Below are 72089 nucleotides of genomic sequence, written 5' to 3'. Positions count from 1 at the left end.
GCTTTCGAGACTGCACAGGTCTCTTCATCAGAATGCACAATGTAAGTAATTTCTGAACTACCTGTACATAAAGGTTACCTTCCCTGCGGCTAAGGAGCCAAGATCTACAGGATGAGGATCGTCTGCACAGGTCAGGCTGCCATTAGCAGCGTTTCGCTGATTTCATGCCATTGCCATCAGAAATACTCCCTCAGGGGTGACACACTGATCCTAAATACCGGAGAAGCATTTCTCTTATTTCCTGCAAAGTTTCTTGAAAGTTGTGCGAACGCCCTCAATGATGATGTTGATCAGATGGAAAATTCTGCAGGAAAATGTTAGAAATGTAAGTGAAGTTGTAGGTGCATTGGTCACTTGTCTCCTGGGATAATTAGTAGTAAATGATTGTTCATAACACTAGTGTTTGTGCCACTCCTGATAACACGGCCTCTGTGCATGGAAATATTTTTCGATTAGCCATGAAAGGTCTCACTCCTATAAAGCGCCAGTCTTCAGTATTTCCCGTTCCTTGCGTCTGCAGGGATCACATTGTGTCTTAGGATTGATCCATGCTTGGATACATTGTTGCTCTCATTCTCCTCTTGTAAATAGTTTCTACTACAGGGAAAATCATAAAAAGAAAGCACTGGAGCCGCCTCATCCCTCCAGGCTCGGCTTCCTTTGTACAGGTTTCTTGCGGTGTTCAGCTCCATATTTATGGCAGCCATGTACAAACAGCAGGGAAAGAGATTTACAAGCCCAGCGCTCGCCACATGAACATCGATGGATTTGCTGCTATTGGTTCGGTGCTTTTATTGCCTCCGATACACGAATTTGTCCCTTTTTTTTAATATTTCTGTGCCCAGCTATTCCCGTCATTGGAAGTTTACGTAAAACTCTTTGTAAAGTTTTCGTAAAATGTAGAAATACCTCTGTATGAATGCGGTAGGAGGTAACGTGGGAGTATTTGTGTCCCGGCGGAGAGGCAGGTAATCTGGATGATTAGGAGGTGACCGGATTAGAGCCGCATTGTCTGTCTGTCGTAATGTCCAGGTGTACACAGATACAGTTACAGACCCAGACAGAGGGTGGGATACACTGAAGGCGGGCAATGGACCAGACCAGACAAAAGGCCGATCCGAGCAAGAAGGGAAGAAACTGAAAAGAAAAAGGGAAATTAATTCCACAAAATATGGATATAGAAAATATAATTTAGCAAAATACTTAATAATGTAATTGCTACTAAATAGCATCACATTATTATCCCGCGATTCCCTATTTTCCATTTAATTTTAATAAATTAAATTAACTCATTTAGAAACTGATGGCAGCAGTCTGAAAAAAGTTGGCCTAAGGCCGCGTTCACCATTGTATCGCATCTCTTTTTTTTTTTACAACAGTCTGTAAACATCTCACAAGTACTGTTCCACCACTAAACATCATACGCTTTGTACAGATCATATATTCCCCATTTTCCTACATACAGTGCAGAGTTGACATTTCCTTACATAGTTTGACACCACCTGGTGTTTATAGTGATACCAATGTGTAACTCCACCTAATGAACGGAGTACTTTGTGGACACATGTTCTGTCCATCCACCAAATGAGCTGACTGCTAGAGGACACACGCACATGCTCAGTGACCTCCTCTTACTGAGCTGAGTGGTGGAGGACACACATGCTCAGTGACCTCCTCTTACTGAGCTGACTGCTAGAGGACACACACACATGCTCAGTGACCTCCTCTTACTGAGCTGAGTGGTGGAGGACACACATGTTAATTGACCTCCTCTTACTGAGCTGACTGCTAGAGGACACACACACATGCTCAGTGACCTCCTCTTACTGAGCTGAGTGGTGGAGAACACACATGCTCAGTGACCTCCTCTTACTGAGCTGACTGCTAGAGGACACACACACATGCTCAGTGACCTCCTCTTACTGAGCTGAGTGGTGGAGGACACACATGCTCAGTGACCTCCTCTTACTGAGCTGAGTGGTGGAGAACACACATGCTCAGTGACCTCCTCTTACTGAGCTGACTGCTAGAGGACACACACACATGCTCAGTGACCTCCTCTTACTGAGCTGAGTGGTGGAGAACACACATGCTCAGTGACCTCCTCTTACTGAGCTGACTGCTAGAGGACACACACACATGCTCAGTGACCTCCTCTTACTGAGCTGAGTGCTGGAGGACACACATGCTCAGTGACCTCCTCTTACTGAGCTGACTGCTAGAGGACACACACATGCTCAGTGACCTCCTCTTACTGAGCTGAGTGGTGGAGGACACACATGCTCAGTGACCTCCTCTTACTGAGCTGAGTGCTAGAGGACACACACACATGCTCAGTGACCTCCTCTTACTGAGCTGAGTGCTGGAGGACACACATGGTTAATCATCTTCACCTCATGAGCCATGTGCTGGAGGACACACACGCTCAGTCACCTTCACTTAATGATAGAGTGCTGGAGGACACAAACGCTCATTTACTCTCCATAGATTTCTGCATAGCGATCTGCTGTTCACCACAGGACAGCCAATTTAATAATTTTTTGCCTACATCATCAGTATCTGGTGACTGCCTGTCTCCTCCATCATCAGTATCTGGTGACCACCCGTCGCCTCCATCATCAGTATCTGGTGACCGCCCGTCTCCTCCATCATCAGTATCTGGTGACCGCCCGTCTCCTCCATCATCAGTATCTGGTGACCGCCCGTCTCCTCCATCATCAGTATCTGGTGACCGCCCGTCTCCTCCATCATCAGTATCTGGTGACCGCCCGTCTCCTCCATCATCAGTATCTGGTGACCGCCCGTCTCCTCCATCATCAGTATCTGGTGACCGCCGTCTCCTCCATCATCAGTATCTGGTGACCGCCCGTCTCCTCCATCATCAGTATCTGGTGACCGCCCGTCTCCTCCATCATCAGTATCTGGTGACCGCCCGTCTCCTCCATCATCAGTATCTGGTGACCGCCCGTCTCCTCCATCATCAGTATCTGGTGACCGCCCGTCTCCTCCATCATCAGTATCTGGTGACCGCCCGTCTCCTCCATCATCAGTATCTGGTGACCGCCCGTCGCCTCCATCATCAGTATCTGGTGACCGCCCGTCTCCTCCATCATCAGTATCTGGTGACCGCCCGTCTCCTCCATCATCAGTATCTGGTGACCGCCCGTCTCCTCCATCATCAGTATCTGGTGACCGCCCGTCTCCTCCATCATCAGTATCTGGTGACCGCCCGTCTCCTCCATCATCAGTATCTGGTGACCGCCCGTCTCCTCCATCATCAGTATCTGGTGACCGCCCGTCTCCTCCATCATCAGTATCTGGTGACCGCCCGTCTCCTCCATCATCAGTATCTGGTGACCGCCCGTCTCCTCCATCATCAGTATCTGGTGACCGCCCGTCTCCTCCATCATCAGTATCTGGTGACCGCCCGTCTCCTCCATCATGAGTATCTGGTGACCGCCCGTCTCCTCCATCATCAGTATCTGGTGACCACCCGTCTCCTCCATCATCAGTATCTGGTGACCACCCGTCTCCTCCATCATCAGTATCTGGTGACCACCCGTCTCCTCCGTCATCAGTATCTGCTGACCACCCGTCGCCTCCATCATCAGTATCTGGTGACCACCCGTCGCCTCCATCATCAGTATCTGGTGACCGCCCGTCTCCTCCATCATCAGTATCTGGTGACCACCCGTCTCCTCCATCATCAGTATCTGGTGACCGCCCGTCGCCTCCATCATCAGTATCTGGTGACCACCCATCGCCTCCATCATCAGTATCTGGTGACTGCCTGTCGCCTCCATCATCAGTATCTGCTGACCACCCGTCGCCTCCATCATCAGTATCTGGTGACCGCCCGTCGCCTCCATCATCAGTATCTGGTGACCGCCCGTCTCCTCCATCATCAGTATCTGGTGACCACCTGTCTCCTCCATCATCAGTATCTGGTGACCGCCCGTCGCCTCCATCATCAGTATCTGGTGACCAACCACCCGTCGCCTCCATCATCAGTATCTGGTGACCGCCCGTCTCCTCCATCATCAGTATCTGGTGACCACCTGTCTCCTCCATCATCAGTATCTGGTGACCGCCCGTCGCCTCCATCATCAGTATCTGGTGACTGCCTGTCACCTCCATCATCAGTATCTGGTGACCACCTGTCGCCTCCATCTTCAGTATCTGGTGACCGCCCGTCGCCTCCATCATCAGTATCTGGTGACTGCCTGTCGCCTCCATCATCAGTATCTGGTGACCACCTGTCGCCTCCATCTTCAGTATCTGGTGACCGTCTGTCGCCTCCATCTTCAGTATCTGGTGACCGTCTGTCGCCTCCATCATCAGTATCTGGTGACCACCTGTCGCCTCCATCATCAGTATCTGGTGACCGCCCGTCGCCTCCATCATCAGTATCTGGTGACTGCCTGTCGCCTCCATCATCAGTATCTGGTGACCGTCTGTCGCCTCCATCTTCAGTATCTGGTGACCGTCTGTCGCCTCCATCTTCAGTATCTGGTGACCGTCTGTCGCCTCCATCATCAGTATCTGGTGACCACCTGTCGCCTCCATCATCAGTATCTGGTGACCACCCGTCGCCTCCATCATCAGTATCTGGTGACTGCCTGTCGCCTCCATCATCAGTATCTGGTGACCACCTGTCGCCTCCATCTTCAGTATCTGGTGACCGTCTGTCACCTCCATCATGAGTATCTGGTGACCGCCCATCGCCTCCATCATCAGTATCTGGTGACCGCCCGTCGCCTCCATCATCAGTATCTGGTGACCGCCCATCCCCTCCATCACTTTTTCTCGTCACTTGTACACAGGTTATGGAGGATTTCGGCAGGAGGTTGTGCCAAACACCTTGGAGACCTGACCCCAGATCTTCTGTGTATGAGGCTTGTGCGGGCCCTTCTGTCTCTTCATGTGATCTCCGACAGGCGGGATGATGTGAGATCAGGGATCTGGGGCCGGATCATTACCCCCAGGACTCCTCGCTCTTATGGAAGTACCGTACGGCCTTATTTTTTTATAGGACGATTGTAACTTTATTGTAATTGTTATTATTGAAATGTAAATATTTGCCGCTTTAGATCCTTACTTCCTTTCTTCGATCTGCATTGATTTACAGGCCAGGCTTGTCGATTGCTGCGTCATGTGCCGGGGGCTTCTACCTACATGACTGGGCTGGTTACCTGTAGATTTTGGCTCTGACCATTAGTTATTGTGACTCCTCCACTGTAATCAGACCTCTCGAGGCCGATCCTTGTATCTCTGCGCTGTTGAGGACGTCAGTAATTAGTGTATCATATTCTAAAGCGTGAAACCCACAACACCTGTAATAACTTGTACATCTCCATATAAACCACTTATACCAAAGCATGGCACACAATGCACTGCAGGGCCGGGAATCTGTCTCACTCCTCTGGGTACAAAACATGTTTGTCTTCTTATAAAGTCATTATCTCACCTGCAAGAACCGTGTGTTTACCAGTAACCAAGGAGGACGGACGCGGCAGACAAGTCCGTTCCTGAGATCAGCCCCAATAATCAGGATAGATAAGCGCCAGCATATTCCACAGCACCTTAAATCAGAAAGATTAAGTACAGTTTCAATCAACATTTTCCAACCCCTACTGCAAATTTGGTTTAGTAGTACACTGTGTGCAGAATTATTAGGCAAGTTGTATTTTAGAGGATTATTTTTATTATTGATCAACAACTATGTTCTCAATCAACCCCAAAGACTCATAAATATCAAAGCTTAATATATTTGGAAGTTGGAGTGTTTTTTTTTTTAGATTTGGCTATCTTAGGAGGATATCTGTTTGTGCAGGTAACTATTACTGTGCAGAATTATTAGGCAACTTAATAAAAAAACAAATATATTCCAATCTCACTTGTTTATTTTCACCAGGTAAACCAATATAACTGCACAAAATTTAGAAATAAACATTTCCGACATGCAAAAACAAAACCCCCCAAAATGAGTGACCAATATAGCCCCCTTCCTTCCTTTATGATGACACTCAGCCGCCTCCATCCATAGATTCTGTCAGTTGTTTGATCTGTTTACGACCAACATTGGTGCAGCAGCCACCACGGCCTCCAGACACTGCTCCGAGAGGTGGACTGTTCTCCCTCCCTGTAGATCTCACATTTTATGAGGGACCACAGGTTCTCTATGGGGTTCAGATCAGGAGAACAAGGGGGCCATGTCATTATTTGTTCTTTGAGACCTTTACTGGCCAGCCACGCTATGGAGTAGTTGGAGACATGTGATGGAGCATTGTCCTGCATGAAAATCAGGTTTTTCTTGAACGATACCGACTTCTTCCTGTACCACTGCTTGAAGAAGTCTTCCAGAAACTGGCAGTAGGTCTGGGAGTTGAGCTTCACTCCATCCTCAACCCGAGAAGGTGCCACAAGTCCATCTTTGATGGTCCCAGCCCATACCAGTCCTCACCTCCACCTTGCTGGCGTCTGAGTCGGAGTGGAGCTCTCTGCCCTTTACTGATCCGGCCTCTGGCCCGTCCATCCGGCCCATCAAGAGTCACTCTCATTTCATCAGTCTTCAGATATTCCTTGGCCCAGTCTTGACGTTTTATCTTCTGTTTCTCGTTTTTCAGCCTTTCTTACCTTGGCCATGTCCCTGAGTATCGCACACCTTGTGCTTTTTGTGACTCCAGTAACGTTGCAGATCTGAAATATGGAAAAACTGGTGGCAAATGGCATCTTGGCAGCTTCACGCTTGATTTTCCTCAATTCATGGGCAGGTATTTTGCGCTTTTTTTGCCCAACACGCTTCTGGCGACCCTGTTGGCTATTTGCCATGAAACACTTGATTGTTCGGTGATCTCGCTTCAAAAGTTCGGCAATTTCAGCACTGCTGCATCCCTCTGCAAGACATCTCACAATTTTGGACTTTTCAGAGCCCGTCAAATCTTCTGACCCATTTTGCCAAAGGAAAGAAAGTTGCCTAATAATTAAGCACACCTTATATAGGTGATGTAATTAGACAACACCCCTCCTCATTACAGAGATGCACATCACCGGATTTACTGAATTGGTAGTTGGCTCTCAGCCTGAACAGCTTGGAGTAGGACAACAAGTATAAAAAGTATCATGGGATCAAAATACAACTTGCCGAATAATTCTGCACACAGTTTAAAATTTCCAAACTTTTTTTTTTTTTAATTATAAGCCAGTGAAACAAGATAAATATTATTATTAAAAAACAACAACAATGTAACTATCTGAGCTATTACCAGTGATTTATCCAAATTCAGCCCCAAGTATCACGGACTGCTGCAGTCTCAATTATTCACCCCCTTCAGGACCAGCATCGTCGGCACTTAGTAGAGCTCCTCTGGCTGTTATAACCTGCTGCAATCATGATACATCACCAGACGTCGGCTTGTGGCGTTCCTGAGGAATCAAATACTAACAGAGAGACCCCTAATCACAAGCTTACAAAGTACGAGGAAATAGGGGTGACCCAAAAGTGTGTAGTGTGCAAGGAGTGTGGGGTATACGGTGGAATAAGGGGGATCAGCTTCTCAGGGGTCAGGACAGTAAAGTGATAGGTCTGCTGATAAAGATGCATTTTTAGGATATTCATGAAGGGGTGGATGTTGTGAATTAATTGTCTGGCGTGATGCATTTCAGAGAATTGAGAAAAGTCCTGGAGATGGGAGAGCGAGCTTCGGATTAGGTGCATTGATTGGCGCAGAGACTCACAGACCCGCATCCCTACCTAGTGCAACAGCAGAGGACGTGTCACTTTACCATTCAGGGCTGTAGGAAAGCTGGATTATAACTCCAGCATAGGCCATGTTGATCATTCTCCTATATGGCATTGTCCTAATATACTTTTTTCATGTTACATTTGTTGTGGCCGTGTAATTGCAGCACGTTGGTTAATAGACTGTTCTCAGACCTCAGTCTTATGCTGTAAAATGACAGCTCTGGGCTTGTAGGTCACGACCGCCTCGTTACAATTCCCTTTAATGTGAATGAGACAGCAGTATAAATCCCGGCCGCCAGGTTCTGTACCTTTAATAAGAAGCTGAGAGGTTGGAGATGAAGACAATGGAGTAACTACTCCTGGAGACTGAATGTGGACCCTAAGCGGAGACCCCCCTATGATAAGTAAGTGACCTTGTGTCACTTTTCCTGCCACTGCGCCAAGAATTAGACTGTATGATATGAAGAGAGACCCCCAGACTGTGCAAGGAGCTTAGAGGCAGGAACATAAGGGGCGTCTGTCCAGGGCACCAATCGGAAACAATGATAGTGAAATTAGAGCAAAACAAAGACTAAAATTAACTATGAAAATATCTATAGCCATCAATATATGCAGATAAAACTAGGGGTTTTCTTATGTGTTTCTTTTTTGTCTTGTGGAAGTCACTGATGTTTTTGCACCAAATTCATAAAAATGGCTCAGGCGGTTCTTGAATGTTACGCCAAATCAAAAATGCTCTTTATTTTTTGTCTTTAACCTATTTTGTGTTTTATTTTCCTTTTTTAGTGTAATGAAAACACGTTTTGCTAAAATGTAACAAAAATTGCAACAAAATTCCAAGCGTAGAGAAAATGACCCCGGGATGGAGGGGGATTGGAGAACATTTGTATAAGTATTGCAACTTTTTGAAATGTTGCAAATGATGAATCAGTCAAACACACCTAGAGACACTAAACTCCCCCATAAAAAGAAAACAAAAACAGACGAATACATAAAGTGACTGAAAAAGGCGCAAATGGAAAGATGTATATAGTGCAAACAAAAAAGGGGCAAAACACCAAAAACTCAATAGAAGCCGATCTATCTCAAATAAGGAATCAGCCAAAATGAACTAACATTCGGTCCATTTCCTGCCAAGATGAGAGTGAATTGAGAAGAGTCAGTCTGCAGAGTACCGCATTGTACACTGCCCTCCTGCCTTATCCAATCCCACCACCACTGTAGTCATCATTTTGTTCCATGTCAATGGATCTATGACCAGGATTAGGATAAGATTAAAGCTCCTCTGTTGTGAGAGAGGGGAAATTGTATACTATGCCTAGCATCCAGCTGGAAAGGACATGGGGGAGGCGCATTCAGAGCCGACAGCCTATCAGAACTGCTAGGTCCCTCCCCACATTGCTTTTGTCCTTTTCAGCTTGATGACAACCCTCCAACGCTTGACCCTTTACTATAGGGGCTCTTGGTGCCCGCTATTTTAACCCTTTACAGACATTTTATAGATAATGTGGGCGACAGCCTAAACTAAGTATCATACCGCTGCTGCCGCCTCCCCAGTCAGCGTCTTTCTCTCCGTGCTCGCTCCCGGCCTCTGCTTCTCGTGCGCGCGCGCATACCAGGTTCAGTGCTGCGCGTGTGCACTTCTGATCTTCTGTCGGTCCTCCTCTTCGTCCCCTCTATGGTCCTGGAGGACTAGTACCCGGAGGTCGGTTCTCCTTATTGTCCTCTATGGTTCTGGAGGTCTGTTACCTGGAAGTGCTACCCTGCCTACAGGTATTTAACCCCTTACCGGCATCGGACGTACTATACCGTCCGATGCCGGCTCCCCTGCTTTGATGCAGGGCTCCGCGGTGAGCCCGCACCAAAGCCGGGACATGTCAGCTGTTTTGAACAGCTGACATGTGCCCGTAATAGGTGCGGGCAGAATCGCGATCTGCCCCCACCTATTAACTAGTTAAATGCCGCTGTCAAACGCAGACAGCGGCATTTAACTACCGCTTCCGGCCGGGCGGCCGGAAATGACGTCATCGCCGACCCCCGTCACATGATCTGGGGTCGGCGATGCGTCTGGATGGTAACCATAGAGGTCCTAGAGACCTCTATGGTTACTGATCGCCCGTCGCTGTGAGCGCCACCCTGTGGTCGGCGCTCACAGCACACGTGCAATTCTGCTACATAGCAGCGATCAGCAGATCGCTGCTATGTAGCAGAGGCGATCGAGTTGTGCCTGCTTCTAGCCTCCCATGGAGGCTATTGAAGCATGGCAAAAGTTAAAAAAAAAAGTTAAAAAAAATGTGAAAAAAACAAAAAAAAACATAAAAGTTTAAATCACCCCCCTTTCGCCCCAATCAAAATAAATCAATAAAAAAATATCAAATCTACGCATATTTGGTATCGCCGCGCTCAGAATCGCCCGATCTATCAATTAAAAAAAAGTATTAACCTGATCGCTAAACATCGTAACGGGAAAAAAATTCGAAACGCCAGAATTACGTTTTTTTGGTCGCCGCGACATTGCATTAAAATGCAATAACGGGCGATCAAAAGAACGTATCTGCACCGAAATGCTATCATTAAAAACATCATCTCGGCACGCAAAAAATAAGCCCTCAACCGACCCCAGATCATGAAAAGTGGAGACGCTACGAGTATCGGAAAATGGCGCAATTTTTTTTTTTTTTTTTTTTTTAGCAAAGTTTGGAATTTTTGTTTACCACTTAGATAAAAAATAACATAGACATGTTTGGTGTCTATGAACTCGTACTGACCTGGAGAATCATAATGGCAGGTCATTTTTAGCATTTAGTGAACCTAGCAAAAAAGGCAAACAAAAAACAAGTGTGGGATTACACTTTTTTTGCAATTTCACCGCACTTGGAATTTTTTTCCCGTTTTCTGGTACACAACATGCTAAAACCAATGATGTCGTTCAAAAGTACAAGTCGTCCCGCAAAAAATAAGCCCTCACATGGCCAAATTGACAGAAAAATAAAAAAGTTATGGCTCTGGGAAGGAGGGGAGCGAAAAACGAACACGGAAAAACGAAAAATCCCCCGGTCATGAAGGAGTTAAACTGCTTCCTGCCGTCCCTCTGTGCCTAGTTTTCATTTGTTCCTCAGGTGTTTCCTGGCCCCTTAGTCTCTGCGAAGTTCGTTTTCCCTCTGACTTTGGGTTTATCCTGTCTTTCCTGTGTCCTGCTAGCCTCTGCGTTTCCTCAGTTCTTCCGCCAGTCCCTGTACTGCTGCAGTTTACCCATCAGTCCTGTGTCTCTGCAGTACTCTCTATAGGACTGCACTCGGGTGTCATCTGAGTGCAGCCTGATTCTTATAGCTTAACACTGTGGTCCTACTATCTCCGCCTCTTCTTGGTCTTCTCCCGTCCTGGTCCTCCAGCTTCCGTGGCGATAGTCCCTCACGGGCCTGCCCCTAACTCTCCCTGTATAGGGGGCGGTCCATCTGGTCAGCTCGTCCGTGAGGGGTTTGTCTTCGCGGTCTAGAGGGTCCACTCTCCGTTTTCCCTCTTTGAATCATCACACTCACAATAGGACTGCACTTGGGTGTCATCTGAGTGCAGCCTGATTCTTACAGCATAACACTAAGATGTTAGAATAAATCTAAACCTCTGTATATACTGTACAAGCCCCAACTCCTCCAAGCAATGACTTCCAGGGAAGAACATATATTATGACGTTACTTTTCGACGGTTAGTCCTTTTTATTTGCGGTTGTGGAAGGCCGGTGCCAGTCATTGGTCATTGGACAGGACAGTGAATCGGTGAGTAACTTTCCTGGCTCATGTCTCTAACTTGTGACAACAGAGCAGCTAATGTCTTGAGATGCAGAAATATCACATGGTGGCGGCACCTGCATTTATGGGGAGAGCAGCGTTCCACAGTCACGGTTGTTGCCTTATTGCTCTTGTGGATACAGTGGATGGGCACAGGGACCCGCAGTGGATGGGCACAGGGACTCGCAGTGGATGGGCACAGGGACCCGCAGTGGATGGGCACAGGGACCCGCAGTGGATGGGCACAGGGACCCGCAGTGGATGGGCACAGGGACCCGCAGTGGCCTGGACTGGTGATGCTCCTTAGTGACAGCTTTCTCTGCTGGGACGATGCTGTCACCTGGTGGACATAGGTGGATCTATCATCTCCTGAGCAAATGCCAGATATCATCAATACATCGGGGTCTCCATGTATCATTCAGCCCCTCTATAACCTAGAGTACGGGGAGGATCATGTCTTGGTCTAATAGACGGTGCAGCAGGATATCAGTCATAGACTTAAAATGTAAAATACGAGAATCTCTGTCCTTCTGACAAACCAGAATCTGACGGAAACTTGCAAAGTGGAGACAAATGGACACATAACAATCAAGCCGAAGCATCCAAACATATGTGGCTCTGTTCAGATCTACATTCTTATTTTCCATTATCCTGTACCATCCTATCGGTAGAAATGACGGCTATATTATTATATGCAATGTGTTTACTGAGTGACACAAGTCTCCTTAGAAATAAATGGGACATTGCATCATTCCTTTCATACAAATATTCCGAAAGGCTGACATTAGTTATTATAATTTACAATGTTTTAGCATTGTTATTTTACATGTCCTTCTTGGTGCTGAGGACATGCTCAGGCCAGAATCAGTCTCCTTCCCCTGCTGACAGCTGACTATATAGACCACTCTTACTTCCCCAGGAGAAGGAGTGTTCTCACCTCTATGGTCATGTATTGCAGACATTCTGCTCCTTGCCTAACGAGCAGCTAACGAGCGATTTCTATTTGCGGTCAGCTATGCAGACGCCAGGGGAGAGTGGCCGAGTGTGTGTCCTGTGGCATCTGGCTGCCTAGATGGACTTGGCCACGGGCAGCACGGTGGCTCAGTGGTTTGCACTGTACTGTATTATATATAGGGCAGCAGGTGGCTCAGTGGTTAGCACAGTACTGTTTTTAGGGCAGCAGGTGGCTCAGTGGTTAGCATTGTATTCAATATGAAGAGTGGTAAAAACAAGAATATACATAGAGGTATAAAGATTAATTTAAGGGGGACCACAGAGAAGATGTAAGGTAACAGCAGTAGCAACAGCTATACATAATAAACACAATAATCCTTTTAATACTACCATTTACAGCTCTGGCAAAAATTAAGCGACCACAGCAAAATGTTCAGTTTGTCTGATTTTCCTCTTTATATTTTTGAATATTAAAACGTAAATTGTTCTTTTATTCTATAAACTACTGACAACATGTCTCCGAAGTTCCCAGCAATACATTTTGTATTTTCTGAAAATGAGAAATGGTCAAAATAACAAAAAAAATGCATGGCTTGCAGACCTCAAATAATGAAATAAACAAGTTCATAATCATTTAGAAACAACAATACTAATGTTTTCACTCAGGAAGACATTTTAAAAACCTGACCTGCACATCCAAACATAGACTAAGTGTGAACAGGTGCTGAACCTAGAGTCGCCAACTCATATATAGTTAAGTAAATAAGGCAGCACACTGCAGCGCTAAAACATGCAAACTTGAAATACGAAATTTGAACTGCATTACTGCACTAGAAATATAAAAAAATGAGAGTGTTTAGCGCATAAAAATGGCCAATTTTATGTGTACCTGGTAGCCCCTTTACGGCATCTCTCTTATACCAGGTCCTAAACTTGCCTTACCTCGCTGAGAATAAACATCTCCATCTGAATGGGTACATGTGAAACCTCTTCCTAGACCAAAATTCTCTCTCTGAGGAGGGGTATTGGACCTGCTGTAATTAAAACACCTGTGGCTAGGAGGCGGAGTTGGTCTAGGAAGAGGTTTCACATGTACCCATTCAGATGGAGATGTTTATTCTCAGCGAGGTAAGCCAAGTTTAGGACCTGGTATAAGAGAGATGCAGTTCAAATTTTGTGTTTCAAGTTTGCATGTTCTAGCGCTGCAGTGTGCTGCCTTATTTACTTAACTATATACGAGTTGGCGACTCTAGGTTCAGCACCTGTTCACACTTAGTCTATGTTTGGATGTGACGGTCAGTTTTTGAAATGTATTCTTTAGCCTTCTGATCGTGCACTCCGCCTCCTAGCCACAGGTGTTTTAATTACAGCAGGTCCAATACCCCTCCACAGAGAGAGAGAATTTTAGTCTAGGAAGAGGTTTCACATGTACCCATTCAGATGGAGACGTTTATTCTCAGCGAGGTAAGGCAAGTGTAGGACCTGGTATAAGAGAGATGCCGTAAAGGGGCTACCAGGTACACATAAAATTGGCCATTTTTATGCGCTAAACGCTCTCATTTTTCATATTTCTAGTGCAGTAATGCAGTTCAAATTTGGTGTTTCAAGTTTGCATGTTCTAGCACTGCAATTTCACTCAGGAAAAGTTCAGAAATGAATATGTTGTGGAATAACCATGATTGTTAATTCCAGCTTTCCTGCGTCTTGGCAGCTTTCCACCAGTCTCTCACACGGCTCCTGGGTGACCTTATGCCGCTCCTGGTACAGTAATGTCAGCCGTTCTTCTTAGTGTGATGGCTTGTGACTATCCATCATCCTCCTGATTACATTCCAGAGGTTTTCAATGGGGTTCAGGTCTTGAGATTGGGCGGCCATGACAGGGATGTGATGTGGTGGTCCTTCATCCACACATTGATTGACCTAGCTGTGTGGCATGGAGCATTGTCCTGCTGGAAAAAACAGTCCTTAGAGTTGGGGAACATTGCCTGAATCAACTGGAGCAGAAAAAAAAATGTCCTCCAGGATGGCGCTGCTGGTGCCTGCGCAATAGTAGCTATCAGATCTCTATACACACTGAGAGCTGCACAAGCTCGGTGGGTGCCATTTTCAGATTGATTGTTTTTTTTTTAAACTTGCTCAATAACATCAAGAATACTTATTAACTAGACACTAAACATGAGCTAATGCTGCAGCACAGGGGCCACGGCTAGCGCCTGCCTGCAGAAGTGTTTTTGTTTTTTTCTTCTTCAGTATGTACAGATATTCAGCCCAGATATAACGTCCTCCACAGCTCCCAGCATCATTTTCCCCACAGTCTCTGATATATGATGTCCTCCACATCCCCTCTTGTGATCGCTCCAGTAAACAGCCCCTCATATGTCCCCAATAGCCAGCCCCACACATATCTCCCAATAGCCAGCCGCACACGTCACTCAATAGCCAAGCGCACACATGTCCCCCAATAGCCAGCCCCACACATGTCCCCCAATAGCCAGCACCACACATGTCCCCAATAGCCAGCCCCACACATGTCCCCCAATAGCCAGCCGCACACATGTCCCCCAATAGCTAGCCGCACACATGTCCTCCCATAGCCAGCCCCTCATATGTCCCGACATCCAGCCCCACACATCTCCCAATAGCCAGCCCATATGTCCCCCAATAGCCAGCCCCACACATGTCCCCCAATAGCCAGCCGCAAACGTCCCCCAATAGCCAGCCGCACACACGTCCCCCAATAGCCAGCCCCACACACGTCCCCCAATAGCCAGCCGCACACATGTCCCCCAATAGCCAGCCCCACACATGTCCCCAATAGCCAGCCCCACACAGCCTTAAGGAACTACTCCCGTCCAGGGAAACCTCAGAGATAAACAGGCTGGATTCATGACCAGCGGTGGATTAAGGGTAGCCAGGGACCCAGGCTGTACAGACACTGTGGGCCCCCCGGTCATGTGATGGGGTCATACGACGGGGTCATCATATACCTGAACCAGATTATTCCAGAAAAATAGTTGCTGTGTGAAACTATAACCTGTCAAACATCCATTGATCTAGTCAATTTACCCTTCAGTTATGAAGAAAAGCAAAAAAAACAAAACGACAATACTATCACCATCAGTGCCAGTATTCACAGGAGATCTGTACTTAGTATACAGTGTCCGTGTACAGGTAATACAGTGATCACTGGTGACATTATACACAGGAGCTCTGTATATAGTATACAGTGTATAGTGTCAGTGTATAGGTAACATCTCTAACAGTGACGTCTCTAGGTGAAGTCCTTCATCTTTCATCCAGCACAGACCACCATCACATCATCCAGCCAGGACTCGTCTCTGCAGGAAATAACACAATTATCTCAAGCTTTGCTTGCAGAACACATTACTTAATTTTTCCCAACTTCTACATTACACCACATGAAGAAAAAGAAGCAACATAGTGTCACTCTACACAGTAACAGGACCGCCCCCCCATTTAAAAAAGTGTCCCCAAAAAATAAAATAAATACATCACTGCAGTAATAATATCCCTTAATTAGCCCCTATGGTAGTAATAATAATATCCCCCATCCTTGCCCCGTGTATCTCATTCCTGGCTTCAGCCATATGTTCTCCCATCCTGCCCTCATGAGTATCCATCCTGCCCCATATGATCTCCCCATCCTGCCCCATCAGTCTCCATCGTATCCATCCTGCCCCATGATCCTGCACGATCTGTCTCCAATCCTGCCCCATGTCTTTCCTTCTGCCCCATGTCTCCAATCATGGCCTGTATCTACATTCTGCCCATGTCTCCAGTCCTGCCCTCAGTGTGTCCAGCATCTCTGCCCCCAGTGCCCAGCATCTCTGCCCCCAATGCCCAGCATCTCTGCCTCCAGTGTCCAGCATCTTGCCCCCAGTGTGTCCAGCATATTGCCTCCAGTGTGTCCAGCATCCTGCCCCCAGTGTGTCCAGCATCCTGCCCCCAGTGTGTCCAGCATCCTGCCCCCAGTGTGTGCTGCAATCCGCCCCAGTATGTCCAGCATATTGCCCCAGTGTGTGCAGCAATCTGCCCCAGTGTCTGACTCCAGCATATTGCCCCCAGTATGTCCAGCAATCTGCCCCAGTGTGTCCAGCATCCTGCCCCCAGTGTGTGCAGCAATCTGCCCCAGTATGTCCAGCATCCTGCCCCCAGTGTGTGCAGCAATCTGCCCCAGTATGTCCAGCATATTGCCCCAGTGTGTCCAGCAATCTGCCCCAGTGTCTGACTCCAGCATATTGCCCCCAGTATGTCCAGCAATCTGCCCCAGTGTGTCCAGCATATTGCCCACAGACAGTGTCCAGCATTCCGGCCCCCACGGGCCCCCCGGATTGCCGTTCGCAAAAAAAACAGAGTTCTCCTCACCTGACCTGCGCTGCAGCGGCGAGCTCCCTCCAGCAGCGCGCACTCGCCAGCGACTGACAATGACGTCAGACGCCGGCGACGTGTGCGCTGCGCCTGCGGCCGACTTCAGCTGCCAGCCTCCAATTGGCTGGCGGCTGTTGTTAACCATTGACGTGCGGGCACGCACCCGCACGTCAATAGGAAACCCCTGCAACGCCAGTAGGGGCCCGGTGAGCAGATGAGATGGGGCCCGATGCGGGCCCCCTCTGCCCACTGGGCCCTTACGCCAGTCAGGGCAGTAATGCCCTTATGGCGGCGAGCCATCTGAGCGGTAGCCCAGGGCCCTCCCCAAACCACTGGGCCCTGGGCTACCGCCCAGATTGACCCTATTATAATCCGCCCCTGTTCATGACTGATACGTTGTATCAGTGCAGATAAAATGTAATAATAACCTATCAGATCAGGAGCAGTGCAGTGCTGCAGGTTTGCACACCCCCGGTATTTAGGGTGCTCGGTCTCGCCTTTTAAGGGAATCTGCCACCAGATTTTTGCTCCCTCATCTGCGAGGCAGCGATGTGTCACTTCTTGCTGTAGTTTTTATAACATTACTGTTTTCTCTGCTGCAGATCTTGCAGTTCTCTGAGTGCTGGGCTCTGTATAACCCCGCCCTCACCACTGATTGGCAGCTTTCTGCCTATGCACAGTGAACACAGAAAGCTGCCAATCAGTGGTGGGATTGGGGTTGCATCGAACTCATGAGTATGGAGGATACGTGGCAGCAGGTCCTAGAGTGATAATCTCCTGCTGATAAAACGATGATTATTTTCTCATACTTACTGCAAGCAGCCTGGTAAGTGTCACATCGCTGGAGTCAGGGTCCCTTCCCCTGCATTATGCTCTCAAATTATGTGGCAAAAACCTATTGACAGATTCCCTTTAAATCATTAAATAATGTTTCCTTTAACTGGGAGCAAGTAGAGATCTTAAAATGGTGACGAATTAAAGCAAAGTGTTCAAGAAAGTGGCTGAACTTTTCACTCTGCAGTGCTTCCTTCTTAGACATGGGGGCGACATCCCCCGCTTTATTCTGCCTGGTCATGAAGTGACATGTGGCTGATCCTTCCTCATTTACACACTTTCCCTCCTTTGAAGAGATCTGTAGAGGCAGTAAATCAGCTCGGTTTACGCGTCCTGTCCGGAGGGTCAGATTTATGTACACATGCATCGTTATAGTAAGTGGGAGAGATACAGTCACAACACACACCCATTACCACTAACACTTGTGCGATAGGCGTGCAAAGCAGACATGTCGCCCACGGCGCAGAAATGTCGCCCACGGCGCAGAAATGTCGCCCACGGCGCAGAGTGTGAAGCTCATTACTAAAGTGACACCTCTGCTACGGAGGATATACCGGACGATGGATCACGTCACTGGTCACTATCTGATCTGACCAATTTATGTATCAAGTGAAAAAACTACGAGAACTATTTACTCCCACTCTCACTGTTAATGCAGGTTTGCCACAATGAAGGGTTTGTATCCTTTATCTCTTTACAGCTCCCTATTTTGTGTCACACATCTTTTGTCAGCTATTATCACTCTCTTCTTTTTGCCAAGAGCTTCTCAACAGCATTTAGAGATACGCAGCAGTCACAAGACCATCAAGACCTTAAAGGGAACCTGTCACCACGAAAATGCAGTCCATCCTGCAAACACCATGTTATAGAGCAGAACAGATTGATATTTAGTTTTGTAAGAAAAGATTCAGGATAACCTGTATTTTCATCAGTAAAACCTATGCTGTACCTGGGACTTGGGGTCTGGTGGGCGGTCCTATCATTGACTGACAGCTTCCTTTGTATAATTGTGCACACAGAGATAGCTGTCAGTCACTGATAGGACTGTTCACTGGACCCAAAATCCCAGATAGAGCCGAGGTTGAATGATGAAAACAAAGATTATACTGAGACTGGTGGATCCTGTGTTATCTACTGTATATAGAGTTGTTATCAGTCATTGTACAGGAGAAGGTGAGCTGTGACATCACCTATTGTGAATGGTGGATCCTGTGTTATCTCCTGTATATAGAGGTGTTATCAGTCATTGTACAGGAGGAAGAGGAGGTGAGCTGTGACATCACCTATTGTGAATGGTGGATCCTGTGTTATCTGCTATATATAGAGGTGTTATCAGTCATTGTACAGGAGGAGGAGGTGAGCTGTGATATCACCTATTGTGAATGGATGATCCTGTGTTATCTACTGTATATAGAGGTGTTATCAGTCATTGTACAGGAGGAGGAGGTGAGCGGTGACATCACCTATTGTGAGTGATGGATCCTGTGTTATCTACTGTATATAGAGATATTATCAGTCATTGTACAGTAGGAGGAGGTGAGCTGTGATATCACCTATTGTGAATGGATGATCCTGTGTTATCTACTGTATATAGAGGTGTTATCAGTCATTGTACAGGAGGAGGAGGTGAGCTGTGACATCACCTATTGTGATTGGTGGATCCTGTGTTATCTACTGTATATACAGTGCCTACAAGTAGTATTCAACCCCCTGCAGATTTAGCAGGTTTACACATTTGGAATTAACTTGGCATTGTGACATTTGGACTGTACATCAGCCTGGAAGTGTGAAATGCACTGCAGCAAAAAAGAATGTTATTTCTTTGTTTATTTTTTTTTTAAATTGTGAAAAGTCTTTTCAGAGGGTCATTTATTATTCAACCCACCAGAATTCTCTTTGGTTCCCCTAAAGTAATAAGAAGTAGTTCAGGCACAAAGAACAATGAGCTTCACATGTTTGGATTAATTATCTCTTTTTCCACCCTTTTCTGACTATTTAAGACCCTCCCCAAACTTGTGAACAGCACTCATACATGGTCAACATGGGAAAGACAAAGGAGCATTCCAAGGCCATCAGAGACAAGATCGTGGAGGGTCACAAGGCTGGCAAGGGGTACAAAACCCTTTCCAAGGAGTTGGGCCTACCTGTCTCCACTGTTGGGAGCATCATCCGGAAGTGGAAGGCTTATGGAACTACTGTTAGCCTTCCACGGCCTGGGCAGCCTTTGAAAGTTTCCTCCCGTGCCGAGGCCAGGCTTGTCCGAAGAGTCAAGGCTAACCCAAGGACAACAAGGAAGGAGCTCCGGGAAGATCTCATGGCAGTGGGGACATTGGTTTCAGTCAATACCATAAGTAACGTACTCCACCGCAATGGTCTCCGTTCCAGACGAGCCCGTAAGGTACCTTTACTTTCAAAGCATCATGTCAAGGCTCGTCTACAGTTTGCTCATGATCACTTGGAGGACTCTGAGACTGACTGGTTCAAGGTTCTCTGGTCTGATGAGACCAAGATCGAGATCTTTGGTGCCAACCACACACGTGACGTTTGGAGACTGGATGGCACTGCATACGACCCCAAGAATACAATCCCTACAGTCAAGCATTGGTGGTGGCAGCATCATGCTGTGGGGCTGTTTCTCAGCCAAGGGGCCTGGCCATGTGGTCCGCATCCATGGGAAGATGGATAGCACGGCCTACCTGGAGATTTTGGCCAAGAACCTCCGCTCCTCCATCAAGGATCTTAAGATGGGTCGTCATTTCATCTTCCAACAAGACAATGACCCAAAGCACACAGCCAAGAAAACCAAGGCCTGGTTCAAGAGGCAAAAAATCAAGGTGTTGCAGTGGCCTAGTCAGTCTCCTGACCTTAACCCAATTGAAAACTTGTGGAAGGAGCTCAAGATTAAAGTCCACATGAGACACCCAAAGAACCTAGATAACTTGGAGAAGATCTGCATGGAGGAGTGGGCCAAGATAACTCCAGAGACCTGTGCCGGCCTGATCAGGTCTTATAAAAGACGATTATTAGCTGTAATTGCAAACAAAGGTTATTCCACAAAATATTAAACCTAGGGGTTGAATAATAATTGACCCACACTTTTATGTTTAAAATTTATAAAAATTTAACTGAGCAACAAAACTTTTTGGTTTGTAAGATTTATGCATCTGTTAATAAATCCTGCTCTTGATTGAAGTTTGAAGGCTCTAACTTATTTGCATCTTATTAAATCTGCAGGGGGTTGAATACTACTTGTAGGCACTGTAGAGGTGTTATCAGTCATTGTACAGGAGGAGGAGGTGAGCTGTGGCATCACCTATTGTGGATGGTGGATCCTGTGCTATCTACTGTATATAGAGGTGTTACCAGTCATTGTACAGGAGGAGGTGAGCTGTGACATCACCTATTGTGAATGGTGGATCCTGTGTATCTACTGTATATAGAGGTGTTATCAGTCATTGTACAGTAGGAGGTGAGCTGTGATATCACCTATTGTGAATGGTGGATCCTGTGTATCTACTGTATATAGAGGAGTTATCAGTCATTGTAAAGGAGGAGGAGGTGAGCTGTGGCATCACCTATTGGGAATGGTGGATCCTGTGTTATTAGTTTAGGTCCCTAGAACTAGGTGCACCCTAGTCTATCCCTGACCCTCGGATTACTCCTGTAGGTGGAGACACCAGGTTCACGTGCCTTGCTATGCTCCTATATCTACCCTAATGTTTCACTTCGCCCACGCAGGGAGGTGGGAAGCTGAAGTGTATAGGAAAACGTTAACCAGACAAACAAGGGAAGATGGACAGGGATAAATGAAAAAAAACCAACCATACAAAATGTACTCACCAAACAACAGAGTGGGACACGGGAGTTAAAGAAGAAGAAACCAAATAGGAAAGGAGGGGGGTGTGCACACAAAAAAAAAACTTCAAGCAACAGTTTTCTGAACAAATCTCCAAACGCCTCCTCAAACCACCAACACCTCCAACTCCAGGACCAGGCAGTATGAAACTAAAGGTACCGTCACACTCAGCGACGCTGCAGCGATATAGACAACGAGCCGATCGCTGCAGCGTCGCTGTTTAGGTCGCTGTAGAGACGTCAAACACAGCAGCTCCAGGACGATGCAGGAGCGATCCAGTGACGTAACGGCGACTCACTTATCGTTCTCGCTGGTTGTTAGCTCCATGTAAAACATTGCAGGCATCATTGCTTTTGCTGTCAAACATGACGAATCACGCCGACCTGATGACCAAATAAAGTTCTGGACTTCTAGCTACGACCAGCGATGTCACAGCGGGATCCAGATCGCTGCTGTGTGTCAAACACAACGAGATCGCTATCCAGGATGCTGCAACGTCACGGATCACTGTCGTTCTCGTTGTAAAGTTGCTGAGTGTGAAGGTACCTTAACACTTGCAATTCCTAAGTGACAGTGGCGAGCATATACAGCAGAGGTGAGTGTCCAACACTGAACAGCTGAGACAATCCAGGAGCTTCAACTGAGCAGATTAACTCTTGCACTGCCAGCAAGGAAAAAAACTGTGCTGTTTAATAAGATGGTGAAGTACGTCTAAAGGCCCCGTCACACATAGCGACGCTGCAGCGATACCGACAACGATCCGGATCGCTGCAGCGTCGCTGTTTGGTCGCTGGAGAGCTGTCACACAGACAGCTCTCCAGCGACCAACGATCCCGAGGTCCCCGGTAACCAGGGTAAACATCGGGTAACTAAGCGCAGGGCCGCGCTTAGTAACCCGATGTTTACCCTGGTTACCATCGTTAAAGTAAAAAAACAAACGCTACATACTTACCTATCGCTGTCTGTCCTCGGCGCTCTGCTTCTCTGGTCTGGCTGTGAGCACAGCGGCCGGAAAGCAGAGCGGTGACGTTACCGCTCTGCATTCCGGCTGCCCGGCGCTCACAGCCAGACCAGAGAAGCAGAGCGCCGAGGACAGACAGCGATAGGTAAGTATGTAGCGTTTGTTTTTTTACTTTAACGATGGTAACCAGGGTAAACATCGGGTTACTAAGCGCGGCCCTGCGCTTAGTTACCCGATGTTTACCCTGGTTACCAGCGAAGACATCGCTGAATCGGTGTCACACACGCCGATTCAGCGATGTCTACGGGGAGTCCAGCGACGAAACAAAGTTCTGGACTTTCTTCCCCGACCAGCGACAGCACAGCAGGGGCCTGATCGCTGCTGCCTGTCACACTGGACGATATCGCTAGCGAGGACGCTGCAACGTCACGGATCGCTAGCGATATCGTCTAGTGTGACGGTACCTTAAGGCCGGTTTCACACGTCAGTGGCTCCGGTACGTGTGGTGACAGTTTCCTCACGTACCGGAGACACTGACTCACGTAGACACATTAAAATAAAAGTGTTTCTGCACATGTCAGCGTGTTTTCACGGTGAGAAATAAAACTGCAAAGTTTCAGGATTTTTTTAATATATATATATATATATATATATATATATATATATATATATATATATATATATATATATATATATATATATATATATATATATAGCGAAATAAAAAATAGTAAAAAAAATAAATAAAGAGATCTTAACCATAAAACTTGTTTCAAACACTTGGTCATTATTAAAGAGACATTCCCTTTATGAAAGAAATGTTTCTTTTAATTTGAGGACTTCCTGACACAAGACCCTGAGCTTATAGCAATGTCTGTAAGGGCTGCAGAATACATTGGCGCTATATAAGTGTGATCATCACTAATAAATCAATGCGAAGTGTCTAACTGTCGCCATCTGGTGGTGAGTGCAGTAACTGCCGCGTGTGGTTCAGTTTAGATACAGCTTATTAGCTGTGATCCTCTTACATCCACACAAAGTGACACTCTGCATTACACAAGATTCGTGCGTCACTGAATCGCTGCAGATTACAGCATTTCCCAAAATCTTTATTTTTGAACATGTTTTTCAGATAATGGAAATAGTAAAACCACTCTCCAGCTAGATCACCATCCTCTGCAGAAAGAAGACGAAGTGTAATCCTTTCCTAGAAATGGCAATATACACGCTGTATGCTTTATCTTGCAGATTATTACACCGCTATCCCCTTCAATGATCTGCAGAACATTGCTCTCCACCTCCTACAGAACGATATAGTCTGCAGATTGTGGAGATATTGCTCCGCATTCCTCCAAGAGATATTTATGTCATTTTGGACCATGATTTGTCGTGATGACTGTGGTGAAGCCACCAATATGTTGCAGGGATTCAGAGGCGGCATAAATCCGGGACAGGTGTCTTCATTGTGGGCCAGGAACAGGGAGACAGGGATCTGTAAGAAACATTTACCACATGGGATCCATTTTTTGCAGTGTCCTCCATATAGAGATGGAAATAGACATGGGATACTTATTGAGCGAAGCTCAGACTGATCTGGAGCTTATTACAGCCAGGAAGATAAAACAAGCTCATGTCAATGAAGAACATGGAACTGAGAACTATTATAAGATTACCTACGACACAATCATCTCCCCGCGGAGAGCCGCTAACACGAAGGATCGGGGATCGCCGGGGATTAGGCGCAAAATAAAATATGCTTTGTTTGGAGACAAAAGTCGTTTCGACAAGACGCTGAAGTTTTCATCTAAATGTCTGCACCAAATACTGAGGGGTATAGAGACATGTTACCTGGAATCTTCCCTGCACCCTTCCCATAATGGAGAAAAAACAAGACAAATATTCCAGCTCCTGGTAAAAAATTGTGGAAGACTTTATTCCGTATAAAATTTATAAAGGCAGAGTGTACAAAAAACAACGCGTTTCAATCACACACATACTTTCTTTGTCAAAGCTTCTTCAAAATGACCAACCACCATCTTTAAATACACAGGTGAGCAATGTAACAACGAAAACACGTGACGGACATGAAAATCAATCTATAGGTAATAGAAAACAGTAAAGGATACATTGTCCATTTCTTAAAGGGAATGTAAGGCAATAACGTCTGATACGTGTACCTGTGTGATGCAGAAACCGTGCTATGAATACAGGGACGATAAAACCATAGTGTACAGGTGAGGGACATGTAGACTGACAGCCAGTGGTCGCTCTCTGACTAGATGTCACATTACTTTATTCCTGCCTGTCTGCACCTCGTGTCCAGGGGTTATATACATCAGAACCGTCCTGTTCACGCTTCCGCTGAGAATCTCTGCCTGGGAAAATGCGCCTGTAGGAATCGTGCAATCAAGCCGGCAGAGAGGCAATGTCACTGCGCCAGGGGCCCCATCACCTGCAGACAGCAGATTAATAAACCTCTGGGTGTCATAGTCTCTGGGCTCCATGTCTACAGCGTGACCCAGCAGATCCCAGATAGTGATATCCTCCAACAGCTGAGAAGCGTCATCTCTCTAGAGAATGGCCGCCTCTGGAGTCACAATGCCTCACACCTGCCGTATTATTTCTCCCTCACAGCAATGATACAGATGTGCTCTTGCCAGCCTCAGTGTAGGACTTGGGGGATAATTGTCACTAAAGAAGAGTATTCTAGGGGTCCATCCACACTGGAGAGATGCTCTCCATTGATATGTACATTGATACGTACACAAATGTTGCAGATTTGCACAGGAAAAGTCTGCAAAGATTTACAGCACCCCTTTGTATACCAGATCAATGCCCAAACCCCATAACCTCCCTATCCAACATCACTGAAGGGGGGCTTAACTGTCTCCTCTCCAAATCGCACCTCACCACCTGTGCACTCGACCCCATCCCACCTCCTCCCCAACCTCACCACCACACTTATCCCATCCCTAACCCACCTCTTCAACCTATCACTAACTTCTGGCACCTTCCCTTCTGCTTTCAAACATGCCACAATCACGCCTATCCTTAAAAAGCCAACCCTCGATTCAACTGCTATGTCCAGCTATCGCCCAATATCACTGCTCCCATTCGCTTCCAAACTCCTGGAGCAGCATGTCCACGCTGAACTCTCCTCCCACCTCTCATCTAACTTGCTCTTTGACAATCTACAATCTGGTTTCCGCCCCATTACTCAACTGAGACTGCCCTGACCAAAATCACTAATGACCTACTTACAGCCAAAGCTAATGGACAATACTCTGTATTCCTCCTTCTAGACCTGTGCTCTGCTTTCCACACAGTTGACCACTGCCTCTTATTACAGATCCTCTCCTCCTTTGGCATCAAAGACCTCGCCCTATCCTGGATCTCCTCGTACCTTTCCAACCGCACATTCAGCGTCTCCCACTCCCACACTACCGCCTCATCCCACCCTCTCTCTGTTGGAGTCACCCAAGGCTCTGTTCTAGGACCCCTACTCTTCTCAATCTATACACTAGGCCTGGGACAACTCATAATGTCCCATGGATTCCAGTACCACCTTTATGCTGATGACACTCAGATCTACCTCTCTGGCCCAGACGTCACCGCTCTGTCCAGAATCCCGGAGTGTCTATCAGCCATATCCTCCTTCTTCTCCTCTCGCTTCCTCAAACTGAATGTGGACAAATCTGAACTCATCATCTTTCCTCCATCTCATAGGTCTTCCTTACCTGACCTATCTATCGCAATTAACGACATCACGCTTTCTCCCCTACCGGAAGTCCACTGCCTCGGAGTAACCCTTGACTCTGCCCTGTCCTTCAATCCACACATCCAAGCTCTTGCCACCTCCTGTGGCCTTCAGCTCAAAAATATCTCCAGAATCCGTCCTTTCCTCAACCGTCAATCTACTAAAATGCTTGTGCATGCCCTCATCATCTCCTGCCTTGACTACTGCAACATCCTCCTCTGCGGCCTCCTGCTAACACCCTTGCACCTCTCCAGTCCATCCTTCACTCTGCTGCTCGACTAACTCATCTCTCTCCTCGCTACTCCTCCGCTTCCCCCCTCTGTAAATCCCTCCACTGGCTCCCAATCCCTCAGCGTATCCAGTTCACATTACTAATACTGACCTACAAAGCCATCCATAACCTGTCTCCTTCATATATCTCTGAACTAATCTCCCGATATCTTCCCTCACGTAATCTCTGGTCGTCCCAAGACCTCCTTCTCTCCTCCACACTTATCCGCTCCTCACCCAACCGCCTCCAAGACTTCTCCAGAATATCCCCCATCCTCTGGAATTCTTTGCCCCAACACGTCTGACTATCAACCACATTCGGATCCTTCAGACGAAACCTGAAAACCCAACTCTTCAAGAAAGCTTACAACCTGTAATGAGCACACGGCCACCTCAACACCATTGGAGCTCCTGCAACCCTCAACCTATTGTCTCCTTCCCCATAATCCTGTAGAATGTAAGCCCGCAAGGGCAGGGTCCTCGCCCCTCTGTATCAGTCTGTCATTGTTAGTTTACTGTAAGTGATATCTGTAACTTGTATGTAACCCATTCCCATCTACAGCACCATGGAATCAATGGTGCTATAGAAATAAATAATAATAATATTATGGGAATCGCATCTGTATGGCAGATTGTTACATTGTATTTCACCCTTTAATGACCAGAAGTATTTTTGGTTTTGCTTTTTCATTTTTTGCTCCCCTTCTTCCCAGAAACATAACATTTTTTTATTTTTTGGTCGAAATGGCCATGTGAGAGCTTGTTTTTTGCGGGACGAGTTGTAGTTTTGAACAACGCCATTGGTTTTATCATGTCACATACTAGAAAATAGGAAAAAAATTCCAAGTGCGGTGAAATTGCAAAAGAAGTGCAATCCTACACTTGTTTTTTGTTTGGCTTTTTTACTAGGTTCGCCAAATGCTAAAACTGACTTGCCATTATGATTCTCCAGCCCATTACGAGTTCATAGACACCAAACATGGCTAGGTTCTTTTTTATCTAAGTGATCTCGGGTAGGGTGAGGGCTTATTTTTGCGTGCCAAGCTGACATTTTTAATGATACCATTTTGGTGCAGACATGTTCTTTGGATCGCCCATTACTGCATTCTAATGCAATGTCGCGGTGACCAAAAAAACGTAATTTGGGCATTTTGACTTATTTTCTTTTTACACTGTTTAGCGATCAGGTTCATCCTTTTTTTTTATTGATAGACTGGGCGACTCTGAACGCAGCAATACCAAATATGTGTGTGTTTGAATTTTTTAATTGTTTTATATTGAATGGGGTGATTTGAACTTTTATATATATTTAAAAAAAACAACATTTTTTTAAAACTTTTGGCATGTTTCAATAATCTCCATGAAAGACTACTAGAAACTGCCATCAGGGGCGCCACTATCATGGGGCAAGTTGAGCCCTTTGCTTCAGGCAGCAGTCCTCACTGAAAGACAGGGGGCGGCAGAGCGGCGGTCAGAACACCTGGTACTGACTCTCCATAATCCCTGACATTTGCTGTCACTAGTGCCGTGCGCGTGCCCCTGCTCACAACCCACGGTGTGCAATATCAGCCAGTCATCCCTGCACCCACAGAGCAGCACACCACATATTGGCTGCTCTGTGCAAACAGGACCTGTGATGAGGTCACATGAGGGGAGGAGTCAGGGGTCACATGATCGGGACCTCCATGGATTGCAGTCTCTGCTGTGCTGGTTGCCATGGTAAGTGCGTGTATGAGGTGTATGGAGCGGAGCCGTGTGTGTATGAGGTGCATGGAGCGGAGCCGTGTGTGTACGAAGTGTATGGAGTGGAGCCGTGTGTGTACGAGGTGCATGGAGCGGAGCCGTGTGTGTACGAGGTGCATGGAGCGGAGCCGTGTGTGTATGAGGTGCATGGAGCGGAGCCGTATGTGTATGAGGTGCATGGAGCGGAGCCGGGTGTGTAGGAGGTGTATGGAGCAGAGCCGTGTGTGTATGAGGTGTATGGAGCAGAGCCGTGTGTGTATGGGGTGTATGGAGCGGAGCCGTGTGTGTATGAGGTGTATGGAGCGGAGCCGTGTGTGTATGAGGTGTATGGAGCGGAGCCGTGTGTGTATGAGGTGTATGGAGTGGAGCCGTGTGTGTATGAGGTGTATGGAGCAGAGCCGTGTGTATATGAGGTGTATGGAGCAGAGCCGTGTGTATATGAGGTGTATGGAGCAGAGCCGTGTGTGTATGAGGTGTATGGAGCGGAGCCGTGTGTGTATGAGGTGTATGGAGCGGAGCCGTGTGTGTATGAGGTGTATGGAGTGGAGCCGTGTGTGTATGGGGTGTATGGAGCAGAGCCGTGTGTATATGAGGTGTATGGAGCAGAGCCGTGTGTGTATGAGGTGTATTATTATTATATCGCCATTTATTCCATGGCGCTTTACATGTGAGGAGGGGTATACATAATAAAAATAAGTACAATACAAGTCATAACTGGTACAGGAGGAGTGAGGACCCTGCCTGCGAGGGCTCACAATCTACAAGATGGAGCGGAGCTGAATGTGTACGAGGTGTATGGAGCGGAGCCGTGTGTGTATTAGGTGTATGGAGCGGAGCTGAATGTGTATTGTGTATGAGGTGTATGGAGCGGAGCTGAATGTGTATTGTGTATGAGGTGTACGGAGCAGAGTCTTGTGTGTATGAGGTGCACAGAGCAGAGCCGGGTGTATATGAGGTGTACGGAGCTGAGCCGGGTGTGCATGAGGTGTATGGAGCGGAGCTGCATGTGTATGAGGTGTACGGAGCGGAGCCGGGTGTCTGTGAGGTGTATGGAGTGGAGCCAGGTGTGTATGAGGTGTATGGAGCAAAGCCAGGTGTGTGCGAGGTGTATGGAGCGGAGCCGCGTGAGTACGGAGTGTAGCCGTGTGTGCAAGGTGTCCGGAGGGCAGCCGCGTGTGTAGGAGTACCTATGTGTGGCCATTATACAGTATGGAGCAATGTATGGGGCTCATTATACAGTATTGAGCATCATGTGTGGCCATTATACAGAATAGAGCACTGTGTGGCCATTATACAGTATTGAGCATTATGTGTGGCCATTATACAGAATAGAGCACTGTGTGGCCATTATACAGTATTGAGCATTATGTGTGGCCATTATACAGAATAGAGCACTGTGTGGCCATTATACTGTATGGAGCATCATGTAGGGCTCATTATGCAGTATGGAGCATCATGTAGGGCTCATTATACAGTATGGAGCATCATGTGGGGCTCATTATACTGTATGGAGCATCATGTGGGGCTCATACAGTATGGGGCATCATGTGGGGCCATTATACAGTATGGAGTATCATGTGGGGCTCATTATACTGTATGGAGCATCATGTGGGGCTCATTATACAGTATGGGGCATCATGTGGGGCCATTATACAGTATGGAGCATCATGTGGGGCTCATTATTCTGTATGGAGCAATATATGGGGCTCATTATTCTGTAAGGAGCGCTGTGGTGCCCAGAATACTGTATGGAGGACTATACTGTCTGATTTATGAGCTATTGTAGAATGTACAATAGTTATCACTCATGTAATATATGGGGGGGACTGTATATGAGAGGGAAGCCCTATAGGGGGGCTGTACTGTATATGTGTTTGGGGGGGCGCCGTTTTGAAGTTCGCCTCAGGCAGCAGTGTGGCTAGATTCACCCCTGGCTGCCATAACCCAATTGGCTCAGCTACACATAGGTGATGATCAGGTCGTCTATATGTAGCTGAATTGCTCACTTGCTATGAGCGCCGACCACTGGGTGGCGCTCACTGCAAGCTGGCAGTGACAACCATAGAGATTTCTAGGAGACCTCTGGTTGTCCTGCCAACCCACCTGACCTGCGATCACGTGATGGGGGTCACCGGTGGGTGGACTGCAGGAAGCGCTTGTTAAATGCCGCTGTCAGAGGTTCAAAACAGCCGACAAGTCCCGGGAAAAATGTGGACTCACCGCCAGAGCCCACATCAAAGGGAGGGTGTCCGACATGGGGGTACTATTATGCCCAAAAGGACACAAGAGAAAAAGTAAAGGTCATACAAATGGGGTTCACCACAACAAGGATTCAGCTAGGGTATATACAATCTTTATTAGTACACTACAGTACACATGAAAACAGGTAATAAAGTGAACACACACTTAAAAACAATTTAAAAAAGGCAACATTCTTGTCCCTTGTAACTTCAGCCCGAAATAGGGCTAACACCTGCACCATAGACCATAGATCAATACCTTATGAGGCAATACCTATGTGGACATCACCACAAAAATACACACAGTTCAATAAAACAGACTGGTTATATGTATAACAGAAGACAGAGTAAAGGGCAACTTAACCAGAGTATCACATAATACCATGAATACAGTAACTAATGCAGCCGTAAAGGGCTGCCCCTAAATGAAAACAAGTCCCTGTCTGGCATAGCATAAGAGCAATAAAGCTAACTTGCATCACCACGAGGGGTTAAATGCAAGTGAAAAAATATCACGGAGCCCTGAACCCAGCCCTGCAGTAACAATACCATGTCTGCTGGAAAAAAACTACAGCACACAGCCCAGTAAGTGTCACATCGCTGGAATCATTTTTGGGGCTATGCAGATGGGGTTGGTGACACATATACATCTTCTACACCGATGCCATCCGGGCCCCTACAAGCTGCTTTATAAGGGCACCTTCCCGTGTAGTAAGGATGCAGTGGACGTTCTGCAGTGATTTACAGGAGATTGTAAGAAATCGCACACGACTGAAAATCCCGGCAGCGTAAACTGACGAGAGCTGCGGGCGTAAAACTGAGCACAAACTGTGTCAGAACGTATGATGGAATCTGCACCACAGATCGGCCTGTGTTCACATGATGCAGTAAAATCCGCAAAATCACAGAAAAATGAAAACGCATCAGGTATGCATCATGTGAACACGGGCGGATGAGGGGGTTAGTGGACCTGACAAATTTAAGATTTTCTATTGATGTGCAGCTGCCACAATAAAGATTTATCAATTCTCTGAGCTGAGGGTTTGTTACAATTGTGTATGAACCTGACACATTTTATCAGCTCCATATACACTGTAACATCTATAAACCCACTGATCCTACTGAAAACACAGTGGATACAAAAGTGTCTTCTGCCCAGAATGTCACAGGACACAGGTGCAGAGATCAGACCTCATTACAGCAGCCCCCAGCAGCCCCCAGCAGCCCCCATGACTCCTCACTGCCCTAGAAGTTGGGATCTCACCATAATCCTTCCTGACCTCATTCCATCAGGTAGATTTTGCCCCAGATGTCCAATGTCCCAGCGCAATCATCTCTACTGTGAGACCCCTGCCCTAATCTGGAGATCGGTGATTTCTGCAGGTGCTGAGGAGGGGCAGGATCTCAACAGTGCACACTGTGTATTATGTGTTCTGCTGGGAGGAATGCTGGCACTTGTAGTGCCTCAGAAGTTGCATATAGGTGAGTCACAGAGGCATTTACTAGTAGCTAACGTGAGGCTGGTCCTTGTATTACAGTGAATGTGCACATATATAATACGTATACACGTGTTAGGTAACGTTCACACTAGCGTTATGCGCCCCTATATTTAACATGGGGGACGCATGCGTTTTTTTTTGTTGCGTTGTGCGACGCATGCGTCTTTTTTGCCGCTAGCGTCGGACCAAGAAAACGCAACAAGTTGCATTTTTCTTGCGTCCAAATTTCGGCAAAAACCGACGCATGCGTCGCAAAACGCTAGTGTGAACGTAGCCTAATGTCATACTGGTAGCTAACGCTGATGTAATTTGCTGCACATACGTGTATCTATCACAGGAATCGCAGCTGCTGGAAACCGCATTGGATTAAGGCTCTGCGCTCACGTTGCGGAGTCGTGTGCGGATTTTTCCGCACCGGTTTTGCAAAATCCGCAGGTAAAATGCACTGCGGATGTACTGCGGTTTTTGTGTGGATTCCACCTGCGCTTTTACACCTGCAGATTACTATTATGGAGCAGGTGTAAAACCGCTGCGGAATCTGCACAAAAGAATTGACATGCTGCGAAAAATATAACGCATGGAAAACTGCTGCGAATCCGCAGGGCCAAATCCGCAACATGTGCACAAAGCCTGAAGGGGAACGCAGTTTAAGGATCCCCTCGGCATAAGGACTCATTCAGACGCCAGCTTTTCACGTACCCATTATAGTCTATCTCCCCACCTCAGTGTAGATTGTGTAAACGGCTTATTTCGCTTTAATTATTGTATTGTTAACGTTGTTACTTATGACTGTTGTGTTTGAAACTGTTAAACTGTAAAGCGCTGCGGAATATGTTGGCGCTATATAAATAAAGATTATCATTATTTTATTATTATTATTATTATTATTATTATTCTATTTGCTGTTTGTTTTTTGGATATTTCCATTTTGCGATTCCATTTGCTGATCAAAATCCCTTATTCCGGTGAAAGGATCTGCAAAAATAAAAGGATAGCGCTCAGATGACACCTAAGAATTGTCAGTTTTTGCAGTTTCTAGTAGAATAAATGCCATTTTCATATTGTTTTATAGGATTTCTAGCGCGGAAGCTTGCGGTCTATCTCCCATCTGAATTAGGAAACGAGGCGATTTTGGTAGGTGGCTCATTAATTTCTTCGGCTTCATTACCGTATGTTTGGTTATCCAGTGTTGCCACGCAGCATTTTTCTGTCCAGCTATGGTCACCGACTCAAGTATTATAGCAGTTCAGTCGTAAATCCGCTAGCCTGTCAGAATTGTCACTTATGTAAGTACACCTCCGACAGCCCCTACAGTCTCCGGGCAGCCATGTCTCCCGTATCTGTCTGTCCCATAGCGCCCCAGTTCTCACAATGCCGCGTGATCCCACATCCCAGCCTTTATCCAGCGTACTGTCAGTCGTCCGGCATATGACCCAGTCACAACATCCTTCCATCACCGACGAACTTCACGCACCCACGGCATAGAATAAAATGTCCACTCTGATTTTCTTAATTGTGTGTGCCTCGCGGCTCTGATCTCTGGGCGCGTTCACACTTATCCTGTAATTCCTATGAATTACCCCTGAGTGGTCCGCTGACCCTGCAGCGCCTCCGTCAGACCCCCGTGAAGCTATATAGTGCCATGCTTTGTGATGGGTGAACGCTGGACGGAGCAGTCGATGCTTCTTGGGGTGACACATATAGGGGACTAAGTGTCAGGAAATGCAGCCGTGTCCCCTCCTCTGCCTGCAATGATCACTTGACACGAAAACCCTTCCATTGTGCACCGTGTAACCCATTATCCTCCGCACACCATAGAAGGAAATGCTTCTGTTATCCGCGGACCGCCAATTGTTTTATGGCGTTCACTGTCTGGTACAAATGACCTGGAAATAGGATTCACCAGGACAGCGATATCATACTTGAATTTTTTTAGTTATTTTTTTTTTTTCAATTTAAATAATGAAAAAAAAAGTGTTAAAAAAGCGAGTTTCTTGTGTCACCATTTTCTGAAGTCCATAATGTTTTAGTTTTCAGTAAGTAGATCTGTGTGAGGGCTCGTTTGTTAGTTGTGCTTTTAGCTGACATTTTTATTAACACTACTTTGGATTTTTTTTGCGAAGTTGCAACAAATCCCCTCAACCTCTCTCCCCCCAAAAAAACAAAAACAAAACGCAATTCTGCCATTTCTAATTTTTCTTTTCTTTCTTTTCATTTTATTGCCAGTCCGGTTTATATTTCGATTGACTTTTACAGGCACAGTGATACTAAATAAGCTATTTTTTATATTTCAATCCTGTTAATATCTTTATTTTTTAATGGGAGAAAAGAGAGGAGAGCTGATTTTTTTTTTTTTTTTTTACATTTTAATTATAAATATTTAAAATAAAAAAAAAAACACAAAATTCAGCTCTCCTCTCTTTTCTCCCATTAAAAAATAAAGATATTAACAGGATTGAATATATAATATATATACACACACGCACACACACACCTCTGGCCAAAATTAAGAGACCACTGCAAGATGTTCAGTTTGTCTGATTTTTTTTTTTCCCTTTATATTTTGGAGTAAAAATGTAAATTGTTCTTTTATTCTATAAACTACTGACAACATGTCTCCGAAGTTCCAAGCAATAAATTTTGTATTTATTTTCTGATTCATACGTCCTTCACAAAGATTAACCTGCCCAATTCCAGCCTTGCTGAAGCCTCCCCAGATCAACACCTGGTCGTCTATTGGTTAGATGGAGACCTGGAGAGGCGTACAAGCCACGGTGTCTGCACCCACTGTGAAATTTGGTGGAGGATCGGTGATGATCTGGGGAGGCTTCAGCAATTTTTTTTATTTTTTTAAACATGACTTTTTACTTTTTTATTTTGTTAAGTCCCCTTAGGGAACTTAAACCTTTGATCGTCTGCTTATACTATCCAGTAAAAATCACAGTCTCATATGAACGCCAACCCACAGGCAGGTTTTTATAGGAGTACCCTCATGACAGAATCGGGGGTTGTAAACAGATCTATGGCTGTCATGGCATCCCATCAGCACCCTGCGATCGTGTCACAAGGAAACTGACCAGTGCGCGGCCCCGGACACGTTAGTCTATTTGTTGCTGTTAGAGGCAGATGATGGCTGAATAACAGCCATCATGCGCCCGCTCCATACATCCACTCCGGACGAGAGACATATATGTAAAGCGTTCATCGTTAAAGGGGCATTTGTATCATTAAAAGCTATTATGTATCCACCAGCTAGATAGTGCACGGAGCTAATATCCATTGCCGCAGCCGGTCACAGCTGGATGTAATGTAGAGCACAATGCACTACACTCAGCGCGCTGACTACAGCCGCCCGTCTCATGACAGAGACCGTACTAAAACATTAATGAGACCGTTAAGCACGCTATTAAATGCCGCCACTAAATAATCATAATCCTTGTTTAGCTGCAGAGGTAATTCCAGTTCAGGAGTGATTGTCGCTCCATCCACGAGGACATGATGATAATATGAGGGGACGACAGACAAGGTTAATAGGGGGCAGTTGTCTGATTATAAAATATATCGGGTTAATCCCACCTTGAAGATTTATGGTAAATCCTCAGTATTGTGATACTTGTCTCTGCGGTTCAGAACATTGCCGAAAACATTGCGCAAGAAGAGGCCCGGACAAGGGCAGGAACACATCTCCTCAAGAAATGACATTTAGTAACAACTTTTTATTCAACAGAAATATTAAATAACTTCTCCAATATGATTTCCATCATTCTGTTATAGTAAATTAATTAAAATGACAGTACTTATCGCACTGCTGTGTGTCCAGACCCGAGAGACACCCTGCACAGTCACTTGTATACTGGCACGATGGAGCCATGTCCGCACAATGGGCACAGGTCTATGGGTGCACCATAAATATCCCAGAATTAACGATGCATTTCAAAAGTGTTGTCCAAAGCTACAGTGTTGGTGACCGATCCTTAGGATTGGGAAGCATTATCGGATCCGTATTTTCTGCCACCAGAAATGCAATTTTTATTTTGCCCCCAAAGTCTTGAGACTTTTGCTGTTTTTTACTCCTCTCCCAATCGGTAGGTGCAGCAGCAGGATGCTCGGGGATGGTGTGGGGCGCACGGTGCTGGAGAACACCAGATGTAAAACCTATGTGAGCGCTTTGGCTCAGTTTACTCTTTTTATTTTGTTGATGTATTTATCAACAGGAAGAATTATAACAACTCACACCGCATCTGGTCATACATGGAAATATTTACTGTATGTTGCTCATGATTGTAGTTGTAATTTTATTGGAAAGATGAAAACATTTGCCAAACAGCAGAGTGCCGCAGATGCCGCTCCGATCCTGGGGTCCTATCCTGGGGATATGCACTTGTATTTGTTAGGCTCACCTGAGGTGGATCCATTAAGCCCCCAGTTGAGGTGGGCACACGGACCCTGGATATTGGAGCAGGATGCACGTGAGGAGCGAGGACTTGACACATGCAGGAAATTCTGCAGTATGAGTGCAGTGGAACAAGCCAAGGATGCATGCAGAATCGGTGGTGGCGCACCAAACACTGGACGCTAGAGTCTTGATCCTAAAACGCAGGCGTGGGCCTTTAATGGGATCAGGCAGATGTCACTGAGTCACACCCGGCGACCAGCAAAACCCGATGTGGAGCACAACAGAGAGCAGCAGACCAAGGTGAAGGAAACAGAGCCCGGGACAGGCATGTAACAATATTGTACAATGAAATGGGCCTGTCCACATCCTGTTGCTTGTCACAAAAATGAACCAGTGTCTAATTGTCCTTTTGAAAAAAAAAAAAAGAAAAAAGGATGCTGATAAAAAATAAAGGGCTATAGACACTTTGAAACATGGCTATGGCCAGTGTCGGACTGGGGTGCCAAGGGCCCACCAGTAACATTGACTTTGGGGGGCACTTTTCACCTGCACACAAATATTACACTACCCTCATTCACAAATTTCCCTCTATCTCTATATAATTATAAACTGGGTAGTTTGGTTAATGAATGATGAGATGTGGCTTTTTTTGTCAGAGTGAATCAAGTGAATTATGCCAAGTACTGTAGGGTCGGGGCCCAGATCTGCACAGGGGCCCACTGCGGGATTCCCCTGTTACCCCATGGGCCAGTCCGAGCCTGGCCGTGACACTATTGTAAGCCTGAGTTCTTTCAATGGAGACTCTCAGATTTCCTCCTATTTTACAGAATAGACAGGTATTTAGCATAATTTTTATTCCCCCAGGATGCACATAGAATATTGAGGCCGCTGGAATGCATTGCTGTCACAGACAAAGCTGTGCTTGCAGTGCAGAATAAAAGTAAGTGTTGACTTGGTCCAACTATTTGGCCAAGGCAGATTTAAGAAAACCCGGCATGGGCTTTTATTTTTGGAGTAAAGTACAAGATGGTAGTGGGGTGGTTCACTCCCTCCAGCCGGGTCTTACAAGTGACCCATGGCCACGGATCCCATTTAATAACCCTGCAGCAACCCTGGTTTGGGGGTGCCAGTGTTGGTTTGCAAGCTGCAGAGCAGGTGGCTCTGCAACATCTGGCTTATGTGAAGCTAACCCAAGACGCCTCAGCATGACACGGTGGTGTAGTTGCCCACGGCAACTGGTCTCAGATACGGACTGTTTTGACGCCCCAGCTGCGATCCCGAGGATTCCGTTTGTCTTTAATTTGTGAGTTTTGGAAAATAAAGATATTTGCGTTGAACTTTACTGGGTCACTGCCTCATTACCACATGTTGTGAACACCACCGCACTGCAGATGTGAACAGACGTTTTAGATCATATGTGTAGTTTGCCTTTGAGGGAGCAGGTGGCAAAAATAAAGATTAATGATAATTCTCGTGCATCCGGTCATTATAAACTAAGGACTGTCACTGAGCCAAGAGATCTGTGTGTTCTGTGTAGACCAGACAATAAGTTATCCATAGCGTCAGTCTGGTCCTTGTTTTCCGTACTCCTCATTGTGAGGGTAAATGGTGGCTTTGCGCTTTGGTTATGGCCCCGGGGGGCGCTCAGCAGTGTCACACATATTTCTCATGGTCCCCATAACCATTCCATGGACTGCCTCTATAATCTTTTTACATTTTAGGCGATTGTCCCTGAAAGAAGCCGCAACTTAGTGTGAGAATGACATCTGATTACTGCTGTTCAGATAGACATCATGTAATGTGACAGTGTGAGGACCATTACCAGACACACAGGATAAACATGGCAGCACAACTTATAACATTTATATAACTTGTTCTGTTCTGCATCTCACTTGCTTTAATGAACATGTGAAAGCACTGGCTGAAGCGTCACATCGAGCCCCGTCCAAGAGCCGCTTATCCACGATCTTCAAGCATGGCATTCATCCCTGTCCTGGTAACTGACGTTACTTTCTGTCCCAATTACTGCTACATGGTCACAAGATACTGATCTGATTAAACCCTTCCCCACTGACCTCTTGTTGGTCACAACCAGAATATTCATCGTGTATCTAACACACCCAGCTCTATGGTACCGGCACAGTAACAAATACGTGATTAGTGACGGGACACACGCTGACATCGTCATAGCGGTAATTGTGGTACAAATAGAGAGATTTCACATTAGCCTGAAGACACAGGGGGCGGTATTAGGCCACGGGCACACAATGCGGATTTGTAGTTTTTTCGCGTGGGAATGCACCAAATAGGCAATGGATTACTTAAGCAATGTTAATCAATCACATTCCTGAAGTGTTGTGCACATGATCCAGAAATTTCCGTCCATATTTGCAGCGTTTTATTTTCCACAGCATATCAATTCTTTTATGCGGATCTGCGGCGTTTCTGCACCTATTGACTTCCATTGAGTCAGTCAAATCCGCAGCAAAAATGCAGAAGTGAAAAAGTTTGTGGATTTACTTCCAAAAATGCTGCAGAATTGTCAAAGGTGATGATGTCTGATGGAGGAAGAGTGTGTGGGCGGAGCTTACAAAACCGTCTGAAAATCCACAACAAAAACGTGCAGATTTTCCACTGAGTTTTTCTGCCAAGATATGCAGAAATTTCTACAAGCGAATCTCCATTGTGTGCACATAGCCCTCTAGTAGTTATATTCTTGTACATAGGGGCAGTATTATAGTAGTTATATTCTTGTACATAGGGGCAGTATTATAGTAGTTATATTCTTGTACATAGGGGGCAGTATTATAGTAGTTATATTCTTGTACATAGGAGCAGTATTGTAGTAGTTATATTCTTGTATATAGGGGCAGTATTATAGTAGTTATATTCTTGTACATAGGAACAGTATTGTAGTAGTTATATTCTTGTACATAGGAGCAGTATTATAGTAGTTATATTCTTGTACATAGGGGCAGTATTATAGTAGTTATATTCTTGTACATAGGGGGCAGTATTATAGTAGTTATATTCTTGTACATAGGAGCAGTATTATAGTAGTTATATTCTTGTACATGGGGCAGTATTATAGTAGTTATACTCTTGTACATAGGGGCAGTATTATAGTAGTTATATTCTTGTACATAGGGGGCAGTATTATAGTAGTTATATTCTTGTACATAGGGGCAGTATTATAGTAGTTATATTCTTGTACATAGTAGCAGTATTATAGTAGTTATATTCTTGTACATAGGAGCAGTATTATAGTAGTTATATTCTTGTACATAGGGGCAGTATTATAGTAGTTATATTCTTGTACATAGGGGTCAGTATTATAGTAGTTATATTCTTGTACATAGGGGGCAGTATTATAGTAGTTATATTCTTGTACATAGGGGCAGTATTATAGTAGTTATATTCTTGTACATAGTAGCAGTATTATAGTAGTTATATTCTTGTACATAGGAGCAGTATTATAGCAGTTATATTCTGTACATAGGGGCAGTATTATAGTAGTTATATTCTTGTACATAGGGGCAGTATTATAGTAGTTATATTCTTGTACATAGTAGCAGTATTATAGTAGTTATATTCTTGTACATAGCAGCAGTATTATAGTAGTTATATTCTTGTACATAGGGGCAGTATTATAGTAGTTATATTCTTGTACATAGGAGCAGTATTATAGTAGTTATATTCTTCTACATAGGAGCAGTATTATAGTAGTTATATTCTTGTACATAGGAGCAGTATTATAGTAGTTATATTCCTGTACATAGGAGCAGTATTATAGTAGTTATATTCTTGTACATAGGGGGCAGTATTATAGTAGTTATATTCTTGTACATAGGGGCAGTATTATAGTAGTTACAGTTAGGGCCAGAAATATTTGGACAGTGACACAAGTTTTGTTATTTTAGCTGTTTACAAAAACATGTTCAGAAATACAATTATATATGTAATATGGGCTGAAAGTGCACACTCCCAGCTGCAATATGATAGTTTCCACATCCAAATCGGAGAAAGGGTTTAGGAATCATAGCTCTGTAATGCATAGCGTCCTCTTTTTCAAGGGACCAAAAGTAATTGGACAATGGACTCTAAGGGCTGCAATTAACTCTGAAGGCGTCTCCCTCGTTAACCTGTAATCAATGAAGTAGTTAAAAGGTCAGGGGTGGATTCCAGGTGTGTGGTTTTGCATTTGGAAGCTGTTGCTGTGAGCAGACAACATGCGGTCAAAGGAACTCTCAATTGAGGTGAAGCAGAACATCCTGAGGCTGAAAAAAAAGAAAAAATCCATCAGAGAGATAGCAGACATGCTTGGAGTAGCAAAATCAACAGTTGGGTACATTCTGAGAAAAAAGGAATTGACTGGTGAGCTTGGGAACTCAAAAAGGCCTGGGCGTCCACGGATGACAACAGTGGTGGATGATCGCCGCATACTTAATTTGGTGAAGAAGAACCCGTTCACATCAACTGAAGTCCAGAACACTCTCAGTGAAGTAGGTGTATCTGTCTCTAAGTCAACAGTAAAGAGAAGACTCCATGACAGTAAATACAAAGGGTTCACATCTAGATGCAAACCATTCATCAATACCAAAAATAGACAGAAAAACACCTCAAGAAGCCAGCTCAGTTCTGGAAAAGTATTCTATGGACAGATGAGACAAAGATCAACCTGTACCAGAATGATGGGAAGAAAAAAGTTTGGAGAAGAAAGGGAACGGCACATGATCCAAGGCACACCACATCCTCTGTAAAACATGGTGGAGGCAACGTGATGGCATGGGCATGCATGGCTTTCAATGGCACTGGGTCACTTGTGTTTATTGATGACATAAGAGCAGACAAGAGTAGCCGGATGAATTCTGAAGTGTACCGGGATATACTTTCAGCCCAGATTCAGCCAAATGCTGCAAACTTGATTGGACGGCGCTTCATAGTACAGATGGACAATGACCCCAAGCATACAGCCAAAGCTACCCAGGAGTTCATGAGTGCCAAAAAGTGGAACATTCTGCAATGGCCAAGTCAATCTCCAGATCTAAACCCAATTGAGCATGCATTTCACTTGCTCAAATCCAGACTTAAGACGGAAAGACCCACAAACAAGCAAGACCTGAAGGCTGCGGCTGTAAAGGCCTGGCAAAGCATTAAGAAGGAGGAAACCCAGCGTTTGGTGATGTCCATGGGTTCCAGATTTAAGGCAGTGATTGCCTCCAAAGGATTTGCAACAAAATATTGAAAATAAAAAATATTTTGTTTGGGTTATGTTATTTGTCCAATTACTTTTGACCTCCTAAAATGTGGAGTGTTTGTAAAGAAATGTGTACAATTCCTACATTTTCTATCAGATATTTTTGTTCAACCCTTCAAATTAAACGTTACAATCTGCACTTGAATTCTGTTGTAGAGGTTTCATTTCAAATCCAATGTGGTGGCATGCAGAGCCCAACTCGCGAAAATTGTGTCACTGTCCAAATATTTCTGGCCCTAACTGTATATTCTTGTACATAGGGGGCAGTATTATAGTAGTTATATTCTTGTACATAGGGGGCAGTACTATATTATATCCTTGCACATAGGGGGCAGTACTATATTATATCCTTGCACATAGGGGCAGTACTATATTACTATATTATATTCTTGCACATAGGGGCAGTACTATATTATATCCTTGCACATAGGGGCAGTACTATATTACTATATTATATTCTTGCACATAGGGGAAGTACTATATTATATTCTTGCACATAGCGGCAGTACTGTGTTTGTTGTGACTGGTGCGTAGAGCGAGATTACTGCGCAATGTCATGTCCAGGCTGATACTGGTGGTGTCTATATTTCCTCCTATGATTGAGGATTGTAGGTCTCTTTCTGGAGATTTGCGCAGCTTGAGCTCAGCAGGACCCTCGTCGTTCTCATGCTGTGTATAAGAAATGTTATGCCATATGTTTCAATCCCACCCAGAAGTCCTTGCTATAAATAAGACCCAATTGCGGAGGTCCCATAAGGGCACTTAGCTCCTTGACTCTCGGGCTGCAGCAGAAAGCCAGATGATAAAACGAGCATCGTTCACGTGGGTTTTGTTAGAGGTGTGAAATCAGGATGCCAGTAATGTTCTACAGTCCCATCCATCAGCAGGTTAATGAACAGAGGTTATTCAGATCATCAGACGCCTTCAGTTCTGGCCTCACTATTTATGGGACCTTGCTGCATCTTTCCTGCCGATAATGGAGCTGCATGATTGTAGGCTCTTGGTATTTTGTTTCTTTCTTACATTTTGTTTAAACTTTCGAGTAGTTCCTAAGTTTCATGCCAGACATGTCCCCAGCGTGGCACACCATGCTTACAGCATTGTATGTGGTTATGAGAAATGTGCTCCAAAATCAGAAGGAACAACATAGGCCTCCCTCATCCCTGTGAGTCTTATTGACCACTGCGAGGCTGAAATCAATGGCTTCCTACTCCTGTGTTCCTCCTCGTGTTCCTGGACAACTGCCCCAGGTCCACCAGGAGTCATCAGTTAAAGGTTTATCTTCTCCAGAAAGTGTAATCTTGGGTTGTATCATAGGGGTGGAAGGCTAACCACTACATCTACCCCTCCAGGACGGACCTCAAAATAAGCCATTGTGTGTGTGTGTAAATATGTCGTCAATCGATGAGATGATACCTCCGACACCTGAAAGTCGCCTAAAACTTCTGCACTTGGGTTTGTAAACTATTGGCCTTCTTTTCTTGATCCAGTGACCACCAGTCCCCTATTGGGGTGATTTCAGCATCAGACATACAAATGGCGTTTTTTACGTACCGCCATGTGTAGCTCCACCCTGGCATCATGGCCTCTAATAAGAACAGCCCTCGTTAATGAGCCACCATCAGAGTTTAGACCGTCAATGGTGGTCTGTGCTGTGCCCACAGTGTCAAATGCAGACGTTGCAATGACGCCGACCATGTCCACTATTGTATATGGCTCCACTAACCGCTTACGAATAAGCCTTGATATTGTTGGAAGGGTAATGTGCCTGAATGCAGCATGTAAGTGATCCATAGAGCTGAGAAACCAGAACAGAAGAGGATAACGCCACTGTAGAGAGGAAGTTTACATATGAAATCATAGTGGTAAATGCTATTTGTTCAGCCATGTTATTAATGCCACACTAGGCGCAGGGAGGACAGGCTGGCTATTACAGATTAATGATCATGCGTGTTATGGGGTTATGTACATGGTGAGGGAGCTGTGATTCTGCAGGACCGCAGACGGCCATCTCCTAAGTATAACCATAGACAAAGGCATGAAATGTGACCACATAGAGGACCGCTCCGCCGTCATGACCTCGGCCACATCCAGAGCCGGTCTGTGGCACCCAGTTAGGGCCAGCTGAAATTAAAAGATGGGGATTGTATTTGTCTCTGGACATGACCACAAGGGACGGAGCTTTCTTTTCTTACGCTCTCAGAAGTTTAATTAGCATGCCGCCCATTAAACAGATCCTCGTTGTTCCTGGCCGGGCACGGAGTTTGAGTGGCAGCAAGCTTAACACGTGAAGCCTGCGGACTCGTACAGACATCTCCGAGCTGGAAGGAAGGAGACTAGGAATCCTTGACAATGAGTCGCTTTCTGCGAAGATGTCGCTTCCAGCCATGGAAACACCCCGTGTTTCAGGGTCGTTTATTGCGCTCAGTGTAAAACATAAAGAGGATGGCGTCCATTGTCCTAGTTGCTGTTATTTTCTAATCCGTCTTGTTAAATTCACCTCATCTGCTTAGAGGTAAAAGGAGCAAGAGGGAAACCAGCCGCTCCACCAGCTCTAATCACAGTGCGATAAAAGGCTCTCGAGGGCGTCCTGTCCGCCCAGTTTATTCTACTTGTAATCCACTTTCTTGCTGTCATTTGGGATGCGGCTCCAATGTCATAAATGTCTTCGGTGGTGTAATATTCTGCTGTAATTGGGGGAGAAACACAGACATGGCGCATTAATGTTTAGGATGTAATTCCAGATGTAGTGAGGGGTTATGGAGCTCGAGCCATGAAGACTAAAGAGAGAGTAGTGCTGCCCTAATATATTACTGGCATATATTGTGGGTATAATACCACCGCATGATGGCAGATAACAGAATCCCCAAGTATCTTCATAATGCTGCCATACAGTGCCCATGTAATAGTGTCGCTAAGTCAGTGCGTACAGTCCTCAGATAATGCAGCATACAGAGGGTCTGTCGTGTTCCCTCCACTAAAGGGGGCAGCACATATGGCTGTCCCTCCAACCAACACACGAACTCAGCTGAGCATGCATGTGCTGTGGATCGGGAGAGTGTCCTGAGCCATTTTCGGACTGCTCTGCCTTTTTCCTCCTCAGTGTTCCCGCTTGCTCCCCTTTTGGACGCCTGTGTTCACTTCTTGATCCCCCCAACTCTCCTCCAAAACCTCTATTGGCCAATGGATTGAGCACGTTGACGTCCACCATTGCTCAAACCTTCATTCTCCCAACATCTCCAGTTGGGGGCGCATTGGGACCCCCTTTTACACATGTGGTGGCTGGTTGGTCTCCATGACATTGGTGTGTTTGGCAGATGGTCATCTGAGTATGGCCGTCGTAAAAGAGTTGTCCAGGACTTCCATAGGGTCATTATTATCTGTACGATTTCTCATCAATGTCAGATTGGTGGTGGTCCGACACCGGGTAGCACCACTGATCTGCTGTCATCCACTCTGGTGTAATATCGCTGAAATGTTATAAAATATGTGGTGGTCAGACGTAGTCTGCCATATAAGAAGATACCAGTATTATGAATGAGAAGTGTGAAACCCATTACACAATTTAGAAACGTTGTTTCCAATCACTGACCGCAAGAAGAGATCCTGAAAACAATAAGGAACCGAAAGGCAAGAAAAAATGCTACAAAGTAGTAGAACTTTTCATTAGTGGCTGAAGACTGGACCGAACTCTTAATTAATAGCCTTCGCCGTGTAACATTGTGACTAACGATCCTCGTACTATTTAGCACTGAGAAGCGAGAATATCTGCTCCCGAAGCCGCTGATTAATCGATTCTGTTCCGTTTACCGTTAACTAGATGTATGTTAATGTTTGTATTCTGTCGGGGGAGGTTTACATCCAGATTTATAATCCTCCTGCTGTTACATGACATTTCAGCGCAATATCTTTATAAGTGAATTTTCTACGCTTTTTACCGAAAACGAGACCTTTCCTTTTAAACAGAGCGTCTTTCTTCTGGTGGCTCCAGGCGTCGCAGGTACTTCTTAGATATTAATCGTTCGCCTCGGTGCACTCTGATTTCCTTCCAGGGGCTTCGAGAGTCATAAATCTTCTCCTGTTCTCCCCCCAATCATTGAGGCTGAAGGATGCTGATGTGTTGGAGAAGGGTCTCCTCTCCATGTGACCGAGCCCTTGGATGCTTCATAAACTGCTGATTCTCCTGACCTGGTCACAGCTTAATTTCTCCTATTTACGAGACACATGATAAAAACATGTCAGAAATCGGCATCAAAGCCTCAGACTTAAAGGGCCCCAGTGTATGCAGGGACTTTGTGGTGTACAGCGTTAAATTGGGTTTTTCGGGCCAAAGCAACGAAAGTGCTAAAAAAGAGCAGCACAAACATGGGAAGCGGGTCATTCTACTGATTACCATGGTAGGATATGAGCTGTTAGCCTGCGGAGAGGCATAAGGGGGCGATTTTATCTGTTCCTTCATAGCCCCAGGCTGAAGCCATAGACTGGCAGAGAACATGTAATAAGGCCTCATTGTTCTTCTAGTGGAACCAAAATCATTTTTGTACTGAAGTAAAACATTGATCCAGGATCCTCCAGTCCCAGAAACGTAAAGTCATGGATTATATAAAGGGTGCCACCCCATCCCCATTTCTGTCTGGATGACATTTTTGGGATTTTGTACGTTTCTACATCTTGCTTATGAAATCTTATTTGTGTTGGGGGGGTCTGTACATTAGCCATGCGACTGCCTATTAATACATGGTGCAGTTGTGCTCTTATGCCTTATCATTATGTGCCATCTCGCGGTTATGGTGTCATATGCTACCAGAGAGTCCGCCAAGGGGAGTGGAGCCGCCATGTGTGAGCTAATACGGGAATGGAGCGCACTTTAGGCTAATACAACATGGCCTCTTATCCCAGCAACATTGTATCTAAGTGATACGACCAGTGATACAATTGTCACAACCAATCCTGCCCTGTGGGATTTTGCAGTTGACTTTGCCCCATATATCGCCTGTGTCCGGTGTTGCTATATTATTGTAGCCTAATGACATGATAAGGACATAATACAGAAAACGCCTAATAAGCGGGGTCCGGAATGATGCTTTATCGTCCAGTATCCGAGCTGCTGAGTGCCGCCACATGTAGATCTTACAGATTGAGACATATGATTTTACTAGAGGACTAACTTCTATATTTCAGGAAGTAATTTGATAAGTCGTCTGTTTATTTATTTTTCGTCCTTTTGTAATTGGCGTCTAACTGAACTAGATTTGCTGACATTTATTTTAGTTGCATGGTGATGACTCTACGGTCAGAGACCTTCCATAATCGTGAAATGCAATGTGTGATATCAGCCGTATGTAGCCCTGCTGCAACCCAAAAATGCAGGAACACTTTTATTAATACAAGTTGGTGCTAGTGGCTCCAAAACTTAAAGGCAGAGGAAAGTTATTTCTTTCTGTTCTTTTTTTTGTTTTTGCCCCAGGAAGCACCACTCTTATCTGATCAGGGCTATGTAACGGGCTGGGTGGTGGAACCACTGTGCTAAGAGCCCAAGGAAGACCTGGAGGGGCGTGACTAGGACCTGGAGGGGCGCGACTAGGAGCCCCACCCAATCCGACCACGGACATGCAGCAGCTAACGACACCGCAGTCCGTGGAGAGACGAGGGAGGTGATCCAGGTGCTACTCCAGCTGACCTCTAGGAACAGGTAGTAGGATGGCCCCGGGGAATGTCCAACAGATGACAGGAACCGCAGGTGCAGACAGGACAGTCTAATGGAGAGATGAGCACTGGCAGGTGCAGCTGGCTCGGCTGCCGCTGAAAAAAGCACTGGCGGGTGCAGCAGGCTAAGATGCAAGAACTGGGACCTGAGAACTGACAAACGTGTTAGAAACAATCTCACAACATTGCACAGGCGCCTCCATGTTGGAGGAGGCACTTTAATTAATAAGTGAACTCCAGCTATTGGCTAGCGACACTTTAGAAGAACGCGTGAGGCCCCTTTTAAGAAAGAAGTGTGCGCACGTGCGCCCTAAGCACAGTGCCTGGAGACCTGCTAGGAGTGCACACACCCAAGGCAGCAGCAGACCCGGAAGGAGCCTCTGTGATGAGTACGCTGGTGTCTCTACAGGGAGAGCGGACTGGAGGCAGAGATGGGGGCGCTACAGCCTATGTTGTAATTCATTGATTGGTGATCCCTCTATATGCAGTTATATTAAAGGCTGTCAATCACTGATAGAACCGCCCACTTGACTCCTAATGTGGTGCCTGAAAACCGCAATTCTGGTGGTTTCATTTTTTTTTTCTCTTTATAGTGTTTACTGTACAGGTTTTTTTTTTTTTTAAATCTCTTTCAATGTGGAAAAGAGAAATGATTCAAATTTATTTTTTTTAAACTTATTTTTTTAGTGCCCTCTGGGAACTTGATCCTTTGATCGTCTTAAGTATATGGCAATGACTCTTGCTTTCAGTAAGCTCCGCAGCCATAGTAACCCATCGGTTCACGCAATCTCGGCTGCAGAATACCTAAGCACAGAGATGAAAATGTCAACAGATAGCACAAAAATAAAATTACATAGAAACTGCAAAATGTTGCAAAAGTTTTTAAGAAAAATGTTATTAGTAGACCAGAGTTATTCCAGCCATCAGGCACCAGTTACACTATTGCTTTGGGTTGTGGTCCTGTGCCTGATCAGCTGGGGGCCACCTCACTGCACAGAGCTCCTCCATTATTAGCGTTCCTAGCTAGCACACAGGTATAGGACCTGCGGCTCCATCCCTCGCTCCTGTGAACGGGAGGACTGTTTGTGAGCACAGAACTGAACATCACTGTCATCAGTTGTGTTTGCTTCAGATCCTCGAATGTTTGGTGAATCGCATCTTTATCTTTTGCAAATGAATGATTTAAATCGCTCTTTCATCTTCTGCACAAAGTGTCTTTGAGTCTTCGCTTGCTGAAGGCATCCTGCGTGTCATCAATTCTGTAAGCCATATTTCCTTCATAAACTTTCCATTCATACAGCAGGAGCAGAAAAGAAAAAGGCAGCTATAGATAACTGGTTGTGTGCCTGGCCTATAGTACTCTGCACTGCACCAAGGGGTGAATGAGCTTATGAGTCGCCCACCAGGGCAATGACGATACTCGGTCCGGTCGCTCTTAAAAAGGATGTCACGGTGGCTGCGACCCTGTCTGTGGCCCTGGGCACTCAATAAAAGGGGAAAAGTCTTTAAAGGGAATTTGGTAATAAAGTTTATTCGTGACTCCACCTGTGGCTCTCGGTCAGAGGGACCGACACTGCTTAAAGGGGTCCTCTGGGGTGATGTTGAAGCAAGATGGTGACGCTTCCCACAGGTGAAGGGGGGTCCCCAGGGCTCCCAAGGTGTATAGCAAGGATGGTGGGCTTCCGGTAAATAACGGATGACATAGAGTTGCCGTCTTTACCTGGTTTACTGGTGGTGAAAGGCCTCAGTCCAGGGTACCGGCAACAATAACAGAAGGAGTCCAGGCAGCCTGGAAACAAGTAGTAATCCCCTTGGCAGGTCAGGTTGGGAGCCTTCCTCTATGTGCTGGTTTTCTGGTACCTTGCTACCTATGGTTTTCTGGCAGGGTACTCCTTTCTCCTGGAACAGAACCTGCACAGTAGACAGCTTGAGCTGCTCTCTTGGGGTCTTTGACACAGTGACTCCAGGCTCTAACTGCTGCTTTATCTCAGGTATGGTATGGGCAATTAACATACAGTCCTTTGCCCTCCGGTTCTACTGTGGACCTTGCAGCTATCCACAATCCCAGGCTCCCGGTGCCCGATTTCTGTGCTCTGGCTCACAGGAGGCCCTATTGCAGCCTCCCTGAGCTTCTAATCACTCCTCTCCCTTCACTGTCTGCTCCAGACTGAACTGACTCCTCCTCCAGACCAGGATGAAAATCAGGGAAGTTCGCCAAAGGGATCCCACTTGTCTCCAGGCATGGCACTACCCTTCCCGAGAAGAAGGCAGCACCACTGTGGTACCCGAACTCCTAGGGTGCCACTCTTACCTCTTTCTAAGAGTAGAAAGTCTGGAGAGCAAATAAAGTGCAAATAGGGTCTTAACTGGATAAAAACATGGGGTGCACCATGTAGAGGTACCTCACCTTGTTTTGTTGCAACTAAGCAACATGTAAGAAGCATGGACCAGCTGCTGCAGGACAAGGGTTCATAGATCGTGGATAATGGGGGAACAGGGGGTGTGTGTCCAAATCTGCGCTGCTGATAAAGATGAATGGCGGACGATATTCTTCAAAGCTTTACTTCAAACAGGTTAAATAGTCAACGCGTTTTGAGGTCATGCAGGACCTCTTCCTCAGGTCAAAACCTTAGGTAAGCTTGCCAACAAGGGTTTTACCACCAAGTATTAAGTCGTGTTTGCCAGAGGGATCAAATACTTATTTCTCACTGCAAAATGCAAATAAATTTATATAATTTATACAATGTTATTTTCTGGATTTTATTTTTGATATTCTATCTCTCAGTGTTAAAATTAACCTACCGTTAAAATTATAAAATTATAGACTGTTCATGTCTTTGTCAGAGGGCAAACGTACAAAATCAGCAAGGGATCAAATACTTATTTCCCTCACTGTAAATAGTTAGTAATACTTAGCTCATGGGTATAGTGACGATCCCCTCAGTAAAGTGCCTTGTGCGTAACATGGATACGATGTCCACGTGGGGGGAAATCTTCTCAATAACAAGTCCTCAGGTTGTTCCGTTGGTTGTGGAGATCTCATGGAATGACCGCACTCTTCTGAGTCAGTTGTGCCAGTGACTTTCAGAACAGATTAAAGACACACGGAGTTAATTTCATTCATGGTTTCTCATTCTCTATCTGTAAAGTTAGTATTGGGCCTACCATGGTTTATTAAGCACAAACCTGTTCTCGATTGGGAGACTCGAGAGAGTAGGTCGTGGGGTCGTTATTGCTTTTCTGGATGTTTGTTGAGATCCCTGGCTTCTGTAAGGTCTCGCCTTCTAGAATTCATTCAGGACTTCGGTGATGTTGGTTTTTTTCTGAGGTTGAGAGTGATGTTCTTCTGCAGCATAGGTCATATGATTGTGCTATCCACTTCATACCAGGAGCTAAAATGACTCACTCTTATTTTGTTTTTATCTTTCTCATCCAGAGAGTGAGACCTTGAACTGGAAAAATGTAATTTTGAGGTGCAACAAGTTCAGTTCTTAGGTCATTTGGTTTCTGCATCAGGGTTTTGGATGGACCCTACTAAGGTGCACAACGTTCTTGATTGGGTGCAACAGAGTAACCTAAAGGCATTCCAGAGATTAATTGGCTTTGCAATTTTTTTCGGAAGTTTATTAAGAACTTTTCGATCATCGCCAAGCCCTTAACTGACATAACCAAGAAGCGAACAGACATTTCTTCCTGGTCTGGTGAGGCACTAAAAGCTTTTTCTGGCCTCATGACTGCTTTCTCTAAGGCTTCTGTTGTCAGCCAACCAAAGTTCTATCTGCTTTTCTTTATCGAGGTAGACGCTTCCACTGTTGAGATGAGGGCTGTTCTTTAAAAAAAAAAAAAAAAAAAAGATTGGGCACATGCATCCTTGTGCTTTTTACTCCTAGAAGTTCTCCCAAGTAGAGTCTAATTATCATATAGGTGACCAAAATCTTCTGGCAGTTAAGAGAGGCTTTTGAGGAATGGAAACATTGGTTCGAGTGGTTTACACATAAGGTGCCAGTCTATACTGATCATAGGAACCTGTTGTATATTGATGTAACTTGTCTTCCTGGATCTAAGAATTTCAAGGCTGACCCTTTGTCCCAGAGGTGAAGGATGAAAATCCAGTAAAGATTCTTAGTGAGGGAGTGGTGGTGGGTGCCCTGGTGATAGATCTCAGGCTGGGCGTTTAGGATGCTCAGGGCAGTGCGCTGGAAGGTTTGCCCATAAATTAGCTTTTTGTTCCGTCCTCTTTAAGCTTGGATCTTCTTAATGAAATGCATGATTCCATTTTGGCTGGACATCATTGGTTCTGTTACCGCTGGAGGTCTCTTTCTAGATCCTTTTGGTGGCATAATGCTCATAAGGATATTGAAGAGTGTGTCCGTAACTACAGAGTCTGTGCCAGGACTAAAACCAGCAGGGGCTTGAGGAGAAGCTTTCTCTTGTCTAACAACGTTCCAGCTCAGTCATGTACTCAGTTGACCATGGACTTTGTCACTGATTTGCCTAACTCTGGCTGTAATTCTTTTGTGTGAGTCAGAGGCGTAGCTAGAGCTTTTGCCGCCCGGGGCTGTTCCCGAGTTTGGCGCACCCCCCCCCCCCATCCCCCCCCCCAGCTCAATACACACAAAGGTTACCAAAAATGGTTTTCCTGTTTTGTAGAACTTAAACTGGGCCTAATGGTGTCACCCCCACATGCCACACCTGTGACTTAATACCACCACACCATGACCAGGCCACATAGTGACCGAATAATACTACATACAAGGGACAAATACCACCGCACCATTTCCAGACCACATATTACCACCACATAGTGACTGAATACTACAATACTGATCAGTAATAAAAAAAAAAACCACAATACTATCACCATAAGTGCCAGTATTCACAGGAGATCTGTACTTAGTATGCAGTGTCTGTGTAGAGGTAATACAGAGATCACTGGTGACATTATACACAGGACCTCTATATAGTATACAGTGTATAGTGTCAGTGTATAGGTAACACTGACTCACCAGTGACGTCTCTAGGTGAAGTCCTTCATCTTTCATCCAGCACAGACCGCCATCATTCCTTCCAGCCAGGACTCGTTTCTGCAGGAAATAACACAGTTATCTCGAGCTCCGCTTGCAGAACACATTACTTAATTTTTCACAACTTCTACATTACACCACATGAAGAAAAAAAGGTGATATAGTGTCACTCTGCACAGTAACAGGACCGCCCCCCCATTTAAAACAGTATACTCAAAAAATAAAATAAATACATCACTGCAGTAACAATATCCCTTAATTATCCCCTATGGTAATAATATTCCCCACCCTGGCCCCGTTTATCTCATTCCTGGCTCCAGCCATATGTTGTCGTATCCTGCCCTCATGAGTATCCATTCTACCCCATATGATCTCCCCATCCTGCCCCACCAGCCTCCATCGTATCCGTCCTGCCCCATGATCCAATCCTGCCCCGTGTCTCCAATCATGCCCCGTATCTACATTCTGCCCATGCCTCAAGTCCTGCCCCCAGTGTGTCCAGCATATTACCCCCATGTTGTCCAGCAATCTGCCCCAGTGTGTCCAGCATATTACCCCCATGTTGTCCAGCAATCTGCCCCAGTGTGTCCAGCATATTACCCCCAGTGTGTCCAGCAATCTGCCCCAGTATGTCCAGCATATTACCCCCAGTGTGTCCAGCAATCTGCCCTCAGTGTGTCCAGCAATCTGCCCCAGTGTCCAGCCTTTCCCCAGTGTGTCCAGCAGTCTGCCCCAGTGTGTCCAGCATATTACCCCCAGTGTCCAGCATTGCCCCAGTGTGTCCAGTATATTACCCCCAGTGTGTCCAGCAATCTGCCCCAGTGTCCAGCGTTGCCCCAGTGTGTCCAGAAGTCTGCCCCAGGGTCTCCAGCATTGCCTCAATGTGTCCAGAAATCTGCCCCAGGGTCTCCAGTATTGCCCCAGTGTGTCCAGCAATCTGCCCCAGGGTCTCCAGTATTGCCCCAGTGTGTCCAGCATTCTGCCCCATAGTCTCCTGTACTGCCCCAGTGTGTCCAGCATTCTGCCCCATGGTCTCCAGTATTGCCCCAGTGTGTCCAGCAATCTGCCCCATGGTCTCCTGTATTGCCCCAGTGTGTCCAGCATTCTGCCCCATGGTCTCCAGTATTGCCCCGGTGTGTCCAGCAATCTGCCCCATGGTCTCCAGTATTGCCCCAGTATGTCCAGAAGTCTGCCCCAGGGTCTCCAGCATTGCCTCAATGTGTCCTGAGATCTGCCCCATGGTCTCCAGTATTCAGAGTGTCCAGCATTCTGCCCCATAGTCTCCTGTACTGCCCCAGTGTGTCCAGCATTCTGCCCCATGGTCTCCAGTATTGCCCCAGTGTGTCCAGCATTCTGCCCCATGGTCTCCAGTATTGCCCCAGTGTGTCCAGCATTCTGCCCCATGGTCTCCAGTATTGCCCCAGTGTGTCCAGCATTCTGCCCCATGGTCTCCAGTATTGCCCCAGTGTGTCCAGCAATCTGCCCCATGGTCTCCAGTATTGCCCCAGTGTGTCCAGCATTCTGCCCCATGGTCTCCAGTATTGCCCCAGTGTGTCCAGCAATCTGCCCCATGGTCTCCTGTATTGCCCCAGTGTGTCCAGCAATCTGCCCCATGGTCTCCTGTATTGCCCCAGTGTGTCCAGCAATCTGCCCCATAGTCTCCTGTATTGCCCCAGTGTGTCCAGCAATCTGCCCCATGGTCTCCTGTATTGCCCCAGTGTGTCCAGCAATCTGCCCCATGGTCTCCAGTATTGCCCCAGTGTGTCCAGCAATCTGCCCCATGGTCTCCTGTATTGCCCCAGTGTGTCCAGCATTCTGCCCCATGGTCTCCAGCATTGCCCCAGCCCCAGACAGTCAGAAATAAAGAAAAAAAAAAAAAAAGTAAAATCCTCACCTCTCCCGTTCCCAGCGCAGGTCCGGTGCAGTCAGCGTCTCTCCGGCTCTGCGACGCTCAGGACAGAGAGGCAGAGCGGCGCGCACAGTAGTGACGTCATCGCGCCCTCTGCTCTGAGACGTCGCAGAGTCAGAGGAGGCTGCAGCTGCCGGCGCCGCAGGAACCAGGAGAGGTGAGTATAGAGCGGGGGCGGGGGCGGGACCCGGGGGTGGGGGGAGCTGGCCCTGGTCGTGGCGGCGGACGGCGCCGCCCGAAGATTTAAAGGGGCGTCTTTTTTTTTTTTTTTTTTTTATCTTCTTCTGCAGCGCCGGCCGCCCCCAGCATTGTGCCGCCCGGGGCGGACCGCCCCCCCCCGCACCCCCCTTCCTACGCCACTGGTGTGAGTGGTGTTGGACTGTTTCAGCAAATTGGTTAATTTGGTCCCACTTCAAAAGTTGCCAACTGCTAAGATCTTCTCAAAGTTGTTCATTTCACATATTGTTAAATTGCATGGTGTTCCTGAAAGCATTATTTCAATTTATGGCTAACTTTTGGAGTAGTTTCTGCTCAAGACTGGGTATTAAGCTGTCTTTTTCCTCAGATTATCATCCCGAGACTACTGGGCAAAGAGGAATGATGAGCCAAGAGTTCTATGAGCCCAGTATGTACTGTTTGTTTTTTTACTTTTACGCTGGTAACCAGGGTAAACATCGGGTTACTAAGCGCGGCCCTGCACTTAGTAACCCGATGTTTACCCTGGTTACCAGTGAAGACATCGCTGGATCGGTGTCACACATGCCGATCCAGCGATGTCTGCAGGGAGTCCAGCGACGAAATAAAGTTCTGGACTTTCCTCAGCGACCAACGATCTCCCAGCAGGGGCCTGATCGTTGGTCGCTGTCACACATAACGATTTCCTTAACGATATCGTTGCTACGTCACAAAAAGCAACGATATCGTTAACGATATCGTTGTGTGACGGTACCTTAAGATGTGTGCTAGAGTCTCCTGTCAAACTGAAATCAGACAAGCTGTATAGATCAGTTCTTCCTGGCAAGTGATTGCTGTAATCATAGAAGCAGTCAGGACAGCCAGGATCATCTTTATTACGTCAAGATAGAACTGAAAGCTACAGCACCAGACTCATCCCCCTCCCTCCGCCTCACTGCATGAGAAATGTACAGCACTGCTTAGGTTAAGACACTGTGCGAAGAGAAGTTATCTATGAAGAGACTTTCTTATATGTTGATGAAGCATTGCATGAAGAGAAGTGATTCTGTGTGATGTAAAGAAGCTTGAATAAAACCCCTGTGATCAACTCCTGCCTAGAACTGTGTCATAGCTGTGTGCCTGTATCAGTTACCTCCCCTCTACTGTGAAGAATTATAATTAATGGTCGCCCTAAGGCTAAGTGCATACGTTGCTGAATTGCCGTGGAAATTTCCGCGGCAATTCTGTAACTCCTGCCACGGTTATATCGCATGCGGAATTGGCATGCGTATTCCCGCTAAACACTAGCGTTTTACAAGCGATCTGTAGCATCGCTTGGAAAACTGATTGACAGGTTGGTCACACTTGTCAAACATAGTGTTTCACAAGTGTGACCAATTTTTTACTATTGATGCTGACTATGCAGCACCAATAGTAAAAAGATCTAATGTTAAAAATAATTAAAAATAAATAAATAAAAATAAAAAAATAAAAAAATGATTATTATCACCTTCCGACATCACCCGATCTCCTCAGCGGTGCACGCGGCGGCTGGGATGCTGTGTGCGAAGGACCTGGGATGACGTCACGTGACCGCGACGTCATCCCAGGTCCTTCACACACAGTAACCCTGGGAATGGAAGCTGCCCGCTGAGAGGCGGGAGGACTCCGGGGGCCATCGGAAGGTGCGTATATCATGATTTTTCATTTTAATTCTTTTTTTTTTTTAAACAATTACAGTGGGGCAAAAAAGTATTTAGTCAGTCAGCAATAGTGCAAGTTCCACCACTTAAAAAGATGAGAGGCGTCTGTAATTTACATCATAGGTAGACCTCAACTATGGGAGACAAACTGAGAAAAAAAAATCCAGAAAATCACATTGTCTGTTTTTTTAACATTTTATTTGCATATTATGGTGGAAAATAAGTATTTGGTCAGAAACAAAATGTCATCTCAATACTTTGTAATATATCCTTTGTTGGCAATGACAGAGGTCAAACGTTTTCTGTAAGTCTTCACAAGGTTGCCACACACTGTTGTTGGTATGTTGACCCATTCCTCCATGCAGATCTCCTCTAGAGCAGTGATGTTTTTGGCTTTTCGCTTGGCAACACGGACTTTCAACTCCCTCCAAAGGTTTTCTATAGGGTTGAGATCTGGAGACTGGCTAGGCCACTCCAGGACCTTGAAATGCTTCTTACGAAGCCACTCCTTCGTTACCCTGGCGGTGTGCTTTGGATCATTGTCATGTTGAAAGACCCAGCCACGTTTCATCTTCAATGCCCTTGCTGATGGAAGGAGGTTTGCACTCAAAATCTCACGATACATGGCCCCATTCATTCTTTCATGTACCCGGATCAGTCGTCCTGGCCCCTTTGCAGAGAAACAGCCCCAAAGCATGATGTTTCCACCACCATGCTTTACAGTAGGTATGGTGTTTGATGGATGCAACTCAGTATTCTTTTTCCTCCAAACACGACAAGTTGTGTTTCTAACAAACAGTTCCAGTTTGGTTTCATCAGACCATAGGACATTCTCCCAAAACTCCTCTGGATCATCCAAATGCTCTCTAGCAAACTTCAGACGGGCCCGGACATGTACTGGCTTAAGCAGTGGGACACGTCTGGCACTGCAGGATCTGAGTCCATGGTGGCGTAGTGTGTTACTTATGGTAGGCCTTGTTACATTGGTCCCAGCTCTCTGCAGTTCATTCACTAGGTCCCCCCGCGTGGTTCTGGGATTTTTGCTCATCGTTCTTGTGATCATTCTAACCCCACGGGGTGGGATTTTGCGTGGAGCCCCAGATCGAGGGAGATTATCAGTGGTCTTGTATGTCTTCCATTTTCTAATTATTGCTCCCACTGTTGATTTCTTCACTCCAAGCTGGTTGGCTATTGCAGATTCAGTCTTCCCAGCCTGGTGCAGGGCTACAATTTTGTTTCTGGTGTCCTTTGACAGCTCTTTGGTCTTCATCATAGTGGAGTTTGGAGTCAGACTGTTTGAGGGTGTGCACAGGTGTCTTTTTATACTGATAACAAGTTTAAACAGGTGCCATTACTACAGGTAATGAGTGGAGGAAAGAGGAGACTCTTAAAGAAGAAGTTACAGGTCTGTGAGAGCCAGAAATCTTGATTGTTTGTTTCTGAACAAATACTTATTTTCCACCATAATATGCAAAAAAAATGATAAAAAAAACAGACAATGTGATTTTCTGGATTTTTTTTTCTCAGTTTGTCTCCCATAGTTGAGGTCTACCTATAATGTAAATTACAGACGCCTCTCATCTTTCTAAGTGGTGGAACTTGCACTATTGCTGACTGACTAAATACTTTTTTGCCCCACTGTATATGGTTCCCAGGGCCTGGGGTAGAGTCTCCTCTCCTCCACCCTGGGTACCATCTGCACATGATCCGCTTACTTCCCACATGGTGGGCATAGCCACATGCGGAAAGTAAGTGGATCAATGCATTCCTATGTGTGCGGAATTGCCGCGATTCCGCAAATTAACGGACATGCTGCGTTTTTTTTCCGGAATGCTTTTCCGCTCAGGAAAAAAAACGCAGCATGTGCACAAAAAATGCGGATTGCATTCTTTTAATAGGATGCTTAATGTGAGCATTTTTTTTGCGGTTTTATCGCGTTTTTATAGCGGGAAAAAAAATGCAAAAAATCCGGAACGTGTACACACAGCCCAAGTTAGATTTCCTCCGGATTCCAACAGGAACTCATGTTTCCTTTTGTATCGCCCTCATATCCTGAGTGGCGTACATGCAGCAGCCGATACTTTTGTATGATAAATTCTAATTTGTGGGTGGGCTTGTCTACGCTTTTTCTCCTTCCAATTTAGTATTGTTACATTTTTTTGCAATATTTCAAGCAGTTTTGTGCCACCTTTCTAACGTGAACTGCCTGATGAATAGGGCCTCAGTTTTGCTCTGCAGCCTATGATCCGATGTCTACAGCCGATTCTCTTGGCTTTGTTTGTGCTGAGCTTTAGACAAGACAGATGCTCTATTTTTCCACGTGTTTTTTTTTTTTTTTAAACTTTTATCAGTAATTTCTATTTACTATAAATGGGCATGAATATTGCTCCATGGATTTAGCTCTAAGGTTGTATGGGATGAGATGATTCCAGACATTTTGTTGTTGTAGATTCCAGTGGTCTGAGACAAGTGTAACCTCTCGATTGTTCATCCGTCTCTTCCTCATCGCGGGCTGGAGGACATCATATGATCTGATGTTTCCTGTACTAAATGGCAGCACGTTCTGCCAGCGACAAATGATCTTTATTCCAATCCAATAAAGTCTATTACTGGGTCACAGGTCAGGGGTTATAGCAATTACCATAGCCTAGAGCCCAGGAGGAGGCAGGGTACCGGCAGCATGGGGGGAACTGATCTATGAACTGGCTACATCAAAAACGTATTAGATCTTCATACATATCTGAATATTACCTTCTTTAGGCCTCATTCACACTTGTATGTATTTGTCAGTAGTCAAAACCAGCAGTGGTTCCAAAGCCCAGGAGACATGCATTTTTCCTTTTTTCTATGTCATATGTCAACTACTACTTTTATCTATGGGCATTTGTAGCACTGGGTATCAAGGACACAGAATATCATGGCGACTGCCACTCTTAACTCCTCAGGACGCCGATACAGTTTAATACTTAAGGTACCTTCACACATAACGATATTGTTAACGATATCGTTGCTATTTGTGATGTAGCAACGATATCGTTAATGAAATCGTTATGTGTGACAGCGACCAACGATCAGGCCCCTGCTGGGAGATCGTTGGTCGCTGAATAAAGTCCAGAACTTTATTTCGTCGCTGGATTTCCCGTGGACATCGCTGGATCGGCGTGTGTGACACCGATCCAGCGATGTCTTCACTGGTAACCAGGGTAAACATCGGGTAACTAAGCGCAGGTCCGCGCTTAGTAACCCGATGTTTACCCTGGTTACCATGCTAAAAGTGAAAAAAAACAAACACTAGATACTTACCTACAGCCGTCCGTCCTCCAGCGCTGTGCTCTGCTCTCCTCCTGTACTGGCTGTGAGCCGGAAAGCAGAGCGGTGACGTCACCGCTCTGCTTTCCGGCTCACAGCCAGTACAGGAGGAGAGCAGAGAAGCAGAGCGCAGCGCTGGAGGACAGACGGCTGTAGGTAAGTATCTAGTGTTTGTTTTTTTTCACTTTTAGCATGGTAACCAGGGTAAACATCGGGTTACTAAGCGCGGCCCTGCGCTTAGTTACCCGATATTTACCCTGGTTACCGGCATCGTTGGTCGCTGGAGAGCGGTCTGTGTGACAGCTCTCCAGCGACCAAACAGCGACGCTGCAGCGATCCGGATCGTTGTCGGTATCGCTGCAGCGTCGCTTAATGTGAAGGGGCCTTTAGAGCAGGGAGCCATATCTTCCAATCTTATTAGCTAACGGGCCACTTTAGGCATTCAGTCTATGAGACGGCAGAGCCAGGGACCGACCGCTACTTAGCGATTGGTGTCAACATTTCTGGGGTGGTTTACCTTGCTGCCGCTATACTGAGCAAGGACAACAAGAGGCACCAATAATAAGGGAGAACACCAAGGGGTTCCAGTACTGAGCGAGAACACCAGGGGGCATAATAAGGGAGAACACCAAGGGGTTCCAGTACTGAGCGAGAACACCAGGGGGCATAATAAGGGAGAACACCAAGGGGTTCCAGTACTGAGCGAGAACACCAGGGGGCATAATAAGGGAGAACACCAAGGGGTTCCAGTACTGAGCGAGAACACCAGGGGGCATAATAAGGGAGAACACCAAGGGGTTCCAATACTGAGCGAGAACACCAGGGGGCATAATAAGGGAGAACACCAAGAGGTTCAAATACTGAGCGAGAACACCAGGGGGCATAATAAGGGAGAACACCAAGGGGTTCAAATACTGAGCGAGAACACCAGGGGGCATAATAAGGGAGAACACCAAGGGGTTCCAATACTGAGCGAGAACACCAGGGGGCATAATAAGGGAGAACACCAAGGGGTTCCAATACTGAGCGAGAACACCAGGGGGCATTATAAGGGAGAACACCAAGGGGTTCAAATACTGAGCGAGAACACCAGGGGGCATAATAAGGGAGAACACCAAGGGGTTCCAGTACTGAGCGAGAACACCAGGGGGCATAATAAGGGAGAACACCAAGGGGTTCCAATACTGAGCGAGAACACCAGGGGGCATAATAAGGGAGAACACCAAGAGGTTCAAATACTGAGCGAGAACACCAGGGGGCATAATAAGGGAGAACACCAAGGGGTTCAAATACTGAGCGAGAACACCAGGGGGCATAATAAGGGAGAACACCAAGGGGTTCCAGTACTGAGCGAGAACACCAGGGGGCATAATAAGGGAGAACACCAAGGGGTTCCAATACTGAGCGAGAACACCAGGGGGCATAATAAGGGAGAACACCAAGGGGTTCAAATACTGAGCGAGAACACCAGGGGGCATAATAAGGGAGAACACCAAGGGGTTCCAGTACTGAGCGAGAACACCAGGGGGCATAATAAGGGAGAACACCAAGGGGTTCCAATACTGAGCGAGAACACCAGGGGGCATAATAAGGGAGAACACCAAGGGGTTCCAGTACTGAGCGAGAACACCAGGGGGCATAATAAGGGAGAACACCAAGGGGTTCCAATACTGAGCGAGAACACCAGGGGGCATTATAAGGGAGAACACCAAGGGGTTCAAATACTGAGCGAGAACACCAGGGGGCATAATAAGGGAGAACACCAAGGGGTTCAAATACTGAGCGAGAACACCAGGGGGCATAATAAGGGAGAACACCAAGGGGTTCCAATACTGAGCGAGAACACCAGGGGGCATAATAAGGGAGAACACCAAGGGGTTCCAGTACTGAGCGAGAACACCAGGGGGCATAATAAGGGAGAACACCAAGGGGTTCCATTACTGAGCGAGAAAACCAGGGGGCATAATAAGGGAGAACTCCAAGGAGTTCCATTACTGAGCGAGAACATCAGGGAGCATAATAAGGGAGAACACCAAGGGGTTCCAATACTGTGCGAGAACACCAGGGGGCATAATAAGGGAGAACACCAAGGGGTCCAATACTGAGCGAGAACACCAGGAGGCATAATAAGGGAGAATACCAAAGGGTCCAATACTGAGCGAGAACACCAGGGAGCATAATAAGGGAGAACAGCAAGGGGTTCCAATACTGAGCGAGAAAACCAGGGGGCATAATAAGGGAGAACACCAAGGGGTCCAGTACTGAGCGAGAAAACTAGGGGGCATAATAAGGGAGAACACCAAGGGGTCCAATACTGAGCGAGAAAACCAGGGGGCATAATAAGGGAGAACACCAAGGGGTCCAGTACTGAGCGAGAAAACCAGGGGGCATAATAAGGGAGAACACCAAGGGGCTCCAATACTGAGCGAGAAAACCAGGGGGCATAATAAGGGAGAACACCAAGGGGCTCCAATACTGAGCGAGAACACCAGGGGGCATAATAAGGGAGAACACCAAGGGGTCCAATACTGAGCGAGAACACCAGGGGGCATAATAAGGGAGAACACCAAGGGGTTCCTATACTGAGCGAGAAAACCAGGGGGCATAATAAGGGAGAACACCAAGGGGCTCCAATACTGAGCGAGAACACCAGGGGGCATAATAAGGGAGAATACCAAGGGGTTCCAATACTGAGTGCGAACACCAGGGGGCATAATAAGGGAGAGCATCAAGGGGTCCAATACTGAGTGCGAACACCAGGGGGCATAATAAGGGAGAACACCAAGGGGCTCCAATACTGAGCGAGAATAGCAGGGGGCACCAATAATGAGCGATGATACCAAGGGGCACCAATAATAAGGGAGAGCACCAAGGGGCACCACTACTGAGTGGTAATACTAGGGGGCTTCTCTGCAGAGCATCACTCCTTCACCTCCTGACAGATACATAGCTATATATCCTGCAGATTATTACACCACTGACCTCTCTGCAGAGCATCACTCCTCCACCTCCTGACAGATACATCGTGATATATTCTGCAGATTATTACACCACTGACCTCTCTGCAGAGCATCGCTCCTCCACCTCCTGACAGATACACAGTGATATATCCTGCAGATTATTACACCACTGACCTCTCTGCAGAGCATCACTCCTCCACCTCCTGACAGATACATAGTGATATATTCTGCAGATTATTACACCACTGACCTCTCTGCAGAGCATCGCTCCTCCTCCTCCTGACAGATACATAGTGATATATCCTGCAGATTATTACACCACTGACCTCTCTGCAGAGCATCGCTCCTCCACCTCCTGACAGATACACAGTGATATATCCTGCAGATTATTACACCACTGACTCTCTGCAGAGCATCGCTCCTCCACCTCCTGACAGATACATAGTGATATATTCTGCAGATTATTACACCACTGACCTCTCTGCAGAGCATCACTCCTCCTCCTCCTGACAGATACATAGTGATATATTCTGCAGATTATTACACCACTGACCTCTCTGCAGAGCATCGCTCCTCCACCTCCTGACAGATACATAGTGATATATCCTGCAGATTATTACACCACTGACCTCTCTGCAGAGCATTGCTCCTCCACCTCCTGACAGATACAGAGTGATATATCCTGCAGATTATTACACCACTGACCTCTCTGCAGAGCATCGCTCCTCCACCTCCTGACAGATACAGTGATATATCCTGCAGATTATTACACCACTGACCTCTCTGCAGAGCATCGCTCCTCCACCTCCTGACAGATACATAGTAATATATTCTGCAGATTATTACACCACTGACCTCTCTGCAGAGCATCGCTCCTCCACCTCCTGACAGATACATAGTGATATATCCTGCAGATTATTACACCACTGACCTCTCTGCAGAGCATCGCTCCTCCACCTCCTGACAGATACACAGTGATATATCCTGCAGATTATTACACCACTGACCTCTCTGCAGAGCATCGCTCCTCCACCTCCTGACAGATACAGTACAGACCAAAAGTTTGGACACAGATTTTTCTGTATTTTCATGACTATGAAAATTGTACATTCTCACTGAAGGCATCAAAACTATGAATTATCACATGTGGAATTATATACTTAACAAAAAAGTGTGAAACGACTGAAATTATGTCTCATATTCTAGGTTCTTCAATGTAGCCACCTTTTGCTTTGATGACTGCTTTGCACACTCTTGGCATTCTCTTGATGAGCTTCAAGAGGTAGTCACCGGGAATGGTCTTCACTTCACAGGTGTGCCCTGTCAGGTTTAATAAGTGGGATTTCTTGCCTTATAAATGGGGTTGGGACCATCAGTTGTGTTGTGCAGAAGTCTGGTGGATACACAGCTGAGAGTCCTACTGAATAGACTGTTAGAATTTGTATTATGGAGCTAAGTAAAGAAAAATGAGTGGCCATCATTACTTTAAGAAATGAAGGTCAGTCAGTCTGAAAAATTGGGAAAACTTTGAAAGTGTCCCCAAGTGCAGTGGCAAAAGCCATCAAGCGCTACAAAGAAACTGGCTCATATGAAGACCGCCGCAGGAAAGGAAGACCAAGAGTCACCTCTGCTTCTGAGGATAAGTTTATCCGAGTCACCAGCCTCAGAAATCGCAGGTTAACAGCAGCTCAGATTAGAGACCAGGTCAATGCCACACAGAGTTCTAGCAGCAGACACATCTCTACAACAACTGTTAAGAGGAGACTTTGTGCAGCAGGCCTTCATGGTAAAATAGCTGCTAGGAAACCACTGCTAAGGACAGGCAACAAGCAGAAGAGACTTGTTTGGGCTAAAGAACACAAGGAATGGACATTAGACCAGTGGGAATCTGTGCTTTGGTCTGATGAGTCCAAATTTGAGATCTTTGGTTCCAACCACCGTGTCTTTGTGCGACGCAGAAAAGGTGACCGGATGGACTCTACATGCCTGGTTCCCACCGTGAAGCATGGAGGAGGAGGTGTGATGGTGTGGGGGCGGGGGCTTTGCTGGTGACACTGTTGGGGATTTATTCAAAATTGAAGGCATACTGAACCAGCATGGCTACCACAGCATCTGGCAGCGGCATGCTATTCCATCCGGTTTGTGTTTAGTTGGACCATCATTTATTTTTCACCAGGACAATGACCCCAAACACACCTCCAGGCTGTGTAAGGGCTATTTGACCAAGGAGAGTGATGGGGGCTACGCCAGATGACCTGGCCTCCACAGTCACCAGACCTGAACCCAATCGAGATGGTTTGGGGTGAGCTGGACGCAGAGTGAAGGCAAAAGGGCAACAAGTGCTAAGCATCTCTGGGAACTCCTTCAAGATTGTTGGAAGACCATTCCCGGTGACTACCTCTTGAAGCTCATCAAGAGAATGCCAAGACTGTGCAAAGCAATCATCAAAGCAAAAGGTGGCTACTATGAAGAACCTAGAATATAAGACATATTTTCAGTTGTTGCACTCTTTTTTGTTAAGTTTATAATTACACATGTGTTAATTCATAGTTTTGATGCCTTCAGTGTGAATGTACAATTTTCATAGTCATGAAAATACAAAAAAAAATCTTTAAATGAGAAAGTGTGTCCAAACTTTTGGTCTGTACTGTACATGGTGATAATTCTGCAGACTGTGGAGATCTTATGTGTTGTGTAAAAGGCTTGGTTACTTTGTCATCCATCAAATAACAGTTCTGCAATAACCGGTGTGCGCACTAGATGGCGCTCTGATGCCGTGTGTGCAGATGTGGGTGAGCGCCATCACATTAGGAATTCGGGGAGCGCGTTCATTATGTTTTATTTATCCAGCCTGATCGTTCCCATATTACAGCCGGAGAGCAGAAAGAACAATTTGTAGTTTATTGTTTTGTTTTTAATTAATGCTCCAACCAGGTGTAATATCTCCGCAGACATTATGATATATATCACGCCCCCCCCCCTTTAACCCCCCTAATGCAGGATAAAGTTTATACTGACCTTTTTGTCGCGGATATCGTGTGTTGTATCGTGGACTCCATGGTGGAGGTGTACAACAGCTGGACATTTGCTACAATGTCCCTGTCTCATGGTGGAGGTGTACAAGAGCAGAAGGTTTGTTACAATGTATTAATGTAGATGAGCACTGCCAGCCTGTAGTCCATGGCCTGGGCGAGATCTATATTGAGCTCACAGAGAATTATCTTCACTGATACATTGTTACAAACCCTCTGCTATATAAGCAGTACTAGGTGGGAATGGGTTTTATCCTTTACAGGGAACCTGCCATGACCTCAAACACGATTAATCTGCATCTATAGGGTTAATCAGCAAGTTAGTAACGTTCCCATTCTACCCGGCCTCCTTATTGAAAATGCAGCTACTGGGAGAAACTAAACTTTGTTTCTGCGCCTCTGACTGAAAGCAGGCGGCTCCTGAGCGTACTAGTCGCCACTCGGCAGTGACTGTAGTCACGTCCTGGCACTAGTCCGCCATCTGTGCAGAGTCTGCCGTCGGTCACCGTGCCAGGGCGTGCTCCTAACCGCCGCTCACAGTGCTTTGATCCACGACTGTAGCCGCCGGAATGACTGAAAGCTCCTGGGAGGACAAAGTTCACTTTCTCCCAGTAGCCAGGCTTCCAGGAAGGTTGTTCACCCGCACATTGACCCTTTTTTTCTACAGGTTAATAGTGTTTAGTGACCGCTCCCCTTTTAAATGTAGTAAAGAACATTTCATTTTCCTGGCAACAAGAAGAGATCTTGAAATTAGGAAGGAATGATTATAAAACATAGCAGATCCTTCTCTGGATTGTAATCTGCATCTCCAGACTGTCAGCACAGGCGGTAATATATCCAGAGATTGCTCCTAATGCCCCACTGTCCTGGGAGCAGCGCGGACGGGCCGACCGATCAGTACCCGCAGACACTTGTCCTCTTTATTATAAAGTTTGCTACAGGAATTCTGTTCATCAGAGAAATGACCCCCGGTCGTCTCCTAGGAACCAATTAGTTTCTATCTCATTACTATCGTGCCGCTCTCCCCCTCTGTGATCCACTCATCACCGGGCACTTGAAACACTGCAATCCTAATGATCAGGAGCGACTGGTCCTACAGCGAAGAGCGTTCATTTATTCTGCGGGAAATCGATAAAAATGTAATGTACAGAAATATGGAAGGTTTACAGATCAAAAAGATACTGAGCGAGCGAGAGAGCGAGCAAGTGCCTCATTACAGATCATATCCACATCGATCTGCTATCATGATGGGAGGTGTAGTGTTCTATATACAGAGTACGACAGAGCTGGGTTATGTCATATTGGGGGTTGTAGTGCTCTAAATACAGAGTACGACAGAGCTGGGTTCTGGTCATATTGGGGGTTGTAGTGTTCTATATACAGAGTACGACAGAGCTGGGTTATGGTCATATTGGGGGTTGTAGTGCTCTATATACAGAGGACGACCGAGCTGGGTTATGGTCATATTGGGGGTTGTAGTGTTCTAAATACAGAGTACGACAGAGCTGGGTTCTGGTCATATTGGGGGTTGTAGTGCTCTATATACAGAGTATGACAGAGCTGGGTTATGGTCATATTGGGGGTTGTAGTGTTCTATATACAGAGTATGACAGAGCTGGGTTATGGTCATATTGGGGGTTGTAGTGTTCTATATACAGAGTATGACAGAGCTGGGTTATGGTCATATTGGGGGTTGTAGTGCTCTATATACAGAGGACGACAGAGCTGGGTTATTGTGATATTGGGGGTTGTAGTGCTCTATATACAGAATATGACAGCTGGGTTATTGTGATATTGGGGGTTGTAGTGCTCTATATACAGAATAAGACAGCTGGGTTACGGTGATATTGGGGGTTGTAGTGCTCTATATACAGAATAAGACAGCTGGGTTATTGTGATATTGGGGGTTGTAGTGCTCTATATACAGAATAAGACAGCTGGGTGACGGTGATATTGGGGGTTGTAGTGTTCTATATACAGAATAAGACAGCTGGGTGACGGTGATATTGGGGGTTGTAGTGTTCTATATGCAGAGTACGAGAGAGCTGGGTTACGGTGATATTGGGGGTTGTAGTGCTCTATATACAGAATAAGACAGCTGGGTGACGGTGATATTGGGGGTTGTAGTGTTCTATATGCAGAGTACGAGAGAGCTGGGTTACGGTGATATTGGGGGTTGTAGTGCTCTGAATACAGAATATGACAGCTGGGTTATTGTGATATTGGGGGTTGTAGTGCTCTATATACAGAGTATGACAGCTGGGTTATGGTGATCTTGGGGGTTGTAGTGCTCTGTATACAGAATATGACAGCTGGGTTACGGTGATATTGGGGGTTGTAGTGTTCCTTCCATAGAGTATAACCACATTGATTTCTGATCCTGATGGTGCAGGACATATTGCTCTTATGATTTTGTCCTGAAGCTCCGGACGCTGGAGGAGGACGATGTTGGCGCAGTAGACTCGGCCTGGTTGGAGGAGGATGATGTTGGCGCAGTAGACTCGGCCTGGTTGGAGGAGGACGATGTTGGCGCAGTAGACTCGGCCTGGTTGGAGGAGGACGATGTTGGCGCAGTAGACTCGGCCTGGTTGGAGGAGGACGATGTTGGCGCAGTAGACTCGGCCTGGTTGGAGGAGGACGATGTTGGCGCAGTAGACTCGGCCTGGTTGGAGGAGGACGATGTTGGCGCAGTAGACTCGGCCTGGTTGGAGGAGGACGATGTTGGCGCAGTAGACTCGGCCTGGTTGGAGGAGGACGATGTTGGCGCAGTAGACTCGGCCTGGTTGGAGGAGGACGATGTTGGTGCAGTAAACTCGGCCTGGTTGGAGGAGGACGATGTTGGCGCAGTAGACTCGGCCTGGTTGGAGGAGGACGATGTTGGCGCAGTAGACTCGGCCTGGTTGGAGGAGGACGATGTTGGTGCAGTAGACTCGGCCTGGTTGGAGGAGGACGATGTTGGCGCAGTAGACTCGGCCTGGTTGGAGGAGGACGATGTTGGTGCAGTAAACTCGGCCTGGTTGGAGGAGGACGATGTTGGCGCAGTAGACTCGGCCTGGTTGGAGGAGGACGATGTTGGCGCAGTAGACTCGGCCTGGTTGGAGGAGGACGATGTTGGCGCAGTAGACTCGGCCTGGTTGGAGGAGGACGATGTTGGTGCAGTAGGCTCGGCCTGGTTGGAGGAGGACGATGTTGGCGCAGTAGACTCGGCCTGGTTGGAGGAGGACGATGTTGGCGCAGTAGACTCGGCCTGGTGATGGCCGGTCTGGTTCTACTTCTCCATCCACTGGGATCTGTCGGTGAACTGAAGTTAATGTGTATATGTAAAGCTGTAAATACATAAAGTTTCCAGTTCCTGTCTGTGCTAAATCTCCCACCCGCCTCCTATGGTGACTTATAACTACAGTTAAAAGGCGAAGTTGATGGATGCTTGGAAGCTCGGGGAGACATCCTACATGTGGAGTCATAGGCCGCACTGGCCGTAAATCAGGATTATGGGCCCTGAGCGCTGACCTGGGCTGCACCCTGCAATGTGCATGCACTAAAGCCTGCAATAATCTGATAAACATTTGTTTCTGGGAGCAGATTGTGTGACAGGCAGATGTGATTTTACAGCCATACAAATCTTGAGAATGTTCTGCTGTCACCAGGTGATTGTGGCTGCTTGTCTCCTGTGCAGCCGCTGTATTTCACGTGTCCTTACCCGGGTCTGCACCATTATGGACTGCAGGTCCTGTCTGGCTGCTTTCTACCTGCACTGGACATGTCTACGATGGATCTAAAACACATAAAAGAAAAACATACTAATGTTTCCTTCTACGTCTTGTTCAGACCAATATATTACACATACATGCACAGAGCAATGTGATTGGATAGGGCTGTTCATATGAGTGAACAAAAATTGCAGCTTACTCTGGTGTCTCCTTTATTTTGGACTGTTCAAGTCTATGGGCGCACAAAAAAAGCTACAGATCCCATATGGAACATCAATTTTTTATGGATACATTGCAGTTATTAACAAAGCAAGCTGTATTTGTTTTCGCAGTTTTTTTTAATGATTAATAAAAACTGAAGTCCTACAGATGTCAAGAACCGGACGAAGGAATGATAACCGGTGAAATATGGATGAAAATCATCACTTTTTTTTCTGAATAAAAATTGGGAAATTCTTCATTTGATTGTATAAATTCGACTTTAAACTGCAGTCATCACTTTTCGGGGGTCCCCTCTGGGGGTCTTTCATCAGGGGATCATTCATTATAATCACTGTACAGTATAATGAAATGTTTTGCAAATTTCTAATAGACTTTGTGGCTCAATTTCTCACAGTTTTCCCAATCTCTGTTTTCGCTCAGTGACCATGAACAGCAAATATTATTGTCATTCTTCATGTCGCTTAAAGTTAAACTGATGAGCAAAAGGGAAACAATGTTGTGATGTTCTGACTTTCAGTTATTAGGATGATTCCTAAGTGACAGGTCACTGGTTGGAATCGAGGATCAGCTATGAAGAACATTTCCCAAGAGAAGAGAAACGGGATCATCCAACTCATCGATAGCAGTCTATCGGCCAAGAAAATTGCCAAACTGCATCATGTGAGCACCATGACAGCTGGAAGAAGTCCGTTCATCCATTAAAAGCCAAGAGGTGGACGTCCAGGCAAAATATCGGAGTCAACATCTCGGCTCATCACAAGGTCTGTCAGCTTTGGGCGACAAACACAGCAGTGGAGACGTCTTGTATGTTCCATAATATATAGATCACAGATGTCCATGGCAGCACCGTGTGACGCACGTTACACAAGTCAGGAATGATGGCCCGAAAAAGGGAAAGAAGCTTCAACTTCAATATCGTCATAAGAAGCGCCGACTCAAGTTTGCAAGAAAGTGAAACAATGAGATAAAAGTCAATAGACGGCTCTGATAGTAGCAATTGAGTCTGAAAGAAACAAGAAAAAAGGGGCTAACGGATCGGATCGGGAAATTTAAGGACCTTTCAAGCCCGGTGGAGGAAGCCTGATGATATGAGGTTGTTTCACAGCCAAAGGCGTTGGATACTTGACCAGGATCGTTGTGGGTCTCATTGCTGATCTATATGTATGTATCCTACAAGACGAGTTACTTTGTACATCAAGTACTATGGGTATGAAAAGCACGATATAGTGATCCAGCAGGACAATGACCCTACGCATACGTCAAGATTGTCCAAGAAGTAGGTCAATGACCATGAAGTAGAGGTGCTGGATTGTCCCCACAGTCCTCAGACCTCAATCCAATCCAACACTTGTGGGTAGAGGTGAAGAACAAGCTGTCTATACATCCAAGTGAGGCAACCAGTATACACCAACACGTAGCAGTTTTCCATGCAGTTTACAGTACCATGTAAACCTATGGATAACCAAATTCGCAGTGCCCATGGTGCGGAAAATACCGCGGATTATTTTCCGCAGCATGGCAATTCTTTGTGTGGATTCTGCAGCATTTTACACATGCTCCTCAATAGGAATCCGCAGGTGTAAAACCGCAGGAGAAATCCGCACAAAAAACACCGGAAATCTGCGGGTAATCCGCAGGTAAAACGCAGTGCGTTTTACCTGCGGATTTATCAAAACCGGTGCGGAAAAATCCGTACACAAATCCGCAACGTGGGCACATAGCCTTTCCCTTCTATTCCCTCAACCACCTTAGAGGGACATGGTCAGATATCCGCTTAAACCTACGATCTAGAAGGTAATATCTCAGGGTATCTACGACCCACTTTATGGCTAAGCACTCCTTCTCGACGATGGTGTAGTTTCTCTCGCATGAAAAGAGCTTCCGCTCAGATACAGGATGGGATTTTCCTCCCCATTCACTTCCTAAGACAGTATGGCTCCCAAGCCGAATTCTTACTCATCTGTCTGGCCCACAAACTCCTTGCTGAAGTCTGGTGCGACCTGAACCAGATGTCTACACAGAGGCTCCTTCTTCTCCTGGAAAGCAATCTCAGTCTCAGCAGACCATTAATCGTCGACGATCTTGTGCCTTAAAGGAGATTTGTCAACTGTGCGGCAATTATGGTGAACCTTGGGATAAACCGCCGGTAGTAACCCACAATTCCAAGAAACACGCTCACTTGCTTCTTGGAAAAGCTGTTGTCGCCATTTCTGGATTGCCTCAATCTTGTTTATCTGGGGCTTGATTTCACTCCTCCCATCGACATAGCCAAGCTATTTCGCCTCTTCCTTCCCTATGGCACTTTTTGGGGGGTTTACGGTGAACCCCACATTCCTCAACACATCCAAGATTGCCTATACCTTTGGTAGATGACTACCCCAGTCCGGGCTGAAGACCACACTGTCCTCTAGGCCACGGCATAATCTTATGCGGAGCCAGGATCCAATCTGTAGCCCTCTGGAAGGTTGCTGGAGCCCCCTGCAGTCCAAAGGGCATTCTGGTGTACTGGAAACACCCATCAGGCGTCGAGAAGGCCATCTTCGCTTTGGCAGTTTGGGACATGGGGATCTGCTAGTAACCCTTCGTCACTTTGAGGGTTGTAATGTACCTCACAGTTCCCAGACTCTCAATGAGCTCATCCACACGGGTCATCAG

This window comes from Ranitomeya imitator, chromosome 10 (assembly GCF_032444005.1).
Source record: "Ranitomeya imitator isolate aRanImi1 chromosome 10, aRanImi1.pri, whole genome shotgun sequence".
NCBI lineage: Eukaryota > Metazoa > Chordata > Amphibia > Anura > Dendrobatidae > Ranitomeya > Ranitomeya imitator.
The sequence above is the reverse complement of the archived record's forward strand: the minus strand, read 5'-3'. Positions refer to the sequence as shown.